This window comes from Rattus norvegicus, chromosome 1 (assembly GCF_036323735.1).
Source record: "Rattus norvegicus strain BN/NHsdMcwi chromosome 1, GRCr8, whole genome shotgun sequence".
Classification (NCBI taxonomy): Eukaryota; Metazoa; Chordata; class Mammalia; order Rodentia; family Muridae; genus Rattus; species Rattus norvegicus.
In genome coordinates, this window is record NC_086019.1 from 125,445,527 (window position 1) to 125,517,615 (window position 72,089).

Below are 72,089 nucleotides of genomic sequence, written 5' to 3' on the forward strand. Positions count from 1 at the left end.
TTTGCCTGCTTGATTAATTAAACAAAAAGGGGGAACTGTAGGGAGCTGCGATGTGCCATGCCTCAAAGATGTCGCTGGTTTCCGCCTTCCACCCTCCCAAAGGTGAGCACTCCTTGTAGTAAACAAGTCCTTATTTGGCTATGCCTGCCTGGCCTGCTAGCTTTCGCATAGTGACAGCCTATCTGCATGACCCACGTGGCTTGCTAGCATTGGCCAGCGCTAGCTATTTAAGTGTGGTGCGGTCAGTAGTAGATCAGAAGATTGTATCAAGGTTCCTGAGTAAAATTGCTTGAAGAAGATCTTCACTGGCCGTGTCTTCCTTGCTGGTCGAGGTTGGGCGTGACACTGTACCAATACCATGCAGTTTTTATCACTATTGCTCTGTAATACTTCTTGAGTTCAGGGATGGTGATTCCCCCAGAAGTCCTTTTACTGTTGAGGATAGTTTTAGCTATCCTGGGTTTTTTTGTTATTCCAGATGAATTTGCAAATTGTTCTGTCTAACTCTCTGAAGCACTGGATTGTTATTTTGATGGGGATTGCATTGAATCTGTAGATTGCTTTGGGTGCAATGGCCATTTTTACTATATTAATCCTGCCAATCCATGAGCATGGGAGATCTTTCCATCTTCTGAGGTCTTCCTCAATTTCTTTCTTCAGAGGCTTGAAGTTCTTACCATAAAGATCTTTCACTTTCTTGGTTAAAGTCACACCGAGGTATTTTCTATAATTTGGAACTTTTATGAAGGGTGTCCTTTCCCTAATTTCTTTCTCGACTTGATTCTCTTTTGTGTGGAGGAAGGCTACTGATTTATTTGAGTTAATTTTATACCCAGCCACTTTGGTGAAGGTGTTTATCACTTTAGTAGTTCTCTGGTGGAACTTTTGGGATCACTTAAATATACTATCATATCATCTGCAAATAGCGATATTTTGACTTCTTCTTTTCCAATCTGTATCCCTTGGATCTCCTTTTGTTTTCTTATTGCTCTGGCTAGAACTTCAAGAACTATATTGAATAAGTAGGGAGAGAGTGGGCAGCCTTGTCTAGTCCCTGATTTTAGTGGGATTGCTTCAAGTTTCTCTCCATTTAGTTTAATATTAGCTACTGGTTTGCTGTATATGGCTTTTACTAAGTATAGGTATGGGCCTTGGAATCCTATTCTTTGCAGGACTTTTATCATGAAGGGGTGTTGAATTTTGTCAAATGCTTTCTCTGCATGTAATGAAATATCATGTGGTTTATATCTTTCAGTTTGTATATGTAGTGGATTATGTTGATATTTTTTCTCATATTAAACCATCCCTGCATGCCGTGGATGAAGCCTACTCATTCATGATGGATGATTGTTTTGATGTGCTCTTGGATTCAGTTTGCAAGAATTTTATTGTGTATTTTTGCGTCAATATTCATAAGGGAAATTGGTCTGAAGTTCTCTTACTCTTTTGGGTCTTTGTGTGGTTTAGGTATAAGACTAATTGTGGCTTCATAAAAGGAATTCGGTAGTTCTCCATTTGTTTCAGTTTTGTGGAATAGTTTGTACAGTATTTGTATCAGGTCTTCTATGAAGGTCTGATAGAAGTCTGCACTGAACCCTTCTGGACCGGGGCTCATTTTGGTTGGGAGAACTTTAATGGCTGCTTCCATTTCTTTAGGAGTTATGGGGTTGTTTAAATGGTTTATCTGTTCCTGATTTATCTTTGGTACCTGGTATCTGTCTAGGAAATTGTCCATTTCCTCCAGATTTTCAAGTTTTGTTAAATATAGGCTTTTGTAGTAGGATCTAATGATTTTTTGAATTTCCTCTGATTCTGTTGTTATGTCTCCTTTTTCATTTATGGTTTTGTTACTTTGGACACACTCTCTATGTCCTCTGGTTAGTCTGGCTAAGGGTTTATCTATCTTGTTGATTTTCTCAAAGAACCAGCTTTTGGTTCTGTTGATTCTTTGTATAGTCCTTTTTGTTTCTACTTGGTTGATTTCAGCTCTGCATTTGTTTATTTGGTGCCTTCTACTCCTCCTGGGTGTGTTTGCTTCTTTTTGTTCTAGAGCTTTTAGGTGTGCTGTCAAGCTGCAGACATATGCTCTCTCCTGTTTCTTTCTGCAGGCATTCAGAGTGATGAGTTTTCCGCTTAGCACAGCTTTCATTGTGTCCCATAAGTTTGGGTATGTTGTCCCTTCATTTTCGTTAAATTCTAAGTCTCTAATTTCATTCTTTATTTCTCCCTTTCCAGGTTATCATTGAGTAGAGCATTGTTCAACTTCCATGTATATGTGGGCATTCTTTTCTTATTGTTATTGAAGACCATTTTCAGCCTGTGTTGGTCTTATAGGACGCATGGGATTATTTCTATCTTTCTGTATCTGTTGATGCCTGTTTTATGACAAATTATATGGTCTATTTTGGAGAAAGTACCATGAGGTGGTAAGAAGAAGGTATATCCTTTTGTTTTGGGATAGAATGTTCTATAAATATCTGTTAAGTCCATTTGGTTTATGACTTCTCTTAGTCTGTCTATGTCTCTGTTTAATTTCTGTTCCCATGTTCTGTCCATTGATGAGAGTGGGGTGCCGAAATCTCCTACTATTATTGTGTGAGGTGCAATTTGTGCTTTGAGCTTTACTGAGGTTTATTTAATGTATATAGGTGCCCTTGTATTTGGAGCACACATATTTAGGATTGAGAGTTCATCTTGGTGGATTTTTCCTTTGACGAATATGAAGTGTCTTTCCTTACCTTTTTTGATGACTTTTGGTTGAAACCGATTTTATTCGATATTGGAATAGCTACTCCAGCTTGCTTTTTCAGACCATTTGCTTAGAAAGTTGTTTTCCAGGCTTTCACTCTGAACTTGTGTCTGTCTTTGTCTCTGAGTTGTGTTTCCTGTAGGCAGCAGAATGCAAGATCCTCATTGCATATCCAGTTTGTTAATCTATGTCTTTTCATTTGGGATTTGAGTCCATTGATGTTGAGAGATATTAAGGAATATTGATTGTTGCCTCCTGTTATATTCGTATTTGGATGTGAGATTATCTTTGTGTGCTTTTCTTCCTTTGTTTTGTTGACAAGACAATTAGTTTCTTGCTTATTCCAGGGTGTAGCTTGCCTCCTTATGTTGGGCTTTACCATTTATTTTCCTTTGTAGGGCTGGATTTGTAGAAAGATATTGTATAAATTTGTTTTTTTTCATGGTATATCTTGGGTTCTCCATCTAAGTTAATTGATTGTTTTGATGGATACAGTAACCTGGGCTGGCATTTGTGTTCTTTTAGGGTCTGTATGACATCTGTCCAGGATCTTCTGGCTTTCATAGTCTCTGGTGAGAAGTCTTTTGTGATTCTGATAGGTCTGCCTTTTATGTTACTTGACCTTTTTCCCTTACTGCTTTTAATATTCTTTCTTTGTTTTGTGTATTTGGTGTTTTGTCTATTACGTGACGTGAGGAGTTTCTTTTCTGGTCCAATGTATTTGGCGTTCCGTAGTCTTCTTGTGTGTTTATGGATATATCTTTCTTTAGGTTAAGTAAGTTTTTTTCTATGATTTTGTTGAAGATATTTACCAGTCCTCTGAGTTAGTAGTCTTTAGTCTTTTCTATACCTATTATCCTTCGTTTGATCTTCTCATTGAGTCCTGGATTTCCTGTATGTTTTGAACTAGTTGCTTTCTCCATTTTACGTTATCTTTGACAGTCGTGTCGATGATTTCCATGGAATCTTCTGCTTCTGAGATTTTCTATTCTCTCTCTTGTATTCTGTTGGTGATGCTTGTATGTACAGCTCCTTGTCACTTCCTTTGGTTTTCTATATCCAGGTTTCTCTCCCTTTGTGCTTTCTTTATTGCTTTTATTTCATTTTTAATTCCTTCACCTGTTTGATTGTGTTTTCCTGTAATTTTTTCAGGGATTTTTGTGATTCCTCTCTATAGGCTTCTACTTGTTTATTTGTGTTTTCCTCCGTTTCTCTAAGGGAGTTCTTTGGGTCTTTCTTGAAGTCCTCCATCATCATGATCAAATGTGATTAAAATCAAGATCTTGCTTTTCTGGTGTGTTTAGATATTCAGTGTTTGCTTTGGTGGGAGAATTAGGCTCCGATGATGCCATGTAGTCTTGGTTTCTGTTGCTTCACTTCCTGAGCTTGCCTCTTGCCATCAGGTTGTCTCTGGCTATTTCTGACAGTGGCTAGACCGTCCTATAGTCCTGTGTGTCAGGAGTGCTGTAGACCTGTTTTCCTGTTTTGTTTCAGTCAGTTATGGGAACAGAGTGTTCTGCTGTCAGGCATGTAGTCTTTCCTGTCTACTGGTCTTCATGTGTCCTGAGTCCACCAGGCAGTTCACTTGGTACAGAAAAGTTGGTCTTACTTGTGGTCCTAGGCCTGAAGTTGCTCTTGGGAGGGCTGCGTTTGAGCTCTCCATAAGGGCAGCAACTAGAAGGTCCTCCCCTGCCTTTTCCCAGCCCCAGTGCACAGGGGTCCCAGATGGCATTAGGTATTTTCCTCTGGAGTCAGAAAAGCGGGCAGAGTGTAGTCTCTTCTGGCTTCCCAGGTGTGTATGCCCCTCTGAAGGTTTAGCTCTCCCTCACATGGGATTTGGGTGTGGAGAGCTGTTGTCTGGGTCCCTTCAGATCCTGGCAGTGTCTGGACCACAGGGGACCTGCTGCTTGAGTGCCCTTATCTTCCTGTTCCCAGAGGCCCTATACAGTTTCCTCTTGGGCCAGGGATATGGGCAGGGGTGGGCAGTATCGGTGGTCTCTCCAGCTCTGCAGTCTCAGGAGTGCCCACCTGTACGTGCGGTGAGCGCTCTCTCCCATGAGGTTTGGTAGCACGGAGCTGTGGGCCAGGTTCAGTGAGGTTTGGGCACCAGCTAAAAACCGGAAGTGACCTGGCCCAGAGGAATTTTGCCGCTGTTTGTCCTGAGTCCACCAGGCAGGTCACTTGGTGCAGAAAAGTTGGTCTTACCTGTGGTCCTGGGGCTGAAGTTGCTCCTTGGGCTCTGCCTTGAAGCTCTCCGTGAGGGCAGCAACCAGAAGTGCCTGCCCTGCCTTTTCCCAGCCCCTGTGCACAGGGGTCCCAGATGGCGTTAGGTGTTTTCCTCTGGAGTCAGAAAGGTGGGCAGAAGGTAGTCTCTTCCGGCTTCCCAGGCATGTCTGCCCCTCTGAAGATTTAGCTCTCCCTTCCACGGGATTTGGGTGCAGGGAGCTGTTGTCTGGATCCCTTCAGATCCTGGCGGTGTCTGGACTGCAGGGGACCTGCCACTTGAGTGCCCCAATCTTCCTGTTCCCAGAGACCCTATACAGTTTCCTCTTGAGCCAGGAATGTGGTCAGGGGTAGTCAGTATTGGTGGTCTCTCCTTCTCCCTCAGGAATGCCCACCTGTCTGGGTGGTGAGCTCTCTCTCCCAAGGGGTTTGGGAGCAGGGAGCTCTTTAATTTCATTTTTTCCCACCTGAAAATAACTTCCTTAGTTGTCCACAACACAAACTTCCCCCATCCTCCATCTCATTTGGAAAGATCTTATATTTACCATGAGACATAGGTGGTTGATTATTGAGATCAGTCACTGAAAAGCAATTTCATCATATAAAAGAAGAGGCAAAAGCATTTTTTTAAACCAGGAAACCTGTTTTGTCAGTTTACCTTTCTCAGCAGGAAGCCTGGCAGCACTGTGAACTTCGCAGTGCATTTGCATTTCTTTGCCTGTGCCTGTCTGCAAAGTAAACTTGCTTGTTTGTTTGACTTCTCTGCAGGAATCCTAACAGCCCAAAGAAAAACAAGGATGGATTTTTACATATGAAAACGCTCCACTGGGAACTGCTCTTTGGGCTTGAAGAGAAGATTATGGCTGAATTTGCTTTGCTTCTGCTAAACTGCCTAACATCAACTTGATCAGTGGAACCATAGAAGATTAGAGAAAGATGTATAAACCTAATGGCCTCCATTATCAATTAAAACAAGGAAGATTTACCCCCTAGCTGTAAAGCCAACCTTTGCATCTCCATGGTAATCTCCATGGCTTTGTTGAAGGTGATACCTTCTATCAAGCCATCTGTTCTAGGACAGTTGGAAACATGACAAACCATGTGAACTCCGTGGACAAAATTCCAACCGCTAGTCTTTTTCGGCTCTGAATTTCTAGATTAGAAATAATGTTGTCTAGACTATCATAATAGTAGAGAAAGCATATTCTAGGCCCGTGTATGGAAGTTTTAATAGAAACATTATCCATAGGCAAGCAAAATTCAATACCCACAGCAAATATCTGTATTCCAGTAAGTAATCTCACAATACTGACCTTTCCAAGACATAAGTGGTCCAAAGTACTTAACTTGAGACCTGATCACCAACTAACATCTCAAGGAATGTCCTATTTTAGATATATTTTTGGTCTTGTCTGTGGCAGGATTTGCCTTTAAATAACAGTCACTCTTAGTTGAACATTGATGAATCAAAGGCCTTGTTTTTTTTTTTAACCTCATGCATAAATTCCACCCATAACACCATGACTTGCTTGTTTCCAGAAGCTTCAGACCATATAATGATAATGCTACAGATAGGAATAGAAAGACCACTGACCCAAATAAAATTCTCCAAACTAATGAAAACAGGCATTTATTTAAAGAAAGTGCACAATGCTGCCTCAAGGCAGTATTTGAGAAGTCAGCATTCAAGTTGAGGAAGGCAGGGTTTTATAAAGCACAGGAGTAGAGGGTTTCCAAATAGTATATTTTATAGGCAAAATAGGCAGTTTTACAGGAGCAGAACATTAGAATAACAAGTTAATCTGAAGCACCTCCTCCTGAAACAAAGACATGTTTGCGATATGGGAATAACACCAGGTGCTCATAGCCAGTTTTCCATAAAATACTTTTAGAGGAAAATTTAGGGTTGCAGAGTAGTCATTACCTTATGAAACAAAGACAGGATTGCCATTCCTGGAACAGGCAATACAGAACCATTTGTAGTTAATGATAGAGGTGGGACATAGTCCAATTCTTGATAAACACATGTTTAATTCAAAACAGGAATTAACTGAGTTTGTCCTCATGATAAGTTGACTTTTAAGCCTAAAATGGAGGCAGACTGGGTCTTCAACGGCAATGAAAATAATGCTCAGGAAGTCCACAAATAAGGCATCATGTACACTTAACTACTGAAATCCCCACTAATTGACATAACCTTTTATAAGTATTTATTTCATCCCAGTGTTTTACATTAAGAGAGATTGTTCAAATGTTCCAATCCATTAGGAGAGATAAAACGCTTAACATCAATTTAAATTTTGAGTAAATGAGTGTATTATTTTTTATTATTTTATTTATTTACATTCCAGCCATTGCTCTTTTCTAGTCCCCCTGCCCACAGTTCCTCATTCCTTTCCTTTTCTCCCTTGCCTCAGAGATGGTGCTCCACACACTAGGCCTCTCCCTTCACTGGGGCCTCAAGTCTCTCCAATATTAGGCCCATCTGTTCCCACTGATGCCAAACCAGCCAGTCCCCCCCACCCCGTGTGTGTGTAGACACACACACACACACACACACACACACACACACACACACATATATATATATATATATATATATATATATATATGTGCCGTACACACACACACACACACACACACACACACACACACACACACACACATATATATATATATATATATATATATATATATATATATATATGGTTGGTGTGTCAGTCTTTGGACTTTTCTTATGGGGTTGTCCTCCCCTTCAGGTCATTCAATCCTTTCCCTAATTCCTCCATAGCCTATTTGATTTCAGCCCAATAGTTGGGAATAAGTATCTGCATCTGTTAAAGTCAGCTGCTCATAGGGTATTTCAGAGGACAGCTATACTAGGCTCCTGTCTGTAAACACATCATAGCATCAGTAATAGTGTCAGGCCTTGGTACAAACTCTGCCTCCATGAGATGTATTCCACATTGGGTTGGTCACTGGACTGCCTTCCCTTCAGTCTCTTCTTCATGTTTGTCTATGGAGTTCTATTAGACAGGAACAATACTGAGTCAGAAATTTTGACTGTGTGTTGGTAAACCAGTCCCTCCACTTGGGCCTCTGTCTATTTACTAAAGATGGACTCTTCGAGTTCCCTCTCCTACTGTTGGGCATTTTGGGTAAGGTTACTTAAAGGCCACTGAGACCTGAGTGTCTCTCACCTTCCAGGAATGAGGGAATTTCTACAGCCCCCTACCAATCACAGAAGCTACATATTTACATTCATTCTCCTGGTTCATTTCTCTTCTGTCCCTGCCCACCACCACTGATGCTGTTCACCTTTTCCTCTCCTCTTTTAAACTCCCACTGATTCCTTCTTTCTTCTGTAGTTATTTTGTTTGCCCTTATAAATGGGATTGAAGCATCCTCACTTTGACTTTACTATTTGTTAAGCTTGTTACTGTCTGTAGGTCATGTCCAGGATATTCCACATATTTTTGCCTTATATCCACTTATCAGCAAGTACAAAGCTATATCCTTTTGCATCTGGCTTACCTTACTCAGGACTATGTTTTATAGTTCCATTCACTTGTCTTCAAAATTCATGATGTCCTTGTTATTTTTTAATTATTATCAATCATTTTATTTGTCTACATTTCAAATGATATACCCCTTCCTGGTCACCCCTCCACACACTCCCCATCCCATCTCCCCTTTCTCTCTCCCCTCTATATCTATGAGAGTGCCCCTCTACCCACTCAGTATACATGCAGCAGAGGATGGCCTTATGTGACCTCCATTTCCTTATTTTTAATAGCTGAACAGTATTCCATTCAGTAAATGATTCACAATTATTGTACCTATTCTTCTGTTGAGGGACCTCTGGGTTGTTTCTAGCTTTTCGTTATTACAAATAAGGCTGCTATGAATATAGTGCAGCACTTGTCTTTGTGATATTGTGGAGCATATTTTGGGAAAATGCCCACAAGTGGTATGTTTTTAATTTTTTTATTAACTTCAGTATTTCTTTTTTTTTATATATATATATATTTTTTATTAACTTGAGTATTTCTTATATACATTTCGAGTGTTATTCCCTTTCCCGGTTTCCGGGCAAACATCCCCCTCCCCCCTCCCCTTCCTTATGGGTGTTCCCCTCCCAACCCTCCCCCCATTGCCGCCCTCCCCCCATAGACTAGTTCACTGGGGGTTCAGTCTTAGCAGGACCCAGGGCTTCCCCTTCCACTGGTGCTCTTACTAGGATATTTATTGCTACCTATGGGGTCAGAGTCCAGGGTCAGTCCATGTATAGTCTTTAGGTAGTGGCTTAGTCCCTGGAAGCTCTGATTGCTTGGCATTGTTGTACTTTTGGGGTCTCGAGCCCCTTCAAGCTCTTCCAGTTCTTTCTCTGATTCCTTCAACGGGGGTTCTATTCTCAGTTCAGTGGTTTGCTGCTGGCATTTGCCTCTGTATTTGCTGTATTCTGGCTGTGTCTCTCAGGAGCGATCTACATCCGGCTCCTGTCGGTCTGCACTTCTTTGCTCCATCCATCTTGTCTAATAGGGTGGCTGTATATGTATGGGTCACATGTGGGGCAGGCTCTGAATGGGTGTTACTTCAGTCTCTGTTTTAATCTTTGCTCTCTCTTCCCTGCCAAGGGTATTCTTGTTCCCCCTTTAAAGAAGGCGTGAAACATTCACATTTTGATCATCCGTCTTGAGTTTCATTTGTTCTAGGCATCTAGGGTAATTCAAGCATTTGGGCTAATAGCCACTTATCAATGAGTGCATACCATGTATGTCTTTCTGTGATTGGGTTAGCTCACTCAGAATGATATTTTCCAGTTCCAACCATTTGCCTACGAATTTCATAAAGTCGTTGTTTTTGATAGCTGAGTAATATTCCATTGTGTAGATGTAACACATTTTCTGTATCCATTCCTCTGTTGAAGGGCATCTGGGTTCTTTCCAGCTTCTGGCTATTATAAATAAGGCTGCGATGAACATAGTGGAGCACGTGTCTTTTTTATATGTTGGGGCATCTTTTGGGTATATGCCCAAAGAGGTATAGCTGGATCCTCAGGCAGTTCAATGTCCAATTTTCTGAGGAACCTCCAGACTGATTTCCAGAATGGTTGTACCAGTCTGCAATCCCACCAACAATGGAGGAGTGTTCCTCTTTCTCCGCATCCTCGCCAGCATCTGCTGTTACCTGAGTTTTTGATCTTAGCCATTCTCACTGGTGTGAGGTGAAATCTCAGGGTTGTTTTGATTTGCATTTCCCTTATGACTAAAGATGTTGAACATTTCTTTAGGTGTTTCTCAGCCATTCGGCATTCCTCAGCTGTGAATTCTTTGTTTAGCTCTGAACCCCATTTTTTAATAGGGTTATTTGTCTCCCTGCGGTCTAACTTCTTGAGTTCTTTGTATATTTTGGATATAAGGCCTCTATCTGTTGTAGGATTGGTAAAGATCTTTTCCCAATCTGTTGGTTGCCGTTTTGTCCTCACCACAGTGTCCTTTGCCTTACAGAAGCTTTGCAGTTTTATGAGATCCCATTTGTTGATTCTTGATCTTAGAGCATAAGCCATTGGTGTTTTGTTCAGGAAATTTTTTCCAGTGCCCATGTGTTCCAGATGCTTCCCTAGTTTTTCTTCTATTAGTTTGAGTGTGTCTGGTTTGATGTGGAGGTCCTTGATCCACTTGGATTTAAGCTTTGTACAGGGTGATAAGCATGGATCAATCTGCATTCTTCTACATACTGACCTCCAGTTGAACCAGCACCATTTGCTGAAAATGCTATCTTTTTTCCATTGGATGGTTTTGGCTCCTTTGTCAAAAATCAAGTGACCATAGGTTTGTGGGTTCATTTCTGGGTCTTCAATTCTATTCCACTGGTCTATCTGTCTGTCTCTGTACCAATACCATGCAGTTTTTATCACTATTGCTCTGTAATACTGCTTGAGTTCAGGGATAGTGATTCCCCCCTGAAGTCCTTTCAATGTTGAGGATAGTTTTAGCTATCCTGGGTTTTTTGTTATTCCAGATGAATTTGCAAATTGTTCTGTCTAACTCTTTGAAGAATTGGATTGGTATTTTGATGGGGATTGCATTGAATCTGTAGATCGCTTTTGGTAAAATGGCCATTTTTACTATGTTAATCCTGCCAATCCATGAGCATGGGAGATCTTTCCATCTTCTGAGGTCTTCTTCAATTTCTTTCTTCAGTGTCTTGAAGTTCTTATTGTAGAGATCTTTTACTTCCTTGGTTAAAGTCACACCGAGGTACTTTATATTATTTGGGTCTATTATGAAGGGTGTCGTTTCCCTAATTTCTTTCTCGGCTTGTTTCTCTTTTGTGTAGAGGAAGGCTACTGATTTATTTAAGTTAATTTTATACCCAGCGACTTTGCTTAAGTTGTTTATCAGCTTTAGTAGTACTCTGGTGGAACTTTTGGGATCAGTTAAGTATACTATCATATCATCTGCAAATAGTGATATTTTGACTTCTTCTTTTCCAATCTCTATCCCCTTGATTTCCTTTTGTTGTCTGATTGCCCTGGCTAGAACTTCAAGAATTATACTGGATAACTAGGGAGAGAGTGGGCAGTCTTGTCTAGTCCCCGATTTTAGTGGGATTGCTTCAAGTTTTTCTCCATTTAGTTTAATGTTAGCAACTAGTTTGCTGTATATGGCGTTTACTATGTTTAGGTATGGGCCTTGAATTCCTATTTTTTCCAGGAATTTTATCATGAAGGGGTGTTGAATTTTGCCAAATGCTTTCTCAGCATCTAATGAAGTGATCATGTGGTTTTGTTCTTTCAGTTTGTTTATATAATGGATCACGTTGATATTTTTCCTCATATTAAACCATCCCTGCATGCCTGGGATGAAGCCTACTTGATAATGATGGATGATTGTTTTGATGTGCTCTTGGATTCGGTTTGCCAGAATTTTATTGTGGATCTTTGCATCGATATTCATAAGGGAAATTGGTCTGAAGTTCTCTTTGTTTGTTGGGTCTTTGTGTGGTTTAGGTATAAGAGTAATTGTGGCTTCATAGAAGGAATTCGGTAGTGCTCCATCTGATTCAATTTTGTGGAATAGTTTGGATAATATTGGTATGAGGTCTTCTATGAAGGTGTGATAGAATTCTGCACTAAACCCGTCTGGTCCTGGGCTGTTTTTGATTGGGAGACCTTTAATGACTGCTTCTATTTCCTTAGGAGTTATGGGGTTGTTTAACTGGTTTATCTGTTCCTGATTTAGCTTTGGTACCTGGTATCTGTCTAGGAAATTGTCCATTTCCTCCAGATTTTCCAACTTTGTTGAACATAAGTTTTTGTAGTAGAATCTGATGATTTTTTGAATTTCCCCTGTTTCTGTAGTTATGTCTCCCTTTTCATTTCTGATTTTGTTAACTTGTACACACTCTGTTTCCTCGTGTTAGTCTGGCTAAGGGTTTATCTATCTTATTGATTTTCTCAAAGAACCAACTTTTGGTTCTGTTGATTCTTTCTATGGTCCTTTTTGTTTGTACTTGGTTGATTTTAGCTCTGAGTTTGATTATTTCCTGCCTTCTACTTCTCCTGGGTTATTTGCTTCTTTTTGTTCTAGAGCTTTTAGGTGTGCTCTCAAGCTGCTGACATATGCTCTCTCCTGTTTCTTTCTGCAGGCACTCAGAGCTATGAGTTTTCCTCTTAGCACAGCTTTCATTGTGTCCCATAAGTTTGGGTATATTGTACCTTCATTTTCATTAAATTTTAAGAAGTCTTTAATTTCTTTCTTTATTTCTTCCTTGACCAGGTTATCATTGAGTAGAACATTGTTCAGCTTCCATGTATATGTGGGCATTCTTCCCTTATTGTTATTGAAGTCCAGCTTTAGGCCGTGGTGGTCTGATAGGACGCATGGGATTATTTCTATCTTTCTATATCTGTTTTGGCCCGTTTTTGACCAATTGTATGGTCAATTTTGGAGAAAGTACCATGAGGTGGTGAGAAGAATGTATATCCTTTTGCTTTAGGATAGAATGTTCTATAAATATCTGTTAAGTCCATTTGGTTTATGACTTCTCTCAGTCTGTCTATGTCTCTGTTTAATTTCTGTTTCCATGACCTGTCCATTGATGAGAGTCGGGTGTTGAAATCTCCTACTATTATTGTGTGAGGAGCAATGTGTGCTTTGAGCTCTAGTAAGTTTTCTTTTACGTATGTAGGTGCCCTTATATTTGGAGCATAGATATTTAGAATTGAGAGTTCATCTTGGTGGGTTTTTCCTTTGATGAATATGAAGTGTGCTTCCTTATCTTTTTTGATGACTTTTAGTTGAAAATTGATTTTATTCGATATTAGAATGTCTACTCCAGCTTGCTTCTTCAGACTATTTGCTTCGAAAGTTGTTTTCCAGCCTTTCATTCTGAGGTAGTGTCTGTCTTTGTCTCTGAGGTGTGTTTCTTGTAGGCAGCAGAAGTCAGGGTCCTCATTGTGTATCCAGTTTGTTAATCTATGTCTTTTTATTGGGGAGTTGAGACTATTGATGTTGAGAGATATTAAGGAATAGTGTTTATTGCTTCCTGTTACATTCATATTTGCCTGTGAGGCTATGTTTGTGTGCTTTCCTTCTCCTTGGTTTGTTGCCAAGACATTTAGTTTCTTGTTTCTTCTATGGTATAGCTTGCCTCCTTATGTTGGGCTTTACCATTTATTATCCTTTGTAGTGCTGGATTTGTAGAAAGATATTGTGTATATTTGGTTTTGTCATGGAATATCTTGGTTTCTCCATCTATGTTAATTGAGAGTTTTGCAGGATACAATAACCTGGGCTGGCATTTGTGTTCTCTTAGTGTCTGTATGACATCTGTCCAGGATCTTCTGGCTTTCATAGTCTCTGTCGAAAAGTCTGGTGTGATTCTGATAGGTCTGCCTTTATATGTTACTTGACCTTTTTCCCTTACTGCTTTTAATATTCTTTCTTTATTTTGTGCATTTGGTGTTTTGATTATTATGTGTCTGGGAGGAGTTTCTTTTCTGGTCCAATCTATTTGGAGTTCTGTAGGCTTCTTGTATGCTTATGGGCATCTCTTTCTTTAGGTTAGGGAAGTTTTCTTCTATGATTTTGTTGAAGATATTTACTGGTCCTTTGAGCTGGGAGTCTTCACTCTCTTCTATACCTATTATCCTTAGGTTTGATCTTCTCATTGAGTCCTGGATTTCCTGTATATTTTGAACCAGTAGCTTTTTCCATTTTACATTGTCTTTGACAGTTGTGTCGATGATTTCTATGGAATCTTCTGCTCCTGAGACTCTCTCTTATATCTCTTGTATTCTGTTGTTGATGCTTATATCTATGGCTCTTGTCTTTTCCTTTGGTTTTCTATATCCAGGGTTGTTTCCCTGTGTTATTTCCTGATTGCTTCTATTTCCATTTTTAATTCCTTCAATTGTTTGATTGTGTTTTCCTGGAATTCTTTCAGGGATTTTTGTGATTCCTCTCTACAGGCCTCTTCTTGTTTTTATGTTTTCCTGGAATTCTTTCAGGGATTTTTGTGATTCCTCTCTATAGGCTTCTACTTGTTTATTTATGGTTTCCTGCATTTCTCTAAGGGAATTCTTCATGTCTTTCTTGAAGTCCTCCAGCATCATGATCAAATATGATTTTAAATCTAGATCTTGCTTTTCTGGTGTGTTTGGATATTCAGTGTTTGCTTTGGTGGGAGGATTGGGCTCCGATGATTCCATGTAGTCTTGGTTTCTGTTGCTTGGGTTCCTGCGCTTGCTTCTCGCCATCAGATTATCTCTGGTGTTACTTTGTTCTGCTATTTCTGATAGTGGCTAGACTGTCCTATAAGCCTGTGTGACAGGAGTGTTGTTGACCTGTTTTCCTGTTTTCTTTCAGTTATGGGAACAGAGTGTTCTGCTTTCGGGCGTGTAGTTTTTCCTGTCTACAGGTCTTCAGCTGTCCCTGTGAGCCTGAAGAGTTCCTGGGTTTTCCTGTGAGTCAGAAATGTGGGCTGAGTGTAGTCTCTTCTGGCTTCCCAAGGTTGTCTGCCTCTCTGAAGGTTTATCTCTCCCTCCCATGGGATTTGGTGCAGAGAGCTGTTAATCCAGTCCCTTTAGGTTCCGGCGGTGTCTCGGGCACAGGGGTTCTGCATCTCCAGTGCACCTATCTACCATTTCCTAGAGTCCATATACTGTTTCCTCTTGGGCCAGGGATGTGGGCAGGGGTGGGCAGTATTGGTGGTCTCTCCTGCTCTGCAGTCTCAGGAGTGCCCACCTGTCCGGGCAGTGAGCTCTCTCTCCCACAGGGTTTGGGAGCAGTGAGTTGTGGGCAGGGCTCCTCGAAGTTTGGAATCCAGCTCCATTTTGTTGATTCTTTGTTTAGTCCTTTTCATTTCTACTTGGTTGATTTCAGCCCTGAGTTTGATTATTTCCTGCCTTTTACTCCTATTGGGTTTATTTATTTGTTTTTGTTATAGAGCATTTAGGTGTTCAGTCAAGCTGCTGACATATGCTCTCTCCAATTTCTTTTTGCAGGCACTCAAAGCTATGGATTTTCCTATTAGTATCACTTTCTTTGTGTCCCATGAGTTTGGGAATGTTGTATCTGCATTGAGAATCACATGCATAGCATGTCTAATACAGAGGTCAATGCTAGCAGCAAACCACTGAACTGAGAACAGGACCTGCTTGGGGGGAATTAGCGGAAGTGTTGAACTAATTGAAGAAGCTTGTCACCCCATAAAACAACAATGCCAACCAACCAGAGCTTCCAGGGACTAAACCACTACCAGAAGGGTAGACATGGACTGACCCAAGGCTCCAACTACATATGTAGCAGAGAATAGCCTTGTTCGGGCACCAGTGGAAGGGGAAGCCTTTGATCCTGCCAAGGTTGGACCCCCAATGCAGGTGAATATGGGGGGGCAGTAAGGGGCATGTATGGGTGTAATACCTGTATGAGGGAGAGGGAGGTGATGGGGGCTTATGTACAGGAAACCAGAAAGGGGGAATAACATTTGAAATGTAAGTAAAGAAATGTATCTAATAAAAATTAAAAAAAAAAAGAATTTCGGTACAGTCCTTCTCTACACTCTAAGTCATATACTGCAAAAATACCTATGCATAAATATTTATTTCTATACAATACACAAAACCCAGGCCAGGTGCCCATCTGTGGATTAATAAATAAAGAAATTGTGGTAACAAAAAAAAAAAAAAAAAAAAAAAAAAAAAAAAGTTCTTACAGCTGGCTGTTGTTCTACTCTTTGCCACCAGAGGGATTCATACATACATTCTGAAAGTCTTCTAGCAGAATGCAAGGAAACTGTTGTTCAAATAGTGGCCACCAGAGGGCAAACGATACTCGGTTTAATCCAAAAACAATTACAAACAGATGGAGATGCCTGCGGTCTATATGTAAAACTACAGTGGTTTAAAATGTTATAACAATATTTCTATTTAATTTCAGAGAAGAAAAATTGATTCTAAAATACATTAGATGGATAAAAATGTCCCAGCCCAGCTTTATCTGCTAGGGTGAACTACAAAATTTGATGGGAATCTGAGACAGACAAACACATATTGGAGATATGAAATAGTAACACGAATCTGAGAAAAGGTGTAATCTGACTTTAAGTTCCAAATAAATTGTTATATATCTCTCATTTTACTCTTTAAGGGTGAAAAAGCTCCTATATTGCCATTTGCTTATAGTAGAAGGAATGTTGGGAATATCAATCCAAAACAAGATTTCTGATACCCAAAGAATGAGAACTTTGATAATTATATTAGTTTTTTAGATTTCTTTCACAAATGAGTTTTCTATTTATTTGGTTGTGTCTTTGATCACTCTATATTTAGGTTCTTGTAAATATGTTATGGAAATGTATGCTCCAAGGTTGACACTTGTCTTTTATAGACTCTTAATTTTGAAATGTACATAACATATATTTTAGAGAAGTCTTTTTTTTATTAACTTGAGTATTTCTTATATACATTTCGAGTGTTATTCCCTTTCCCGGTTTCCGGGCAAACATCCCCCTCCCCCCTCCCCTTCCTATGGGTGTTCCCCTCCCAACCCTCCCCCCATTGCCGCCCTCCCCCCATAGACTAGTTCACTGGGGGTTCAGTCTTAGCAGGACCCAGGGCTTCCCCTTCCACTGGTGCTCTTACTAGGATATTCATTGCTACCTATGAGGTCAGAGTCCAGGGTCAGTCCATGTATAGTCTTTAGGTAGTGGCTTAGTCCCTGGAAGCTCTGGTTGCTTGGCATTGTTGTACTTTTGGGGTCTCGAGCCCCTTCAAGCTCTTCCAGTTTAGAGAAGTCTTATTCACAAATGTTCCTGTTTGGTGAGTCAACCCTTTGTTCCTTCTGAGATCTCATTTGCATTTGACTCATTTTGAATACATGTGATCACAGTTTGATATGGGTGTTTTGCACTCCATCATCATTCCTTGAAAACAATTGCTCTGTGATTATTTTTTATGCTTTCATCAGAAATAGACTGATGATTTCACTTTCCTTCTCTCCCTAGGATTTCCATTCTGAATCACAGACATGTTTCTACTTCTATTATACAATTTTGTTTGGTCTCAGGGAAAGAAATATGTTTCTAAACATCTTGGGACATGCTTTGTATAAATCCTTTATGAGTTCAAGACAATTTCTTCTATTTCTAGTTTTATTTTGGAGTTTGTAGCATGATTGAATGTTGCTTTTATATAATTGCAGGTTTTCCATGTGTTAAAATACCTGCTTTCCTTTTTCAGGTATGGATAAGATGAATGGAATGAATCAATATTATAAAGTGTTGAATCAGCCTTTTACTTTTAAAGTAAGCCTCATTTGATTGTTTCATGCATTTTTCCTTTATAGGTTGCAGGATGTTTTTTGATTGAATTTATGAATAAACTTTGTGATATGTTCACTGAGAAATACTTGTCTTCTTCTCTTGTGAGCTCTGTATGTCTTTGAAATTACATAAATTGCAAGTTCATAAACTCTTTCTTTATCCAAAACTTTATTTAGTGGGGGAGAGTTAGAATCAGTATTGTAATGTGGGTCAGGCTGGCCTTGAGCTCAGCATGTTGCTTCCTTGTTTCTTGTAGTATCTTAAGGGTATTTTCTTAAACATTTTTTGGAGTTCATCAGTGAGAATATATTGTTCTAATGTTGTTGTTTATATTCATCAAAACATTGTGTGATAGTGAAGAAATTAATCCTAGTAAAACTTAATTATTTATCTGACAAAATGGGCTGCCTTTACACAATCCTAGATGAAGTTGGTTCCATTGTTAAATATATTCTTTTCAAAAAATAAAAATGCATAGAATCATAATGTGACATATTAATTTCTCCCAATTTTTGTACTGACTGTACTAGTGTCTTAGAGTTTCTGCTGCAAGGAAATGACATGATGAAAAGGACATTGAAATATGGAATACTTTCTTTTTCACTTTCTCATCATAGTCTATCATTAAGGGAAGTAAGGACAGGAACTCAAACAGGAGAGGAACATGTAGACAGGAGCTGACTCAGAGGCCATCAAGGTTGCTTATTACAGATTTGCTCTCTAAAGTAGCTTTGCATATATTCTTATGGAACCCAGGATCACAATCACAAACTCAGGCAAAAGAACATCCAAAATGGGCTGTACCTTCTCCAATCAATCACCAATTAAGAAAATTCCTAGTAGGCTTTCCTATATTCCAATTTTATGGAGGCACTTTAAAAAAAACTGAGGTTTCTAACTCTCTGTTGGCTGTAGCTTGGGTCTAACTGTATTAACTGTGTCTAACTGTGTGTATCCAGCACAACTAAGAAGACAGAACAAAATATATTCAAATAATTGTGTAGATCAATCACATAGTTGCTTTCTATCATTATTGGCTGGAGACACAAAGGTCCTTGTGACAACAGTGTTCTAGCTAAATAAGAAAGTTAAAACACTCCCAATTTGTCTTCTCAGTGAAGGAAATAATGCCTGCATTCTACCCAGAAAGCTGGGAGTGGATGCTATTAACAACCCAGTGAAGTGAAGGCAGACAAGATAGAATGAAGCCTATTATTGCACAAACACAAGTTGAGGCAGGAACAGAGGTTTTAGAAGGGAGGGAGAGGTGAGAGAAGAGGCAGGAGCAAGGAGCAAGGAATTGAGAGAACATGGCAGCAGATATTAAGATTCTTCTCTGTGCACACAGACAAGTTGTTATGATTATTTTTAAGGGATGGGTGTGTACACGATTTTGTGGTGTCTAGATCGGCAAATTATATCTTATCAAATGGATCAGAGAATAATTTGTAGTGTGTTTTTTCATGGGGTGACTTAATTGAGGCTATAGTAAGAGTGCTACTACATAGGTGGTCTCTGTATGAAAATGATATGGAAGCAACTGGCCTTGGAAACTATATGGGTAGAGAGATTGTTGAGGGGCTCAGAGAGTAGCTGTTGGCAGTATGAGGTTTGATGAAGCTGTAGTGAAGATAGGGTGCTGTGCTAGAATGGCATGCAGATTGCCTGGGTCATAGGGAGCTCAGGATAGGTAGTGGGAACAGTAGTTACTGTTGGGAACCAGATGCGTGTCTTTTTTATTTTTACTGCAACATGTGGTAACCAACGTGTTAAGTAAGAATGCACTAAAAAAATGAACTTTTGTATCCTGAGAAAGTTTTATTTTCTAAGTAAGGTGGGCCCAGCACCATGTTGAGTCACATGATGGCCTAAGCTGGGAACCTTAAACAATAGAACAGAAAGGGAGTCTGCTGTGAAAAGTGCAGGCTGTTCTTAGCCACAAAGAGCTAAAAACATGGAAGCTGCCAGTTTCCTTAATAGATGTTGATTAGCGTATGATTAAAAAGACTGGTTTACCTGCTTTAAAATACTTCTATACAGATTTTGTCCAAATCATGTGGGAAACTTCACCCATGATTCGGAAGTAGGCAGAAATAAATAAAAGTCTGTAATACAAGGCTGAGTGAGTACAGATATATATTATAAAAGTTATTAATGAATAAAATCTGACACTCCAGGTAGAGAGCTTAACATACAGATGCTAAGAGTTTGGTCTACAGGATATTCAGATTCTCTCTGATGTGGGCTCCATGGGAATTTTGGGCCAAAATCCTGGTTTGGCAAGTCACCTGCTTCTTAATGACAGGTATTAATGGAAATGTGATTAATTTGTTTTTGTAGTTAGAAGGAGAGAGTACAAGTTTATCTGAATCACATAGGGATTTTCACCCACGGTTCAGAACTTAGACAGGGAAAATTAGTCACTGACTTCAAGGAGAGAGTGGTGATATTTGCCAGTTATAAAAGTTATTAAAAAGTAGAAGTCTGTACACAAGGCAGAGTGAATACAGACATACATTTTAGTAAGTTATTAATAAATAAAAAGACTGATGCTCCAGGTAGAGAGCAACAGATGTATTTGGGACTAAAATCTTAGTTTGACAAGTTATTTACTTCTTATTAATATTGGTATTAATAAAAGTGACTAAATTGTTTTACAAATTAACCTGCTAATGCCATATGGATCTACAATGCCAGCTAGCAATGGTTTGTGGTTATTTTTGATATGTACCAGAGCAGAAGGCTCATATTCTCTTAATGAGGGCTCCACAGAATTTCAGTTTTCTTTTTCCTGGCATGATAGATTAGAAAAACCTAAACAGGATCATACAGTATTGTTCAGAATACATCTTTTTTAAATTGTTTTAATTTTAATCATGGATGTGATTTTCAGTGCTATGGTTATATTATTTCTCTGGGAGAGAGTGCAAGATACAAGCTTTTCTGGTTACAGACTAAAGAACGCATATTTTGGGAGAAAGGTTTTCGTCTTTGTGTTTTTAAAAACTTAATTAGTCTTGGACACTTTCCAGAGTTGTACTGAGTAGATTTAATAATGGTGGACCTCCTGAAAACTAAATTCAAGAGAAACAAACAAAAAGATATATTGATACTAAAACTTTTATTGAGAATTGTATATTGCAGAATGTACAGCTTGGTGAAGCTCATCAGAATGCTGAACTTTCCTGCTTGGATTCCTGATCTCAGGGACTTTCAGGTGCTTCCAGTCAAAACAAACATCAGGCTACAACACACTCATTTTCCATACACCCATGTATAGCTTATAGAAGCTATTGAAAAGTCTTTGCCCTAATTCTCTAAACTTCGGGAGGCTAAAAGTGGTTATTCTAAGGTTGTCTTTCCAGAGAATGTAGAAATGGTCATAATTTAACAGGGAGGAGTTAGCTAGAATTGATTGTCCAGCCTTAATCTCATTTGGTAGAAACCCTTATATTTGTTACTAAGCAAAAGTTACAACCATTTACATTGGTACAGAGTTTATGTGACAGAAGTTTAGATTTTCTTTGATATTATTTTCTTTTCAATTTAAAATTAATAGCATTACTCTCATATATGCATTGTGCCTATACTACACATTTAAGTATACAAGACAAGGCTCATACCCAGTTATTTACTGCTATTAAAAAATTAATCTGAGATGATTAAACATGTGAGTTAAGGGCCAGATAGGAAAGTCATGGCTCTAAGTTTATTATTAGAGTACTTTCAAGATAATTTATTAAGATAATTATAGGACAACAGTCCAGAGTTTGATGGTTTTCAAAAACCTCACAAATCCACAAAAAATATGACATTTAATACTATTTATTTTTGGTGAGACACATCTACTCCTAACTGCTCCCTTTTTGTAGATTCATAGGAGAAATTGAACATCTCTACATCCATGTGAGGTAATATATTGTGGTAATACAGCCACTAGGCAAGAAGTGTTTCAATTCATCAACAGACTAAATACTATTCAGAAAAGGACACTTAGAAGAATAGTTGACTGATAATTTCTGCCAAGCCAGAATGATTAACCCTTTTAAATTCTGTGTTTTAAAAGTCTGTCAGATTATCTGAATCCAGACTTGCTAACAGGGGACTGTGCAAGTTGAAAACTGTCTCTACCACCTGTCTCAGTTCTAAAAGCCATGTTACACTTCCTATATTTACAGATATATTAGTCATTCTCAGCTTTCTGATGGGGTTGAAGACTGCTTATAGTCTCATAGCCTATCCAGGCTCTTTAACTTTGAGAATACAAATTTAATTGGATAGTTATCAGATAGTGTACAAGCTACCCAGGATATAACATAAATTTTAAGCCTTTCTTAAGCTGGAACAGATTAACTAAATATTCTGTTTAACTGAAAAATATTGGACTGGGTGTTAGGTACATTTTGTACTTATAAATTACAAAATGATAATGGTTGTACTCAGCTTATATTTGTCAGAGAAGTTTTTAAGTTAGACAGAAAGGGTGAGGTGTAGGTTGATGTCATTATGCAGGTGAAGGCAGACAAGATAAAACAAGTCCTGTCATTGTATGAGAAGAAAGGGAGGCAGGAACAGAGGTTTTAGAAGGGAGGCAAAGGCAAAGGGAAGAGATGCAAGTGAGGAAAAATGATATGAGAGAAAATGGTGGGTAGATGTTAAGATTCTTCTCTGTGTACAGTTACAAATTATGCCTATTTTTAAGGGATGGGTGTGTAAAATATTTTGTGTTGTCTAGATGGGCAAATTATATCTTATCCATTAATTGAAATAGAGTATATTTTGTGGTGTGTTCTTTCATGTGGCAACTTAATTGATTTCAAGACAGTATGCAGGCAGGACGCACTGGACAATCCCCCAACACACACACACACACACACACACACACACACACACACACACACACACACAAGTCAATGACAGTGCTGAGGGTACCTGGAAGAGAATGGGGGACAAGAGACATGAAGAAGGATGCCAAGACAAGAGTCTGATCAAGGTAACAATTTTATTTTTTCCCAAGGCTGAATTTATACCATAACATGGGTAACAGAGGGAGGGGGGGAGTAAGAAACATTTATGCAGGCCAAGGACACAATATTCGTGTGGTCAGGGAATCAGCTGATGTCAACTGGATGTCAAAAATGTCACAGGTTTGTCATATCTATTAGTCAGCAGGATGTTGGTTTTTCAGAAAGGTTATTGGTCATCACATTGGGCATCTTGACGTTAGATGAATTTTTCAGCAAGGTCAGAGCTTTATCATATCATTATTCATCTTGACCACCAGATTTGTATTAGTCTTCTGCAGTTAGCTGGGGATTTTCCATGAACCCAGTCATACTTAATTAATCATAATAATAACATCAATATTGGAGGGTTTCAAGGGCATTGCTCCCAACGTCTCTCCCTTTCTTATAGTCAAATGAAAAGGTGAGCAAATGGCCATGCTGTCCTGGAATGAGCCCCTTGGGAACTGCATCTGTCTTAGGTTGGCACGATATTTGTCACATGGCCAAGAGAATCTTGTGGCCAGGGTCTGTCATGGGATAAGGCAGCATGAAATGGCAGCCCTCCTGTCTTAGGCCCTTTATTCATGAATATATCACTCTCTTACCTGTCATTGACTGTCCAGCTCAGCACACAGGGGTGACAATTCATTGATGTGTCAGTTAAGGCATCAGGACAGCAGGAAAAAAAGAATGTTGGCCTCATTTGGCTGAAGGACAAAAATGTCCTTGTCTGAGCTGGGAGGAGATGTGTAGGTGAGCTTGGCCATCATCAAAGCATCCTCCATAGCTAGCCTATGATAATATACCTGAATAGGTTTTTTTGCTATATTATTTACCTGTTTTTTAATAGAGCTGGGTAAACGATTAAATGCCCAAGGTCCAAAAGATATAACCAAAAGAAGGCCTACTATGGGGTCCAACAGAGAGGGAAGCAGGGTGGACAACCAAGGGGAAGTGGAGGACCAATTTTGATACCAGTTCTCAGCTTTTTCTCTTTCTCATTTTCTCTTTTCTACTCTTTTTCTGACCTTTTTCATGTTCTCTTTAACCATAATCTAACACACAGGAAGTGCCCGAACACTGCCTTTCTCTTACAAACCAGAATTCAGTGTGATTGCTTAAAGTTGGGAAATTAAAGGTAAAAAGCCAATCAGAAATAAGTACACTTGTTAGCATGTATGGTTTATGTAAAAGAGGGGCCAGACAATTATTCTTTCTGATTAACCTCTGACTCTTAAAGACAGTGTGGGTCAAAAGTAAAATATTCAGATATACTTAAAACTCTGTTCCATATTTGATAGATGTGGAAGTTTAAAAATTAAATGAATTTATATGATTTTAAATGTTTACCATGAAATATCACAGAAGGGATGCCACCAGGCAGGGAATTACAATTTTAACTGATATTAAACATCTTAAATAATTTGGAGAAACCTCAGCATTAAATTACAACCATCAGGAAGAAAAAGACATTAATAGGTATCCCATGCAAGTTATGTAAGAAATAAGCAAACCCCAACTCCGTACAGTACAGTATCAATGACTGAAAGTTAAATAATATGTTGATACATAGAAGGAAAAGATAACATGTTGACTGCCATTGTTGAAATTCCCAAAATTAATTCCAATAGACAATTCAATTTGGGTTCCTGCAACAATCATAATTGCATTATCCAAAAAGTCAAATCCTATGAAAGGTAGAAGAATACATATCTCAGAATACATGTCCTGGAGTGAGTAGTAGAGCTTCTATTTTTCTTGTGCAATGGCAATGGACTTGAAGTGGTGCAGTTCTTTGAGCAAGCAGCTCCTCTAGGTGGACTGCAGGCTGTAGATGAAGTTGCGTGTGCCCTGCACCATGTTCAGTGCCTCCCTTCTTGGGGTCAGTGCTCAGAAGCCAGGGAGTAGGAATGTACAGGCTCTTTTAACAATTTTATGGTAAATATAATCCCTGTATCGGCACCTGATTGAAACATTCTAAGACCCCAAGTATATCCACGTGTCCAATCCTGGTTTCGACCCATAGAAGTAAATTTAATGTTTAGTGGGATGTACCGTCCCCTTGTTTTAGAATTAGAACCTTCACAACAGGAATCTGAGACATGTTCATTAACAGGACAGGAGATTTTATAAGTCAAACAACAGTGTATTAGGTGATAAAATTCTTAAGAACAGGGGAAAGAGGCCAGGCAAGAAAGCTAGGGGGTAGCCTGTTGAGAGCTTGTGGAACAACCAGATCAGGTGACAAATAGCATTCAGTCACACAGCTAAATGAGGAAGCTTTCTTGGGACAAAAAGGTCAGTGCAAAAACGAGCACAAACTTTGTGCCTGTGAAACAGAAAGGCAAGCAGAGGGGCAGCTGGAGTCTGTTACCGGCTGTCTCTCTGAACTTAGATTCTCCCTTAAGGAGAACCTCCCTTAATTGTTAGCTCTGTGGCTCCGCCTCTCAAGAGACCCAGCCTCTAAAGGACACTAGGCTTCCAGTAAGAACTAATAACAAAGAGATGGAGAGATGGTTAGGACCTGGGTGCTAGATGCCAAGTGCCTGACAAAAGAATTGTATGGTTCATCTGCTTTTGGGGGGAAGTTTCTTCCAGGCTGTCAGACATGTGTGGCAACCTTGAGTGAGCCAAAAGACCAGGAGAAAATAGCATCTGAGTATCAAAGGAGGCTTGCCCAGGGGTGTGTGATCCAATTGAAGCCTCAGGCATCAGAGAGTAAGCTCTAGTTAGAGATAATTGGCTATAAGAACTCTTTCTGCTGCCATTTCTGAGGTAGCAGTCCACAGTTGAGTAGGGCTTCCTGCCTCTTTTATCCAATAAAGAGATTGGTAACACTGGAATACTGAACTTTAATAGAACTACAGCCCTCCTCTGGAATTAGAAGTGCTGAATTCCAGGACTTCAGTAGCAGTCCTTCACCAAGCTGTCTCATTGGGTTAGAGGGCCATGGAAAAGAAAATATTGATCCTGACCTTGGCCATAGCCTCCAGTTGGAGTAAGCTGAAGAGCCGGTGCCAAGACTTTATCCTCTTATCATCCTAGAGTAAAGCCTGCTCTGTCTGGCAAAACAAAGTTATCCACAGTCTGCTGCAGACTCTTTCTAAAACTACTTTAGGGGCTCTCCTGCCCCCCAACCTGGGGCATTTTGACCACAAGGGCAGGAACTGACTGCTGCAGGGATAGGATCAGAGGCACTCTCTATGTCAATGATGACTAACGGGAAAGGTGACTTAATGCTGGAGATCAATTCCTCTCTTGGAATAGGGCCAGCAGATAAGGCAGGCTCCCTCAAAGAACTTCTATTAATGAACGCTCTCCTTCTGTGAGCAAGTGTTGAAGGTCTGGCCACTGAAGTCATCAACTTGAATTTTTTTTAGGGCCAAAAGTCTCATAATAGTCTTTAAAATAATTATTAACTCTCCACTATCTTTTTGCTGTTAAAGCATCAACATCAGCTGGGCTCATCACCTTGAAACTCCTCTTATGCTGACTTGGCCTGAGCTGCGCCACTGCCTGCTCATAGCCTGCAGCTTGCTTGCTAGCAGGCCTGCATGCTTGCCACCCTCAGCCCCACACTTCCCTCCTCTGTGGTGGCTTTTCTTTAGAAGCTGTGAATGTCTAAGCAACAGGGATATCCTTTCTTCAGGATCCAAGACAAAGCTTTCAGGTTCATGTTAATGCCTGCTTCAGACAGGGTCACTCACTAACATGGAGTCCTTCATACACATGTTTGATGAACTGTTAACAGCAGCTAGATTGGACAAGAGGATCAAACGGAGGGGCATCTCTACTTGGGGAGGAGGCTCAAAAGAGAAAGATAAAACTCCCTGGCAGAAAACAATTTCTCTCAAGCAAATTATTTCCAAGTTAAGCACCAAGAGGACCAAGTAAAACTCTTTGACCAACAAAACAAACAGTTCCATGATTTCAAACACAGTCTTAAGTCCATGATTTCAAACACAGTCATCAGTTCAAGGCCAAAAACGAAACAAAAGTCAAAATGACACTCGACAATACCACAGAAAACAAACTAGACAAACAAGACCAAGACAAGGCATCCTATAGCCAATTTCCACAGATGCCTGGTACCTTCAGTACCTGGCACAAACTGCAGATTAACCTTAGCTGCTTCCGGGCTGAGGTGCACTGTCTGATCCGACCTCCCAACGGGACTCCAGAGTGTCCTTTAGATTCCTTTCTCCTCCTAGAACATCCTTTAGGGCCTGTGGCCTGTAACAACTAGCATGTTCTCCTGTCACAGCCGTAAGCCCTTCATGGGACCCATAGCAATCACCGAGAGGACACTAACCCTTCTCCAGGGGGGACTCAAACCCTTCAGGCAGCAGACAGAGACATCACAAGACAACATGAAACAAAGTCAAGACATGACACAGAGACAAAACAGAAAGTAACAAAGAACACAAAACACAGATTTGCTCAAGCTTACCTCCAATCTCTTTGCCAATTGTGGTCTGGGAGGAACACAGTTCCCAACCACATATGGTTCCCAACTACAAATGTTGTAAAACCCCATAGTGGCCTTACCTCAGGAGCACCACTCACAAAGCACAGATTGACAAAGTGACCGCTGCAATAGCATGAGGGTATAAGGTTTTTAATCCACGTATGTGGGGCTGCTCATCCACGCAGGGAGAGGCAACCTTGAACCCAAAAAGCACACAACTTTTATGCATTACAGAGGGCAGACTTCAGCAACAGGGTTAGCTGATCCATAAAACAATCACTAATCTGCACTATGTTTTGTATCAATTGTTCCCTCCTGAGGGAACTATGGACAAATATTTCCTACAAAGTCTAAGAATTTATTTAAATTTTTTTCTTAACCCTATTCTTTATGTCCTGAGTGACTCCCTGAGTCCTGTCACAAAAGATGACAGTAGAATGCTTGTCCCATCACTCAGCACTGATATCTGTGTCATGGGGGAAGAAACACACACCAAGCCTCTGAACCAAGGTCAGGCAGTCCATGGTTGCCAGAAGCGGGGGAGCAAAGGCTCCGAGGGGGAGCAAAAGCTCCGAGGGGGAGCAAAGGCTCCGACAAACAAGGAAGACAGGCTTGTCTATTCATAGGGGATGATGATCTCCTCCAGGAGACCTCCAAACAGCTGCACGCTAGGCACCATTTGTTAACAACGGGGGCTGAGGGTACCTGGAAGAGAATGGGGGGACAAGAGACTTGAAGAAGGATGCCAAGACAAGAGTCTGATCAAGGTAACAATTTTATTTTTTCCCAAGGCTGAATTTGTACCATAATGTGGGCCAGAGGGAGGGGGGAAGTAAGAAACATTTACGCAGGCCAAGGACATAATATTTGTGTGGTCAGGGAATCGGCTGATGTCAACTGGATGTTTTAAAGGTCACAGGTTTGTCATATCTATTAGTCAGCAGAATGTTGGTTTTTCAGAAAGGTTACAGGACATTACATTGGGCATCTTGATGTTAGATGAATTTCTCAGCAAGGTCAGAGCTTATCATATCATTATTCATCTTGACCACCAGATTTGTATTAGTCTTCTGCAGCTAGCTGGGGATTTTTCCATGAACCCAGTCATATTATCTAACAATAATAACATCAATAACAGAGGGTTTCAAGGGCATCACTCCCAATATATATATATATATATGTATATACACACACACACACACACACACACATACAATTGAGATGTGTGTGCCTGGTGTGGGTGGCAACCTGCCAAGGGATTTGTGAGTGAGGGTGGTGTGGCCTGATATGGTGCTACACTTGAATGACTTGCTGACTGCCCTGTTCAGAAGGAGCCAGGTCTCACTCTTCTTCCTCACTCTCGCTCTTCAACTCTTCCTCTGTCTCTGTCTCTGTCTCTCTCTCTCTAATATATATATATATATATATATATATATATATATATATATATATATATATATATATATATATCTTCCTCTCTCTCCTGGCTTGACACGATAACCTGTGTGTGTGTATGTGTGTTTCTTTCATCCCGTAGGCTTTCGCCCGATTCTCGGTACAGTGTCGGTGCTGGCGCCGACAAATGGAGGTCCCACCGAGATCGGAGAAGAAAGGGGTACCACCTACAGGACGTCCTTGGAGCCCGGCCGGCATAGGAGAAGGGACGGATTGGGGTAAGATGGGCCAGAAAAGGCCTGGATGATTTGGGCTAGCCTCAGTAAATCTTGTCATAAAAAAGGGACAAGGTAACGGTAAAGTGTTTTTGCATATGCGTTCTGTTAGAGTTATATTTTAGTCTTTGGACCCTGACTAGAGATAGTTTACACCCTAGACATGAGAGAGAATGGGTTTGGGAAAAACAGTCCTCCCGGACTCTCTGAGGTTGCTTTGGAGAAAGAGAAAAACCTTTTCAGAGCTCTCCTAGGAACAGAGGGAAAGCAGGAGACATCCTGCCTCTCTGCTGGCTCCTATTGGAGAAATGCTTATTTCTGGTTCTGGGTTCCATAGGTAGGATATGTGAGTCCCTTCGGTGGGACACCATCTAGTTTTTTCCCTTTATGTCTATTGTCTGTCCTTGGTGCACCAAGCTGTCCATGTCTGTCAGTTTATATCTGTGGTTTTTGTTTCTCTTGTTTAAATGTTTTATGTTTCATGTTCAAAAGAAAAAAATGGTAAAAACTTTATCTGTCAATCGTTCACATCTTGATTTGGTTTTAACTCGTTTCAAAAAGGAAAAAATGAATAAAAAGCAGTTTCAATCGGCCTTTAGAGCCCTGCACCTGTAGCTAGGAGCATAGGTCCGCTGGAGAAGCTGCCCGGGGTGAGCATCTACATGAGCTGATCTTAAAGGCGCCAGCAGCTCCTCAGCTTCTATGTTAAGGGAGCAGATGGTTGTTTCTCTTAGAAAAACCCCTGACTTATTCTTAGCAGGTGACAAGGTGCATCTCTTAATATTACAGCTAGAAAAAGTAAAAATGGTGCTTGGTCTAAATATTGAAGATATGTGTAGCCACTTCAATTTTGTTTCTTATTGGTTTTAAATGTATAAATATGCTCTACATGCCTTGGTTATGGACTATTGGCTTTTAAGTTATAGGATATGGTTAAAAAGGTATAATGTCAGTAACAAAAAGTTGACATAAAGCTGCTAATTTGGATAAAGTCATTCTAGACAACATGCAGCCTGAGCCAACCTAGGGAAATAGGTCTAAATTGAGAAAATATTTTTATGGAACTCTTATTCTAGAAACCAGGCTTCTAAAAGAATTTAGGACAATGTCTCTTTGTTGAGGTATTGGAGACTGCACCATCGTGCATTCATATGTAGGAATTGGCAGTCAAACTTTGTAGCATGAAGGATAGACTCGGTGTTTTGGAGACTGGATTTTGGAGACTAGATTGTTAGAGGTTGAGTTTTGCTTTCTAAAGTTGTGGTTTGCCCTGAAGTTATCTGTATTTTAATGCTAATTCCACTGCCCCAAGGACAGCTGCCTAGTCACGTACTCAGAGCTCTGGTGACTTCCCAAAGTTGTGGTTGTGCTCTGGTGTTTCAAGGAGAATTTAAGGATTGTGATTAAGGATTGCCAGTGTTACATTGACTAACTCAAACTTATTTATAATTGAGAAAAAAAATCAAACAGGTAGAGATTGTTACAAGATTTACGAAGGATTGATGAGGTTTTAGAACTTGTGAGAGCATTACAGCCTGTTTGCTTACTTCAACCGCCATTTCAAGATAGATTTAGAGGATTGCTAACAGCCTTGTATTATGTAATTTTGTCGCTTCTTCAATGTAAAAAGTTAGAACTTTAAATCTTTCAGTGTATATGGAAATTTTTACTACAAATCTTTGCTCTCAAAATGAGCTTTAATATTTGGGGAATAGCTGTTACACTACTCCAGAAAAGAATATTTAAAACTAATTTTAAGCTTCTAAGGATATGTTAATTGCCAAAGTACCTCACCTTACCAGAGGACTTAACTTTGTTTTCCTCATTGGAGATAAAGCTTCAGTTGTGTTAATACAGAATTGTAGGCTAGAGTCATGGAAGTATTTTAAAAAGAAACCTGGTGAAACATACCTTATTCCAAACATCAATCAAATTGGTTATTACAAAATACTGATATTTGGCCTATCACTTATACAAATTTTTCAGGCAAAATTGATAATTTTACTCTTTGCATGCTTTTGGATTTACTGTAAATTTGTTCATGCAACCCATAGAAAATGCGCTTACTGTATTTATAGGTGTCTCATCTAATGAAAAGGCTACATTTATGATTGGATCACTTGTTTATTCTCTTGAGTTTCCACTGCTTCAGCACAGATTATTAGATTACGTCCTGTAGCCACTGTTTTTAAATGTTAAAAAATCAAGCTTTCAATTCATATACAGATAGCCAATGTGTGGCTTGTGGTTTACAATTGATTTCAATTACTTAATACTTTACTAGAGGCAAGTTTTCTACATGAAATCAGTGAGTGATGATTTCAGTGTAAATTGTCTGACAACTCACTGTCCTTTCAGTGCTCTGGCTCAGAGAACTAAACAAAACCATAGACCTAGCTCTTTGAAAATGGTAATGGAGTTGATAACACACCTTCATGAAAAGAGGAAGACTCCATTTGCTTACTTTCAATGCCCAGCCTCACCCTGCCAACTCAGGGATTTCTAAATAAGGCTAAATCTGGACCTTGTTTACAGTATTTGACATTTCTAATTAATGCTTATGTTTAGGCAAATAAAGCTGGTGAGGGGCTGGAGAGATGGCTTAGTGGTTAAGAGCACTAAGTACTGTTCCTTTATAGGCCATTTAAGAACTCAAACTGGATTGCCTGGACCCCTTAGCAAGGGAGGACAATGATACCAGGCAGATTATAGGCCTTACATAGAAACAATTAGTCAAAAAATCTCATTCTTTATATCACCAAAACAATAATTTGGTAAACAAGTCAATTTATAAATACTCAGTGTCCTCAATTTAATCCTCGAGGACTTATCTTAATAAATAATATTTTAACAAAATTTCAATAAATAAAAAGGGGGAGTTATCCCTGTATGCTAAATAATACTCTTTTTATTTCAATTTTAAAAGTTGAATGCCAAGGTTTATGGCACCCTACAACTAGGCATACTTCTGCCTAGGTGAAATAGAAAGATCCACATATTGGCATGATCCTGTCCAGGTATTTTATATGGGGAAGAGGGAATCTTTGTGTTTTTTCTACAGGATGCTACAGGAGTGTGCCAGCTGCCTGAGTGGCTGGTGAGACATGCTGATCCTGGGAGCATGAAGATTCAGCTCTCATGGTTCAGGTTCCTGGAGTCATTCCTGTGCCCTTAGAGGAAGACGGAGGATTCCCCCTCATCTTTTGTCATCACAGAAATTCTGGCATTGCTGCAGTCATTGTGTCCCATCCCACTGCGGCCTGCGCTCCAACCCTCTGTGCACTGCTGACTGCTGGAGAAGACTGGACTCCAGCTGTTACCCCTGCCCCCCTCATTCCCCTGGTGACTCTTGCTGCCTTGACTGGTGTTGTTATCTTGCAGTCTGTAGCTTCACAGGAATGCCATCTGTGTGAAGCTGCTGTGGACTGGGGAACTCTGCCCTGGTTGTGCAGATCTCAGAAATGGTTCCATTGTCTGCTGGTTGTTCCAGAGAAGAATGACCGATCCTGAACTGTCCTGGGAAAGACCTTGGCATTTTCGCTGCTATTGTAGCAGCCATTACTGCTGCAGCCATTGTGTCTGCAGTGTCTGGAGTTACCCTCCCCCAATCTATTGTTAGGCAAGCACAGTGGGTGAACTTTCTGGAGTAGTTGCTAACAATTGGGAATTCTAAATTTTATTATAGGAGCAGCTTGACTACGGCCCTTGGTGGTAGCAGCTGAGGAGAACCAGATGAGGTGCCCACTACTTATCGGGAGAGGCTCAACTTCCACAATCTCTTAAATTAATGCCATCTGGCCCCTGCTCTTTCGCCCCTGGGGTAAAGTAAGAGGAATGAGAGGATGATCCAATGTAGCTATCCTCAGGGATGGGCAACTTCCTCTGACCCTTGACCAATCTAAGACAGGAACCTTGGGGGCGACAAGGTGATCCTATGACAGATAAGGCTGGGGTTTGAGAGGTCGATCCTAAAACAGAGGTGGCTACATCCCATTTAAATGTACGGGCCGGTCAAATGCTCCTCTGCCCAGTTTCTCCCTCAATAAACACACACGTATAGCCCAGAACGGTGTGTTACAGCATAAGTTCATTCATAGCCATTGGGTTGCAGTCCTAACTGCAAGAGTGGCTCGCCATGGCCGAGCTGGGCACTCTGTGAGGCATGTCTGATCTCTCTCAGACCACTACTTCCACCTATTGGTCTTTTATAAAAGAATAACGGGGGAGATGCAGTGAGCCATATTGGATTTGGGCCTGGCTGCTTTGTAACTGCATGGCCACAGTAAAAGTCATGGGATTGTTGGACAGAGGCCTCTCCCATGTGTTTACGACACAGGAAGAAAAGACCAAGTAGTAAACACCCGGTGTCTCCACTGCATGACCTCTGCTGAGCCCGGCTGATGCATGTGGAACCGACACACCTGGACCACACCTGGGTGGTGGTCAATTTACTTCTGCCTTTTGCTTCCTCAGCCTTTATCCTTGAGATTTAGGCTGATCTTCTTGGATTTCTCCCTAATTAATTCAGGTCTCCTAGTCGGTCTTTTGTTACCGAAGTCACGAGCCAGGTAGTCACGAGCCAGGGTTTCCCACTGTGCTTCCCAGTTATTTTCTACCTGGAGACTTGGGTATATAAGTGGTGAATAAAGCTACAGGAGATTCTCACTCTTCTTCCTCACTCTCGCTCTTCCACTCTTCCTCTCTCTCTCTCTCTCTCTCTCTCTCTCTCTCTCTCTCTATCTCTCTTCCTCTCTCTTCCTCTCCTGGCTTGACATGATTAAAAAAAAAAGAAGGAGCCAGGAGAGAGGGTGCTGAACCCTGAGAGTGGGAACTAGTCGTACCTATTTTTTTTCTTTTTTTACTGCAGCAGTGTAGCCAGACTTCTTCCAATCCTTCAGAATGATTATCCAAGGCTCTTCTTTCTTAGACCTTTATTTTAGCTCCCAGGCAATAGAATCTCACATTAGGAGAGATGTCATATGTATTTTATGGCTTACTTTCCTATAAGCTGTCTAACTCAGAGATCACACTATATCCTATGTCTAAGTCTACATGTAGTCAGCCCTTATGCTTTATATTGTAGTTGGAACAATTACTGCCTGATAACTTTCCAAATTTTATTGGGGCAAAATATTCTTGCAACCAGTCAAATGGCCTCAAGCTTCCAAAGTTTGATCCAGACCTAATACATTAGGCTGGAATGGTTTTACATTCTTATCTCTTTCTAGATTGTTTATCTTCCAGAAATGATGTTTAGGGTCTGTTGTAATTACTGCATCTTAAGTGTAAATCAGTTATATTGCTTTGATTTGTACTCTAATGCATAGCAAATGTGGTAACAATAACATCACCACATACATTTTGGTATGTGTTGCCAAATGACACCACAAAATTTGTTGTTGTTGTTTATTTCTTGCCTTAGTGAAGGATTTGTAGAAAACTTCCTTCAATTGCTTAATAATGTGCTTCTTTATAATAGTATTCCATTGCATATATGAACCATATTTTCTATATCTATTATTTGGTTCAGGGACATCAGTGTTTCTTCAAGTTTCTGGCTATTACAAATAAAGTTGTTGTGAACATAGTGAAGCATGAGTCCTTATATGTTGAAGTAACTTTTGTGTATATGACTAGGAGAGGTAAAGCTTGGTCTTCAGGTTGTACTATTTCCAGTATTCTGAAAAACAGCTAAATATAACTCCAGGATAGTTGTACCAGTTTGCACTATGACCAGCGATGGAGGAGTGTTTCCCTTTCTCCACAGCCTTGCCAGCATGTGCTGCTGTTTGAGTTTTTGATCTTAGCCATTCTGATTTGTGTAATGTGGAATCTTAGGGTCATTTTGATTTACATTTCCCCGATGTCTAAGGATGTTAAACATTTCTTTAAGTACTTCTTAGTCATTCAAGATTCCTCTGCTGAGAATTCTGTTTAGCTATATACTACATTTTAATTTGCCTATTTGTTTGTTTCTTTCTTTGTTTGTTTTTGAGTAAGACTTCTTCAGTTCTTTATATATTTTGGATAATAGCCCTGTGTTTGATGTAGGTTTAGTGATGAGCTTTTCCTAATCATTGGGTCTTAGTTTGTCCTATTGACAGTGTCCTTTGCCTTACAGAAACATTTTAGTTTCAAGAGGTATCAATTATAAACTGATAATCTTATGGTCTAAGCCATAGTGTTCTGTTCAGAAAAATTTCTCCTATACCAATCTATTAGAGACTATTTCCCTCTTTTTTCCATTTTACTTAGTGTATCTGATTTTATGTTGATGTCCTTGATGTACTTGGGCTTGAGGTTGTGCAGGTGTTAAATATGGAGCAATTTTCATTCTACAACAATGGAGGATTCTTCTACGTGCTCCACATCCTTGGCAGCATGTGGTCTTATTTATTAATTGATCTTAGAGCATGATGCACTGGTGTTATTTTCATGAAGTTGTCTTCTGTACCAGTGTCCAATTTTCTCTTTGATTAGATTTTATAATGAGGTGTTTGATACACTTGGACTTGAGTTTTGTAATGGATGATAAACAGTATTTACTACTTTTTCTACAAGTAAACATGCAGGTAAACCAGCACCACTTGTTGCATTTTACTTTTTCTTTGTCAAAAATCAAGTATCAGTAGGTATGTGGATTTATTTCTGGTTCTTCAATTCTAGTCTTTTGTTCTATCACTATTGATGTATAGTATAGCTTGAAATCAGAGATTGTGATGACTCTGGAATTTTTATTGCACCAGATTATTTTAGTTATCCTCGGTTTTTGTTTTTCCACATGAAGTTGAGTATTGCTCTTTCTGGGTCTGCATAGAATTTTATAGGATTTTTTTAGGAACTACATTGAAATTGTAGATTGCTTTTGATAATTAGTGTAATTTTACTACTTTAATACTACCAATCCACAACAACACTAAACCTATCTTGTGATATATTCTTTAGTTACTTTCTTCAGAGATTTACTACCAAACAGATGAGAGCCAGGAGATCAAGGATTTTCCTGTGAGATCGAATTTCCTTGAAATATCAGAAGCTATACACATAAAGTCTCATCAAAATCATTGCTCAAAGATGATCAAAGGTAATGCCAATAGAACAGTTAAAGTGGTTGGAATGAATATGAGGTTTCAACCAACAGGAAGTACTACAGGTAATTAATCTGTGACAAAAATAGAAGGTGTGGTCTTAATGAGTAAGAGCACAACACTTGTTATCTAGTACCAGATAGTCAGGTATCAAAAGAGGCCTACAACAATATTTTGCAAATCAAGCAGGTTATATTACAAACACACACACACACACACACACACACACACACACACACACACACACACACTTGTATATGTATTCATGAAATAAGAATTAATGTAAAAATGGGTCATTAATTTAAGTAGAGTAAGTTGGCATGTTTGAGAATATTTAAATGAAAGAAAATGCATGGATAAATGTTATAATTATATCATCTCAAAAATAAAAATTTAAAATGTTTGATTATATAAACAAAAGAAGAAAATGAAGGAGGAGAAGAAGAAGCAGAAATAGAGAAGAAACAGAAGGAGGAGGAGGAGGAGGAGGAGGAGGAGGAGGAGGAGGAGGAGGAGGAGTCTGATAATGAAGGAAAGAAAAACAAAATGTCTTCCAGAGTTATCCTGGCCCTACAGGACAGTCTGGAGTTTACTCCTCATAAATTTACCTCTACCTTGAAGCTTCTATGGTTGTTTTAAATTGACATTATTAAATTAGAAGAGCATCTACTCACTTTGGTACAGAAAAATACATGCACCAGATCTTACTCGACATCTATATCCTTTGATAGTGAATAACATGTTCAAAATTTGAACAACTGATCTTAAAAATATTCATGAGAAAATTATTTCACTTTTTGAGCTCCCAGCTTGTGAAATGTACTCTTTGTCCACAATGTTGCCCATGACAGATAACTTCTCCAGAATAATTGAGATAATTCTAAGAAAATGCTAATCTTCCTTCTTTGAGTCTTCTGGGACCAGCAAAGCTGCCCTGAGCAGCCGGCCATCTTTGGAGGATCTCCATTCTACAACCATCTCTCCTCCATATCCACTACACTCCTGAACCATACTGGTAAGCTTTCCTTCCCCCACAAAAGATCTCTGCTCTCTGAAACCTGTGGGTCAAGACAAGTTGCCCTGAAAACCCTGCCATTCCGGGGCATGGGGGAATCCATTCTCCTGCCACCTCTCTGACCACCTTCTGTAGGCTTCAGGCTCCTGAACCATACAGAACTGCAGTTCAGAAACCATATAGACCAAACATAACCATCAGGGATTTGATGATTTCTGATGACCAGGACTGTACAGATTCATCCCTCTCTCAGTGCCTGCTACAAGAACATCTAAAATCATCCAGATGGCTCAAGGTCCTGGAAATAATACAATCAACATTAGCCAGAGCACTGTGAAGCCTCTAAAGTACAGGTACCACATTACAATGAGCCCTGGATATTCTAATATAGGCAAAACATTAAAAATTATCTTAAATCTTATAAAGATGATAAAGGTATTAATGAGGAAATAAATAAACCCCTTAAAGAAATATAGAAAAATACAATTAAACAGGTGAAGTAAATAGAGAAATATGAGCAAGATCTGAAAATAGAAATAGAAGTAATTAAGAAAACACAAATGAGGAAATCCTGGAGATGGAAAAGCCTGGAAAAGAACAGGAACAACTGATACAAACATTACCAAAAAAATACAAGATGAAAGATAGACTCTCAGGTTTTAAAGACTCATTAGAAAAAATAGGTACATCAATCAATAAAAATGACAAGGCTATAACTCTCCTGACACAAAACATCCAGAAAAATCTAGGATACCATGAAAAGACATAAACTAAGAATAGTAGAAGTGGAAGAAGGTTAAGTGTCCCGGCTACAAGGCTCAGAAAATATTCTCAACAAAATCATAGAAGAAAATATTCCCAACCTAAAGAAAGAGGTGGCTATATACACATGAGAAGCTTATAGAACACCAATTAGAGTGGACCAGAAAATAAAACCTCCCTGGCAAATAAAAATCAAAACACAATATCTTCAGAGCAGAAAAAGAATATTAAAAGCAATAAGAGAATAACATCAGACCTATACAAAGGGAAACCTATTAGAATTACACTTTATTTTTCAAGTGAGAAACTAAAGTATAGAGGAGCTTGTAAATATATGCTGCAACCTCCAAAAAACCCACAGATATCAACATAGAATACTAAACCCAGCAAAACTCTCAATCACTATCAAGGTGAAAACAAGATATTTCAAGATAAATCCAAATTTAAATAATGTCTATCCACAAACATAGCCCAGCAGAAAAATGAAAGAAGGAACCCTCCCGTGTAAGGATAACTACATCCAAGAAAACACAGGAAATAAATTTTGTATGGTTTGTTCAATTCCTTCACCTCATTGGTTTTGTTTTCCTGTTATTTTTAAAGGGATTTTTCTGTTGCCTTTATTTATGTGTTGTCCTGTATTTATTTAAGTGAGTTATTTATGTCCTTCTTAAGGTTCTCAAACATTCTTGCATTCCTGAGATGAAACCTACTTGAACAATGTGGATGATGAATTTGATGTGTTACTGGATTCAGTTTGTAAGTATTTTACTTAGAGTTTTTTCAACTATGTTGAAAAATAGTTCTGAAATTCTCTTTCTTTGTTGAGTCTTTGTGTGGTTTAGGTGTAAGTGTAACTGTGGCCTCCTAGAAATAGTTTGGCAGTGCTACTTCTGTTTCTATTTTGTGAAAAATTTTGACCAGTATTGGCATTAGCTCTTCTTTGAAAGTCTGGCAGAATTCTGCCCAAAAACCATCTGGCTCAGGCTACGGTTTAATGCTGGGAGATTTCTAATGACTCTTTATCTTTTAACAGACATGAGGCTGTTTAAATAGTTTACCTGATTTAATTTGGTAAATTATATCTGCCTAGGAAAATTGTCCATTTTACAATTTCTGAGAAGTAAGGATTTTAAAAATTTAATGATTATTTGAATTTCCTTAGTGCCACATGCCATGGCTCCCTCTTCCCTACTGGTTTTGTTTATTCTGTCTCTATGTATCTTGGCTATTTTAGATATGGATTTGTCTATCTTGCTGATTTTCTCAAAGAGACAACTCTTTGTTTTATTAATTCTTTGTATTGTTTACTTTGTTTCTAACTGATTGATTTCAGCCCTTATTTTGATTATTTCCTGCCTTCTACCCCGTTTGATGTACTTGATTGTTGGCTAGAGGTTTCAGGGGCAGTTTTAAATTGCTGATATGAGAATTTCCTCATTCCTTCATGGAGACACTTAGGGCTATGAACTTTTCTCCTAGAAATGCTTTCATTATGTCCCATAAATTTGCATATGTAGTGCCTTCATTTTCAGTGAATTCTAGAAAGTCATTTTTTATTTCATCCCTGACTCAGAGATGATGAGCAGAGTCGTTCAATTTCCATGATTGTGTAGGCTTTCCACTTTTCTGCTGTTATTGAAGTCAAGATTTAATCCGTAGTGCTCTGATAAGACACAAGGCATTATTATTTCAATATACTTGATTCGTTTGAAGCTTTTGTTGTTACCAACTATAAAGTCAATATTTGAGAAGGCTCCATGAGGTGCTGAAAAGAGTATGACTGAAATATTCTATAGATTTTTTTTTACAAATGTGAGTACCCTGGTGTTTAAGGCACAGTTGATAAGAATTGAGAAATCATCTTTTTAAAGTTTTCCTTTGACTGCCTTTCCCTATATCTTTTGATTAATTTTGATTGAGAGTCTCTTTAATTACATGTTCAAATGGCTACTCCAGCTTCATTTTTGGGTCCATTTGCTTGGAAAATTAGGCCAAGCCTTTTCCTCTAAGGTAATGCTTATCTTTATAGCTGAGGTGTGTTTCTTGTATGCAACTATATGATGGGTCCTGATTTTTCATCCATTCTGTTAGCCTGTATCTTTTTATAAGGTAATTGAATCTATTGATGTTGAGATATATTAATAGCCAGTGTTTGGTATTTCCTGTGATTTTGCTGATTGTGATGTTAGTGAGTGTGCATGTATATGTGCATGCATGTATGAGAGAGAGAGAGAGAGAGAGAGAGAGAGAGAGAGAGAGAGAGTATGTGTGTAATTTTATTGTTTTTGCTGGTGGTTTTTAAAATATAATGAAAATGAAGGTACAGCATACTCAAACTTAACAGGCATAATAAATACAGTGCTAAGAGGAAAACTCATAGCTCTGACTGACTTAAAACAGAAACTGGAAAGAGCACATATTAGCAGATTGACAGCACATGTAAAAGCTCTAGAACAAAAAGAAGCATATACATCAAAGAGGCATTGACAGCAGGAAATAAACTCAGGGTGGTAATCAAAAAAGTAGAAACATAAAGGACTATACAAAGAATCAACAAAACAGGAGCTGGTTCTTTGAAAAAAGAATAAGAGAGATAAATCCTTAGTGAGAGTAACCAGAGGGAACAGAGAGTATATCCAAAAAACAAAATCAGAAATGAAAAGGAAGACATAACACCAGAATCTGAGGAAATTAAAAGAATGGTCAGTTCCTACTACAAAAGCCTATATTCAACAAAACTGGAATATCTGGATGAAATTGAAAAATTTGTAGGCAGATTCCAGGTACCAAATTTAAATCAGGATCAAATAAACCAACTAAACAATACCATAACTCCATAAGTAATGGAAGTAGTTTTTAAACCCAAAGGATCCCAGGACCACATGAATTTAGTGCAGAATTCTATCAGACCTAAATAGAAGACCTCATACATATACTCTCCAAACTATTCCACAAAATAGAAACAGAAGGAGCACTACCCAATTATTTTATGAAGCCCAATTACACTAAAACATAAACCACCCAAAGACCCAACAAAGAAGGAGAACTTCAAAACAATTTCCTTCATGATTATCAAAACAAAATTACTCAATAAAATTCTCCCAAACCAAATTGAAGAACATATCAAAACAGTCATGCATCAAGATCAAGTAGGCTTCATCCTAGTGATGGAGAGATGGTTCAATATATGGAAATCCATCAATGTAATCGACTATGTAAACATACTCAAAGGAAAAAAAACACCTGAGTGGCAGTATTAATACAGTAAAAATGGTCATTTTACCAAAAGTGATCTACAGATTCAATGCAATCCCCATCAAAATACCAATCTAATTCTTCAGAGTTAGAAAGAACAATTTGCAAATTCATCTGGAATAACAAAAAACCAGGATAGCTAAAACTATCCTCAACAATAAAAGGACTTCCAGGGAATCACTATCCCTGAATTCAAGCAGTATTACAGAGCAATAGTGAAAAAAAAAACTGCATGATATTGGTAGAGAGACAGACAGACCAGTGGAATAGAATCAAAGACACAGAAATGAACCCACGCACCTATGGTCACTTGATTTTTACAAAGGAGCCAAAACCATACAATGGAAAAAAGATAGCATTTTCAGCAAATGGTGCTGGTTCAACTGGAGGTCAGCATGTAGAAGAATGCAGATCGATCCATGCTTATCACCCTGTACAAAGCTTAAGTCCATTTGGATCAAGGACCTCCACATCAAACCAGATACACTCAAACTAATAGAAGAAAAACTAGGACAGCATCTCGAACACATGGGCACTGAAAAAACTTTCCTGAACAAAACACCAATGGCTTATGCTCTAAGATCAAGAATCGACAAGTGGGATTTCATAAAACTGCAAAGCTTCTGTAAGGCAAAGGAAACTGTTATTAGGACAAAATGACAACCAAAAGATTGGGAAAAGATCTTTACCAATCCTACAACAGATAGAAGGCTTATATCCAAAATATACAAAGAACTCCAGAAGTTAGACCACAGAGAGACAGATAACCTTATTAAAAATGGGGTTCAGAGCTAAACAAAGAATTCACAGCTGAGGAATGCAGAATGGCTGAGAAACACCTAAAGAAATGTTCAACACCTTTCGTCATAAGGGAAATGCAAATCAACCCTGAGATTTCACCTCACACCAGTGAGAATGGCTAAGACCAAAAACTCAGGTGACAGCAGATGCTGGTGAGGATGTGGAGAAAGAGGAACACTCCTCCGTTTTTGGTGGTATTGCAGACTGGTAAAACCATTCTGGAAATCAGTCTGGAGGTTCCTCAGAAAATTGGACATTGAACTACCTGAAGACCCAGGTATACCTCTCTTGGGCATATACCCAAAAGATGCCCCAACAGATAACAAAGACTCATGCTCCACTATGTTCATAGCAGCCTTATTTATAATAGTCAGAAGCTGGAAAGAACCCAGATGCCCTTCAACAGAGGAATGGATACAGAAAATGTGGTTCATCTACAGAATGGAATATTACTCAGCTATCAAAAACATTCACTTTATGAAATTCATTGGCAAGTGGATGGAACTGGAAAATATCATTCTGAGTGATGTAACCCAATCACAGAAAAACACACATGGTATGCACTCATTGATAAGTGGCTATTAGCCCAAATGCTTGAATTACCTTAGATGCACAGAACACATGAAACTGAAGAAGGATGACCAAAATGTGAATACTTCACTCCTTCTTTAAAAGGGGAACAAGAATACCCTTGATAGGGAATAGGGAGGCAAAGTTTAGAACAGAGGCAGAAGGAACACCCATTCAGAGCCTGCCCCTCATGTGGCCCATATATATATATATATATATATATATATATATATATATATATATATATATATATAGTCACCAAACTAGATAAGATGGATGAAGCAAAGAAGTGCAGGCCTACAGGAACCAGATGTAGATTTCTCCTGAGAGACACAACCAGAATACAGCAAATACTTAGGCAAATGCCATCATTAAATCACTGAACTGAGAACGGGACCCCTGTTGAGGGAATCTTAGAAAGAACTGAAAGATCTTGAAGGGGCTTGAGACACCATATGAACAACAATGCCAACCAACCAGAGTTTTCAGTGACTAAACTACTACCCAAAGACTATGCATGGACTGACCCTGGACTCCAACCTCATAGATAGCAATGAATAGCCTAGTAAGAGTACCAGTGGAAGGGGAAGCCCTTGGTCCTGCCAAGACTGAACCCCCAGTGAACGTGGTTGTTGGGGGGAGGGCGGTAATGGGGGGGAAGATGGGGAGGGAAACACCCATAGAGAAGTGGAGGGGGGAGATTTTAGGGGGATGATGCCCGGAAAACCAGGAAGGGGAATAACAATCGAAATGTAAATAAGAAATACTCAAGTTAATAAAGATGGGAAAAAAAGAAATACCTAAATTAATAAAGATGGAGAAGAAAGATAATATCATTTTTTTAAAATCTGAAGTTATTCTAGTATGGAATAAATAAGGTTTGTTGTTGTTTTGGTTTAAAAAAAAGATGTTGAGAAAGCATTTGACAAAATCAACACCCTTTCATATCAAAAGTCCTGGAAAGATCAGGAATTCACAGCCCATACTTAAGCATAATAAAAGCATTATACAGCAATACAGTAGCCAATGTCAAACTAAATGGAGAGAAACTCAAAGCAATCCCACTAAAATCAAGGAATAGACAAAGATGTTCATTCTCTTCCTACCTTTTCAGTATAGTACTCAAAGTCCTAGCCAGAACAATCAGGCATCAAAAGGAGGTCAAAGGGATAAACTGGAAAGGAAGAAGTCAAAATTTCACTATTTTTCAGATGATATGATAGTATACTTAAATGACTCCAAAAGTTCCACCGGTGAACTCCTACGCCTGAAAAACAACTTCAGCAAGGTGGCTGGGTACAAAATTTACTCAAACAAATCAGTAGCCTTCCTCTATTCAAAGGATAAATGGGCAGAGAAAGAAATTAGGTAAGTGGCATCCTTCACAATAGTCACAAACAACATAGAATATTCTAACCAAGCAAGTGAAAGATTTGTGTGAAAAGAACTTCAAGTCTCTGAAGAAAGAAATTGAAGATAGTCTCAGAATATGCAAATACCTCCTATGCTCATGGATTGGTAGGATTAATATTATGAAATGGCCATTATAAGAATCGACAAATGGGATCTCATAAAACTGCAAAGCTTCTGTAAGGCAAAGGACACTGTGGTTAGGACAAAACGGCAACCAACAGATTGGGAAAAGATCTTTACCAATCCTACAACAGATAGAGGCCTTATATCCAAAATATACAAAGAACTCAAGAAGTTAGACGGCAGGGAAACAAATAACCCTATTAAAAAATGGGGTTCAGAGCTAAACAAAGAATTCACAGCTGAGGAATGCCGAATGGCTGAGAAACACCTAAAAAAATGTTCAACATCTTTAGTCATAAGGGAAATGCAAATCAAAACAACCCTGAGATTTCACCTCACACCAGTGAGAATGGCTAAGATCAAAAACTCAGGTGACAGCAGATGCTGGCGAGGATGTGGAGAAAGAGGAACACTCCTCCATTGTTGGTGGGATTGCAGACTGGTAAAACCATTCTGGAAATCAGTCTGGAGGTTCCTCAGAAAATTGGACATTGAACTGCCTGAGGATCCAGCTATACCGCTCTTGGGCATATACCCAAAAGATGCCTCAACATATAAAAGAGACACGTGCTCCACTATGTTCATCGCAGCCTTAATTATAATAGCCAGAAAATGGAAAGAACCCAGATGCCCTTCAACAGAGGAATGGATACAGAAAATGTGGTACATCTACACAATGGAATATTACTCAGCTATCAAAAACAACGAGTTTATGAAATTCGTAGGCAAATGGTTGGAACTGGAAAATATCATCCTGAGTGAGCTAACCCAATCACAGAAAGACATACATGGTATGCACTCATTGATAAGTGGCTATTAGCCCAAATGCTTGAATTACCCTAGATCCCTAGAACAAACGAAACTCAAGACGGATGATCAAAATGTGAATGCTTCACTCCTTCTTTAAATGAGGAAAAAGAATACCCTTGGCAGGGAAGGGAGAGGCAAAGATTAAAACAGAGACTGAAGGAACACCCATTCAGAGCCTGCCCCACATGTGGCCCATACATATACAGCCACCCAATTAGACAAGATGGATGAAGCAAAGAAGTGCAGACCGACAGGAGCCGGATGTAGATCGCTCCTGAGAGACACAGCCAGAATACAGCAAATACAGAGGCGAATGCCAGCAGCAAACCACTGAACTGAGAATAGGTCCCCTATTGAAGGAATCAGAGAAAGAACTGAAAGAGCTTGAAGGGGCTCGAGACCCCAAAAGTACAACAATGCCAAGCAACCAGAGCTTCCAGGGACTAAGCCACTACCTAAAGACTATACATGGACTGACCCTGGACTCTGACCCCATAGGTAGCAATGAATATCCTAGTAAGAGCACCAGTGGAAGGGGAAGCCCTGGGTCCTGCTAAGACTGAACCCCCAGTGAACTAGTCTATGGGGGGAGGGCGGCAATGGGGGGAGGGTTGGGAGGGGAACACCCATAAGGAAGGGGAGGGGGGAGGGGGGAGGGGGATGTTTGCCCGGAAACCGGGAAAGGGAATAACACTCGAAATGTATATAAGAAATACTCAAGTTAATAAAAAAAAAAAGAAAAAAGAAAAAAAAGAAATGGCCATTATGCCAAAAGCAATCTACAGATTCAATGTAATTCCCATCAAATCCTAACTCAATTCCTCATAGAGTTAGAAGAGCAATTTGCAAATTCCTTTGGAATAACAAAAACCCAGGGTAGTGAAAACTATACTCAATAAGAAAAGAACTTCCAGGGAAATCATCATCCCTGACTTCAAGCAGTATTACAGAGCAATAGTGATAAAAAAATCTGTATAGTATTGGTGCAGAGACACGCTGTAGATCAGTGGAGAAGTAGTGAAGTCCCAGAAATGAACCCACACACCTATGGTCAATTGATCTTTGACAAAGAAGCTAAAACCATCTAGTGGAAAAAAAGACAGCGTTTTCACCAAATGGTGCTGGTTCAACTTGAGGTCAGCATGTAGAAGAATGCAAATGGAGCCATTCTTATCATTTGGTAGACAGCTTAAGTCCAAGTGGATCAAGGACCTCCACATAAAACAAGATACACTCAAACTAATAGAAGAAAAAATATGGGAAGATCCTCAAACACATGGGCCCTGGAGAAAACTACCTAAACAGAACACCAATGGTTTATGATCTAAGATCAAGAATTGGCAAATGGGACCTGATCAACTGCAAATCTTCTTTAAGGCAAAGAACACTGTTATTAGGCCAAAATGGCAACCAAGAGATTGGGAAAAGATCTTTACCACATCCAATAGATGGCTAATATTTAATATATACAAAGAACCCAATAAATTAGAGTCAAGAGAATCAAATAACCCTATTAAAATGGAATACAGAGCTAAACAAAGAATTCTCAGCTGAAAATATCAAATCGCTAGAGAAATGTTCAACATCCTTGTTCATCAGGGAAATGCAAATTAAAAGAACCCTGAGATTCTACCTCACACCATTTAGTATGGCTAAGATAAAAACTCAGGTGGCAATAAATGCTGATAAGGTTGTGAAGAAAGAAGAGCACTCCTCAAATGATTACAAGTTGGTACAATAACTCTGGAAATCTGTCTGGAGGTTCTTTAGAATATTGGATACTGAGAACCCAGTTACACCACTCAAATACCCAAATTATGCTCCAGCATACAACAAAGATACATGCTTCACTGTGTTCATAGCAGCGTTATTTATAATAGCCAGAAGACAGAGGAAACCCGATGCTGTTTAACAGAGGAGAGGATACAGAAAATATGGTACCTCTACAAGATGGTGTACTACTCTGCTATCGATAAACAATGACATCATTAAATTCATAGGCAAATGGATGGAACTAGAAAATACCATCCTGAGTGAGGTAACCCAATCAGCAAAAAACAAACAAACCAACAAACAAACAAACAAACAAACAAAAAACCCACACATGGTATGCACTCACTGATAATTGGATATTAGCCCAAAAGCTCAAATTATCCATATACTATCTACAGACCACATAAAGCTCAAGAATAAGGATAATCAAAGTCAGATGCTTCAGTCCTTCTTAAAATGGGAAAAATATCTTCACAGGAGAAGATATGGAGACAAATTTTGGAGCAGAGACTGAAGGGAGGGTCATTCAGAGCCTGCCCCACCTGGGGATCCAGCCCATATATACAGACACCCAGATAATATTGCTAATGCCAAGAAGAAGTGCCCCCTGACAGAAGCCTGATATAGCTGTCTCCCGAGAGGCTCTGCCAGAGCATGATATATACAGAGATGAACACTTGAAGCCAACCATTGAATTGAGTACAGGGCCTCCACTTGAAGGAACCAGAGAAAGGACTGAAGGAACTGAATGGTCTTTTAACCCCAGAAGAACAACAATATCAACTAACCACAGCTTCCAGGGAATAAACCACTACCTACAGTCTACACATGGACAGACCTATGGCTACAGCTGCATACGTAGGAGACTATGGCCCAGTTGAGCACCAATGGGAGGAAATGCTCTTGGTCCAGTCAAAATTGACACCTCAGTGTAGGGAAAATGTCAGGGTGGGGAGATGGGAAGGGGGATGTTTGGTAATGGGGAATACCCTTGTAGAAGAGAGAGAAGTGTATGTTATAGGTGGCTTATGGAAGGAAATCGGGAAAGGGAATGACACTTGAAATATAAATAAAAAATCCAATAAAAAAGAATAAAAACAAGTGAATCCTAAATGTTTTCTTAAAATAAAAAATAATAAATTAAAACATTTTAGAATTTAATGAAAATGACTTCAGAGCATACCCAAAGTAATGTTATAAAATGAAGGTAGAGCTAAGAGGAAAACTCATAGCTCTCAGTGCCTCCTAAAAGAAATTGGACAGAGCATACACTAACACACCAGACACCACACCAGAAAGCTGTAGAAGATAAAGAAGCAAATTCACTCAAGAGGAGTAGACTGAAGAACGTAATGAACTCAGAGCTGAAATCAACAGGGTAGAGACAAAAAGAACTATAGAAAGAATGAACAAAACCAGGAGCTGGTTTCTGGAGAAAATCAACAAGATAGATAAACCCTTAGCTAGCCTATCCAGAGGGCACAGAGGAAGTATCCAAATTAACAAAATAAGAAATGAAAAGATAGACATAGCTACAGAAACTGAGGAAATTAAAAAATGTATCATATCCTATTACAAAAGCCTATACTCGGGCTGGTGAGATGGCTGAGCAGTTAAGAGCACTGACTGCTCTTCCAGAGGTCCTGAGTTCAATTCCCAGCAGCCACATGGTGGCTCACAACCATCTGATGCCCTCTTCTGGTGTGTCTGAAGACAGCTACAGTATACTTATGTATAATATATAATTTTTTTAGAAAAGACTATACTCAACAAAACTGGAATATCTGGGCAAAATGGACAATTTTTAGACAGATACCATGTACCAAATTAAAATCTGGATCAGATAAACCATCTAAACATTCCCATAACTGCTAATGAAATAGAAGTAGTCATTAAAATCTCCCAACTAGAAAAAAGCCAGGGACTAGAAGTGTTTGGTGTAGAAATCTATCACACATTCATAGAAGCACTAATACTAATTCTCTTCAATGTATTTCACAAAATAGAAGCATAAGGAACACTACCAATTCATTCTTTAAAGCCTCAATTACACTGATCCCTAAAACACAAAAAGTCCTTTCAAAGAAAAAGAAGTTGAGATCTATTTTCTTCATGAATATTGATGAAAAAATACTCAATAAAATTCTGACAAACCGAATCCAAGAATGTATCAAAATGATCATTCAACATGATCACGTAGGCTTCATCCCAGTAATGCACAGATGGTTTGATATGTGGAAAGCCATCAAGGTAATCCACTATATGAAGAAACAAGAAAAAATAACCACATGATCATATCATTGGATGCTAAGAAAGCATTTGACAAAAATTCAACATGCTTTCATTTCAAAAGTCTTGGAAAGATCAGGAATTCAAGGCCCATACCTGAACATAGTAAAAGCAATATACAGCAAACCAGTAGCCAACATCAAATTACGTGGAGAGCAGCTTGAAGCAATCCCACTAAAATTTGGGACTAGTAAATGCTACCCACTCTCTCCCAACCCATTCAATATAGTATTTGACCTAGCAGAGCAATCAGAGAAAAAAATGAGGTTAAAGTATTTAAGTGTAAGAAGTAAAAAAAATCACTATTTGCAGATTCTATGATAAAAAAGTTAGTTTACTTCAAAAATTCTACTAGTAATTCCTACAGCTGATAATTAACTTCAGTGAAGTGTCTGGATATAAATTAACTCAACAAAATGAGTAGCCTTCCTCTACTCAAAGAATAAACAGGCTGAGAAAGAAATTAGGAAAATGACACCCTATACAAGCCACAAATAACATAAAATACCTTGTGTGACTCTGACCAAGAAAGTGAAAAATCTGTTTGAAAGAACTTCAAGTCTCTGAAGGAAGAAATCCAAGAAGATCTCATAAAATGGAAAGCTATCACATGCTCAGGCGTTGGCAAGATCACTATTGTAAAAATGGCTACCGTGCCAAAAGCCCTCTAAAGTTTCAATGCAATCTCCATCAAAATTCCAACACAATTCTTCATTGAAGTAGAAAGAGAAATTGCACATTCATTTGGAAAAGAAAAAAACCTTGGATAGTGGAAATTATTCTAAACAATGAAAGAACTTCTGAGGGAATCACCATCCCTGACCTCAAGCTGTAATGCAGAACAATACAGTGATGAAAATTGCCTGGTACAAATACAGCCAAGTAGATCAATTGAATAGAATTGAAGACTCATAAATGAATCCACACACCTATGATCCCTTGATCTTTGACAAAGGAGCTAAAACTATCCAATAGGAAAAAGACAGCATTTTCAACAAATTTTCAGCTTGTTCACCTGGATATAACCATGTAGATGAATGCAAATTGACCCAGTCTTATCTCCTTGTAAAAAGCTCAATTCCAAGTGGATCAACAACCTGCACATAAAACCAGATACACTGAAACTAATAGAACAGAAAGTTGGACAAACCTCAAACATATCAATTCAGGGGAAAATTTCCTGAACAGAACACCAATGACTTGTGCTGTAAGATCAAGAATTGACAAATGGGACTTCATAAAACTGCAAGTCTTCTGTAAGGCAAAGCACACTGTCAACAGGACAAAACAGCAACAAACAGATTGGGAGAAATTCTTTATCACTCCTAGTGCTGATAGAGGGCTAATATCTAAGATATACAAAGAACTCCAAAAGTTAGACTCCAGAGAATCAAATGATACTATTAAAAATGGGGTACGGAGCTAAACAAAGAGTTCTCAACTGAGGAGTACAGAATAGCTGAGAAGCAGTGTTAGAAATGTTCAACATCTGCAGTCATCAGGGAAATGCAAACAAAACAAATCTTAGATACCATTTCACAACAGTTAGAGTGGCTATTATCAAAAACTCAGGTGAGAGTAGATGCTGGTGAAGATGTGGAGTAATAAGAATGAACACTCCTCTATTGTTTTTGTAATTGCAAGCCGATACAACCACTCTGGAAATCAGTTTGGTGGTTCTTCAGAAAACTAGGTATAGTAGTACCTGAGGATCCAGCTACACCACTCATGGAAATACACTCAAAAGCTGCTCCAATATATAACAAAGACAAATGGTCCACTATGTTCATAGCAGACATATTTATAATAGGCAGAAGCTGGAAAGAACCCAGCTGTCCTTTCAACAGAAGAATTGATACAGAAAATATGGTACATTTACTCAATGGAGTACATACAATCCAGGCATTAAAAACAATGATTACATGAAGTTTTATGGCAAATGGATGGAACTAGAAAATATCTCCCTTATTGAAGTAATCCAGTCACAAAAGGACACAAATGGTATGCACTCACTGATAAGTGGATAGTAGTGCAAAAGCTTTGAATAGCTAAGGAAAACTTCACAGATCATACGAAACCCAAGAAGATAGAAGACCAAAATTTGGATGCTTTATTTCTTTTTAGAAGAGAGAACAAAATTCTCATGGGACCAAGAGTGGAGCAAGGACTCAAATAAAGGTCTTCCACAGTGCTCCACCTGGGGATCCGTCCCATAGGCTGCCACAAATCCAGTCACTATTGCTGAGACCAAGAAGTGCTTGCTGACAGGAATCTCACATAGCTGTCTCCAGAGATGTTTTGCCAGAGCTCCAGTGATACAGATGTGGATGTTTGTAGATAACTATTAGACTGAACAAACGGACCCCAATGGAAGAAGAAGAAAAAGACTGAAGGAGCTGAAGGGGTTTTCAACACCATAGGAAGAGCAAAAATATCAACCAACCAAACCCCACTAGAGCACCCAGGAATTAAACCACCAACCAATGAGTACACACGGAAGGACCCATGATTCCACCCATATATGTAGCAGAGTATGACATTGTTCAGCTTCAATAGGAGGAAAAGACCTTGGTCCTGTAAAGACTTGTTTCACTGTAGGAGTTGCCAGGCTGTTGAGTTTAGAGTGGGTGCATGATTCCTCATAGAAGCAGGGGGAGGGGAGAGGGTATAAGGGGAAAGGAGATAACATTTGAAATGTAAATACATAAAATATCCAAGAAAAATAAATAAACAAGAAAACTGGAAATGTATCATCACCTGTATAGAAATATTTTGCTAACTTGTTCTATGGCATACTAACTCCATTGTTACTATGTTAAAACTCTGAAGTTTTAAATCCTAGTCATATTTGTCATTTTTAATTTTATATTTTACCCACCTTAAATAACTTCCTTAGATATTCACAAGACAAACTTCCCTCATGCACCATCTCATCTGGAAAGAGCCTATATTTACCATGAGACATACGTGGTTGATTACTGAGATCAGTCATTAAAAGCAAGTTCTTCATATAAAAGAAGAGGCAAAAGCATTTTTACCTTGAAACCTGTTTTGTCAGTTTACCTTTCTCAGCATGAAACCTTGCAGCACTGTGAACTTCTCAGTGTGTTTACATTTCATTGCCTGAGCCTACCTGCAAAGTAAACTTGCCTGTTGGTTTGACTTCTCTGCAGGAGTCCTAACATCTCAAAGAAAAAGGAGGATGGATGTTTACATATGAAAAGGCTCCCCAGGGAGCTGCTCTCCGGTCTTGCAGAGAAGATCATTCTGAATTTGCTTTGCTTCTATAGAACTGCCAAACACCAACTCTAACAGAGGAACAATAGAGGACTAAATTAGAGAAGGTTGTATAAACCTAAAGGCCTCCATTATCAATTAAAACAACAAAGATTTACCCCCTACCGGTAAAGCCAACCTTTGCTTCTCCATGGTAATCTCCATGGCTTTGTTGAGGGTGATCAACTTTGTATCAAGCCAGGTGTACTAGGACAGTTGGAAACATGACAAAATATGTGAACTCAATGGACAATATTCCAACCGCTAGACTTTTCTGGCTCTGAATTTCTAGATTAGAAATACTGTCTAGACGATCATAATAGTAGATGAAGCATGTTCTAGGTCTTTGTATGGAAGTTTTAGTAGAAGCATTTTCTATAGGCAAGAAAAATCAATACCCAAAGCAAATATCTGTATTCCAGTAAGTAATCTCACAACACTGAACTTTCCAAGACGTAAGTTGTCTAAAGTACTTGACTTGAGATCTGATCACCAACTAGCAAACTAGCATCCCAAGGAATGTCCTACTTCACATTTAGTTTTGGTGTTGGCTGTTGCAGGATTTGGCTTTAAATAACAGCCATTCTTAGTTGAACTTTAGTGAATCAAATCCTTGTGGGTTTTTTTTGTTGTTGTTTGTTTTGTTTTCATTTTTAACTTCATGCATAAATTCCACCCATAACACCATGACCTGCTTGTTTCCAGAAGCTGGGTCCATATAATGATAATGCTACAGATAGGACAGAAAAATCACTGACCCAAATAAAATTCTCCAAATTAATGAAAATAGGCATTTATTTTATTTTATTTTTTAACTTGAGTATTTTTTATTTACATTTCGAGTGTTATTCCCTTTCCCGGTTTACGGGACACATCCCCCTAATCCCTCCCCCTCCCCTTCTTTATGGGTGTTCGCCTCCCCATCCTCCCCCCATTGCTGCCCTCCCCCAACAATCACGTTCAGTCTTAGCAGGACCCAGGGCTTCCCCTTACACTGATGATCTTACTAGGATATTCAATGCTACCAATGCAGTCAGAGTCCAGGGTCAGTCCATGTATAGTCTTTAGGTACTGGCTTAGTCCCTGGAAGCTCTGGTTGCTTGGCATTGTTGTTCATATGGGGTCTCGAGCCCCTTCAAGCTCTTCCAGTTCTTTCTCTGATTCCTTCAACGGGAGTCCTGTTCTCAGTTCAGTGGTTTGCTGCTGGCATTCGACTCTGTATTTGTTGTATTCTTGTTGTGTCTCTCAGGAGAGATCTACATGCGGTTCCTGTCGGCCTGCACTTCTTTGCTTCATCCATCTTGTCCAATTGGGTGGCTGCATATGTATGGGCCACATGTGGGGCAAGCTCTGAATGGGTGTTCCTTCTGTCAATGTTTTAATCTTTGACTCTCTATTCCCTGCCAAGGGTATTCTTGTTCCCCTTTTAGAGAAGGAGTGAAGCATTTACATTTTGATCATCCGTCTTGAGTTTCATGTGTTCTAGGCATCTAGGGTAATTCAAGCATTTGGGCTAATAGCCACTTATCAATGAGTGCATACCATGTGTGTTTTTCTGTGATTGGGTTACCTCACTCAGGATGATATTTTCCAGTTCTAACCATTTGACTATGAATTTCATAAAGTCTTTGTTTGTGATAGCTGAGTAATATTCCATTGTGTAGATGTACCACATTTTCTGTATCCATTCCTCTGTTGAAGGGCATCTGGGTTCTTTCCAGCTTCTGACTATTATAAATAAGGCTGCTATGAACATAGTGGAGCACGTGTCTTTTTTATATGTTGGGGCATCTTGTGGGTATATGCCCAAGAGAGGTATAGCTGGATCCTCAGGCAGTTCAATGTCCAATTTTCTGAAGGACCTCCAGACTGATTTCCAGAATGGTTTTACCAGTCTGCAATTCCACCAACAATGGAGGAGTGTTCCTCTTTCTCCACATCCCCGCCAGCATTTGCTGTCCCCTGAGTTTTTGATCTTAGCCATTCTCACTGGTGTGAGGTGAAATCTCAGGGTTGTTTTGATTTGCATTTCCCTTATGACTAAAGATGTTGAACATTTCTTTAGGTGTTTCTCAGCCATTCGGCATTCCTCAGCTGTGAATTCTTTGTTTAGCTCTGAACCCCTTTTTAATAGGGTTATTTGTCTCCCTGCGGTCTAACTTCTTGAGTTCTTTGTATATTTTGGATATAAGGCCTCTATCTGTTGTAGGATTGGTAAAGATCTTTTCCCAATCTGTTGGTTGCCGTTTTGTCCTAAGCACAGTGTCCTTTGCCTTACAGAAGCTTTGCAGTTTTATGAGATCCCATTTGTCGATTCTTGATCTTAGAGCATAAGCCATTGGTGTTTTGTTCAGGAAATTTTTTCCAGTGCCCATGTGTTCGAGATGCTGCCCTAGTTTTTCTTCTATTAGTTTGAGTGTATCTGGTTTGATGTGGAGGTCCTTGATCCAATTGGACTTAAGCTTTGTACAGGGTGATAAACATGATCTGCATTCTTCTACATGTTGACCTCCAGTTGAACCAGCACCTTTTGCTGAAAATGATATTTTTTTCCATTGGATGGTTTTGGATCCTTTGTCAAAAATCAAGTACCCATAGGTGCGTGGATTCATTTCTGGGTCTTCAATTCTGTTCCATTGGTCTATCTGTCTGTCTCTGTACCAATACCATGCAGTTTTTTTAATCACTATTGCTGTGTAATACTGCTTGAGTTCAGCCATAGTGATTCCCCCTGAAGTCCTTTTATTGTTGAGGATAGTTTTAGCGATCCTGGGTTTTTTGTTATTCCAGATGAATTTGCAAATTGTTCTGTCTAACTCTTTGAAGAAATGGATTGGTATTTTGATGGGGATTGCATTGAATATGTAGATCGCTTTTGGTAAAATGACCATTTTTACTATATTAATCCTGCCAATCCATGAGCATGGGAGATCTTTCCATCATCTGAGGTCGTCTTCAATTTCTTTCTTCAGAGTCTTGAAGTTCTTATTGTACAGATCTTTTACTTGCTTGGTTAAAGTCACACCGAGGTACTTTATATTATTTGGGTCTATTATGAAGGGTGTCGTTTCCCTAATTTCTTTCTCGGCTTGTTTCTCTTTTGTGTAGAGGAAGGCTACTGATTTATTTGAGTTAATTTTATACCTAGCAACTTGGCTGAAGTTGTCTATCAGCTTTAGTAGTTCTCTGATGGAACTTTTGGGATCACTTAAATATACTATCATATCATCTGCAAAAAGTGATATTTTGACTTCTTTTCCAATCTGTATCCCCTTGACCTCCTTTTGTTGTCTGATTGCTCTGGCTAGAACTTCAAGAACTATATTGAATAAGTAGGGAGAGAGTGGGCAGCCTTGTCCAGTCCCTGATTTTAGTGGGATTGCTTCAAGTTTCTCTCCATTTAGTTTAATGTTAGCAACTGGTTTGCTGTATATGGCTTTTACTATGTTTAGGTATGGGCCTTGAATACTTATTCTTTCCAGGACTTTTATCATGAAGGGGTGTTGAATTTTGTCAAATGCTTTCTCATCATCTAATGAAATGATCCTGTGGTTTTGTGTTTTCAGTTTGTTTATATAGTGGATCACATTGATGGTTTTCCGTATATTAAACCATCCCTGCATACCTGGGATGAAGCCTACTTGATCATGGTGGATGATTGTTTTGATGTGCTCTTGGATTCGGTTTGCCAGAATTTTATTGAGTATTTTTTGCATCGATATTCATAAGGGAAATTGGTCTGAAGTTCTCTTTCTTTGTTGGGTCTTTGTGTGGTTTAGGTATAAGAGTAATTGTGGCTTCATAGAAGGAATTCGGTAGTGCTCCATCTGTATCAATTTTGTGGAATAGTTTGGATAGTATTGGTATGAGGTCTTCTATGACGGTCTGATAGAATTCTGCACTAAACCCGTCTGGACCTGGGCTCTTTTTGGTTGGGAGACCTTCACTGCTTCTATTACCTAAGGAGTTATGGGGTTGTTTAACTGGTTTATCTGTTCCTGATTTAACTTCAGTACCTGGTATCTGTCTAGGAAATTGTCCATTTCCTGCAGATTTTCAAGTTTTGTTGAATATAGGCTTTTATAGTAAGATCTGATGATTTTTTGAATTTCCTCTGAATCTGTAGTTATTTCTCCCTTTTCATTTTTGATTTTGTTAATTTGGACACACTCTCTGTGTCCTCTCGTTAGCCTGGCTAAGGGTTTATCTATCTTGTTGATTTTCTCAAAGAACCAACTTTTGGTTCTGTTGATTCTTTCTATGGTCCTTTTTGTTTCTACTTGGTTGATTTCAGCTCTGAGTTTGATAATTTCCAGCCTTCTACTCCTCCTGGGTGTATTTGCTTCTTTTTGTTCTAGAGCTTTTAGGTGTGCTGTCAAGCTGCAGACATATGCTCTTTCCTGTTTCTTTCTGCAGGCACTCAGAGGTATGAGTTTTCCTCTTAGTACATCTTTTTGTGTCCCATAAGTTTGGGTATGCTGTACCTTCATTTTCACTAAATTCTAAAAAGTCTTTTATTTCTTTCTTTATTTCTTCCTTGACCAGGTTATCGTTGAGTAGAGCATTGTTCAACTTCCATGTATATGTGGGCGTTCTTCCCTTATTGTTATTGAAGACCAGCTTCAGGCCGTGGTGGTCTGATAGGACACATGGGATTATTTCTATCTTTCTGTATCTGTTTTGGCCCGTTTTTGACCAATTATATGGTCAAATTTGGAGAAAGTACCATGAGGTGGTGAGAAGAATGTATATCCTTTTGCTTTAGGATAGAATGTTCTATAAATATCTGTTAAGTCCATTTGGCTCATGACTTCTCTTAGTCTGTCTATGTCTCTGTTTAATTTCTGTTCCCATGATCTGTCCATTGATGAGAGTGGGGTGTTGAAATCTCCTAATATTATTGTGTGAGGTGCAATGTGTGTTTTGAGCTTTAGTAAGGTTTCTTTTACGTATGTAGGTGCCCTTGTATTTGGGGCATAGATATTTATGATTGAGAGTTCATCTTGGTGGATTTTTCCTATGATGAATATGAAGTGTCCTTCCTCATCTTTTTTGATGAATTTTAGTTGAAAATTGATTTTATTTGATATTAGAATGTCTACTCCAGCTTGCTTCTTCCGACCATGCTTGTAAAGTTGTTTTCCAGCCTTTCACTCTGAGGTAGTGTCTGTCTTTGTCTCTGAGGTGTGTTTCCTGTAGGCAGCAGAATGCAGGGTCCTCGTTGTGTATCCAGTTTGTTAATCTATGTCTTTTTATTGGGGAGTTGAGTCCATTGATGTTGAGAGATATTAAGGAATAGTGATTATTGCTTCCTGTTATATTCATATTTGGATATGAGGTTATGTTTGTGTGCTTTTCTTCTCTTTGTTTTGTTGCCAAGACGATTAGTTTCTTGCTTCTTCTAGGGTGTATCTTGCCTCCTTATGTTGGCCTTTACCATTTATTATCCTTTGTAGTGCTGGATTTGTAGAAAGATATTGTGTAAATTTGGTTTTGTCATGGAATATCTTGGTTTCTCCATCTATGTTAATTGAGAGTTTTGCAGGATACAGTAACCTGTGCTGGCAGTTGTGTTCTCTTAGGGTCTGTATGACATCTGTCCAGAATCTTCTGGCTTTCATAGTCTCTGGCGAAAAGTCTGGTGTGATTCTGATAGGTCTGCCTTTATATGTTACTTGACCTTTTTCCCTTATTGCTTTTAATATTCTTTCTTTATTTTGTGCGTTTGGTGTTTTGACTATTATGTGATGGGAGGAGTTTCTTTTCTGGTCCAATCTATTTGGAGTTCTGTAGTCTTCTTGTATGCTTATGGGTATCTCTTTCTTTAGGTTACGGAAGTTTTCTTCTATGATTTTTGTTGAAGATATTTACGGGTCCTTTGAGCTGGGAGTCTTCACTCTCTTCTATACCTTTTATCTTTAGTTTGATCTCCTCATTGAGTCCTGGATTTCCTGTATGTTTTGGACCAGTAGCTTTTTCTGCTTTACATTATCTTTGACAGTTGATTCGATGATTTCTATGGAATCTTCTGCTCCAGAGATTCTCTCTTCTATCTCTTGTATTCTGTTGGTGAAGCTTGTATCTACGGCTCCTTGTCTCTTCTTTTGGTTTTCTATATACAGGGCTGTTTCCATGTGTTCTTTCTTGATTGCTTCTATTACCATTTTTAATTCCTTCAACTGTTTGATTGTGTTTTCCTGGAATTCTTTCAGGGATTTTTGTTATTCCTCTCTGTAGGCTTGTACTTGTTTATTTATGTTTTCCTGTGTTTCTCTAAGGGAGTTCTTCATGTCTTTCTTGAAGTCCTCCAGCATCATGATCAAATATGATTTTGAAACTAGATCTTGCTTTTCCAGTGTGTTTGGATATTCAGTGTTTGCTTTAGTACGAGAATTGGGCTCCAATGATGCCATGTAGTCTTGGTTTCTGTTGCTTGGATTCCTGCATTTGCCTCTCGCCATCAGATTATCTGTAGTGTTACTATAGGACAGTGGCTAGACTGTCCTATAAGTCTGTGTGTCAGGGGTGCTGTAGACCTGTTTTCCAGTTTTCTTTCAGCCAGTTATGGGAACAGAGTGTTCTGCTTTTGGGCGTGTAGTTTTTCCTATCTATAGGTCTTCAGCTGTAATACAGTTCCTGTGGGCCTGTGTCCTGAGTTCACTAGGCAGGTCGCTTGGAGTAGGAAGGTTTGTATTACCTGTGGTCCCGAGGCTCAAGTTTGCTCGTGGGGTGTTGCTTACGAGCTCTCTGTGGCGGCAGCCACCAGGAAGATCTGCACCACCCTTCTGGGAGTTTCCGTGCAACAGGGTTCCAGATGGCATTTGGTGTTTTCCTCTGGAGTCAGAGATGTGGGCAGAGTGCAGTCTCTTCTGGTTTCCCAGGCGTGTCTGCCTCTCTGAAGGTTTAGCTCTCCCTCCCACATGATTTGGGTGCAGAGAACTGTTTATCTGCTCGGTCCCTTCAGGTTCAGGCGGTGTCTCAGACGCAGCGGACCTGCTGCTCCTGGAAATAGGCATTTATTTAAAGAAAGCCTTTCCCTTTGTGCGCATTGCTGTCCCAAGGCAGGATTTGAGAAGTCAGCATTCAAGTTGAGGAAGACAGAGTTTTATATGCAAAGGAGTAGGGCTTTTCCAGATGGTATATTTCATAGGCAAAAGAGGCAGTTTTACAGGAGGAGAACATTAGCATAAAAAGTTAATCTGAAGTACCTCCTCCTGAAACAAAGACATGTTTGCAAGGTGGGAATAACACCAGGTGCTCATAGCAAGTTATCCATAAAATACCTTTAGAGGAAAAGATAGGGTTTGAAACAAAGGCACTATTGCCATTCCTGGAACAGGTAATATTGAACCATTTGTAGTTAAGGATATAGGTGACACGTAGTGCAATTCTTGATACACACATGTTTAATCCAAAACAGGAATCCACTGAGTTTATCCTCATGATAAGTTAACTTTTAAGCTTAAGATGGAGACAGACTGGGTCTTCAAGGGCAATGAAAATGATGGCCAGGAAGTCCACAAATGAGGTGTCATATATACTTAACTATTGAAATCCCCACTAACTGAGATAACTTATTATCAGTATTAATTTTACCCCTGTGTTTTACATTTAGAGAGACTTTTCAGATGTTCAAATCCATTAGGAAAGACAAAAGACAGCATCAATTTAAATTTTGATAAAATGAATGTATTATTTTCTATTATTTTATTTATTTACATTCCAGCTGTTGTTCCCTTCTAGCACTCCCCCCACCACACACACACAGTTCCTCACTCCATTCCTCTTCCCCCTTGCCTCAGACATGGTGCTCCACACACTATTCCTCTCCCTTCACTGGGTTTCAAGTCTCTCCAGTGTTAGGCCCATCCACTCCCACCGATGCCAGAACAGCCAGTTCCCCCTACCCTTTCTCTCTCTCTCTCTCTCTCTCTCTCTCTCTCTCTCTCTATATATATATATATATATATATTATATATATATATATATGTATATATATATATATATGTATATGTATACACACACACACACACGCGGCTCAGTCTGTAGGATTTTGATTTTACTGCAATTTTGGGTGTGAGTATTTTGTATTGTTGAGAATTTTTGGTTGTCCTGGTTTTATTCTTTTCATATGTAGTGGAGAAATTCTCTTTCCATGTCTATGAAGAAAATTCCATATCTCCAACAATTGTGTTGGAAAATTTCACAGGGATGGCATTGAATCTGTAGATTGCTTTTAATCCTGCCATTTCAAGATGATGGGGGATCTTTCCATCTTTTGATATCTTCTTCCATTTCTTTCTTCAGGAATTTGAAGTTTTTGTAATACAGATTTTACTTGCGTGTGAAAAGTTATAACAAGATATTTTATAGTATCTGTGGCTGTTGTGAGGACTGTTGTTTTGCTACTTTCTTTCTCAGTTTGTTTATCATTTGTATAGAAGAGGGCTGCTTATTCCTTTGACATAATTTTGTAATTTTTTATCTATGCACTTTCTTTAAGGTGTTTTATCAGCTGTAAGTGTTCTCTGGTAGAATTTTTGTATACTATCATATTATCTGTAAAAAGTAATACCTGGACTTCTTCCTTTCAAATTTGATTCCCTTTGATCTCCTTGTCTATTGCTCTAGCTAGAACTTCAAGTAATATATAGAATTTTTAGGAAGAATGTGGCCACCCTTGTCTTTTTCCTGATTTTAGTGAGATTGCTTCAACTTTTTTCATTTAATGTCATGTTGGCTGTTGGTTTGCTGTCTATTGCCTTTATTATGTTTAGGTATGTGCCTTGAATTGCTGATCTATTCAAGACTTTTAACATCAGTGGGCATTTTAAAGGTCTTTTCAGCATCTAGCACAGTGATCATATGACTTTTACCTGGAGATTTTTTACATAGTGAATTATGTTGATGGATTTTCATTAGTATATTATTCACACATTAAAGTACTTTGACTTTATATCCCCTTGATTTCCTTTAGTTCTTTTACTGCTTATTCTAAAAAAGTAATGTTTTTATCTAGTGACACCATTACAGATAATTTTTTAATGAAAATACAAATTTCAGTATCAGCTCTGACTTGTCTGAATGTGCAAAGTGTATCATGCCATAAACATTCTTGTTATGCTTTTTGTCAATATTTTATGTTTTTACATTTCAAATGCTATCCCCTTTCCTCCAGTTTCTGCTCCAATCTTCATCTCTATATCTCCTATAAATATTTTGTTCCCCCTTTTAAGCAGTACTGAAGCATCTGCACTTTGGTAGTCCTTCTTGAGATTCATGTGGTCTGTGGATCATATGTTAGGTAATCATACCTTTGGGCTATTATCCTCTTATCAGTGAGTGCATATTATTTGAGGGTTTTTTTTGTGATTGGGTTAACTCACTCAGAATATTTTCTAGTTCCATCCATTTGCCTATGAATTTCATGAAGTTATTTTCGTTGATAGTTGAGTAGTACTCCATTGTGTAGATGTACCACATTGGAACACGTGTATTTGTGATATGTTGGGGCATCTTTTTGGCATATGTCCAAGAGAGGTATAGCCGAGTCCGCAGGTAGTACAATGTCCAATTTTCTGAGGAACCTCCAGACTGATTTCAAGAATATTTGTACCAGTGTGCAATCCCACCAACAATGGAGGAGTGTTCCTCTTTTTCCACATCCTCGCCAGCATTTGCTGTCACCTGAGTTTTTGGTTAGTGGAGAAGCGTCTCGAACACGTGGGCACTGGAGAAAATTTCCTGAACAAAACACCAATGGCTTATGCTCTAAGATCAAGAATTGACAAATGGGATCTCATAAAAGTACAAATCTTCTGTAAGGCAAAGGACATTGTTGTTAGGCCAAATCACCAACCAACAGATTGGGAAAAGATGTTTACCAATCCTACAACTGATAGAGGGCTCATATCCAAAATATACAAAGAACTCACAAAGTTAGAGGGCAGGGAGACAAATAACCCTGTTAAAAAGGGGTTCAGAGCTAAACAAAGAATTCACAGCTGAGGAATGCCGAATGGCTGAGAAACACCTAACGAAATGTTCAACATCTTTAGTCATAAGGGAAATGCAAATCAAAACAACCCTGAGATTCTACCTCACAACAGTCAGAATGGCTAAAATGAAAATCAGTAGATGATTACAAGGATGTGGAGAAAGAGGAACACTCCTCCATTGTTGGTGGGATTGCAGACTGCATTTCTGCCATTCTGGAAATCAGTCTGGAGGTTCCTCTGTAAATTGGAAATTGCACTACCTGAGGACCCAGGTATAGTTTTATGGGTATATACCCAAAAGATGCTCCAGCATATAACAAAGACACATGTTAAACTATGTTTATAGCAGCCTTATTTATAATAGCCAGAAGCTGGAAAGAACCCAGATGCACTTCAACAGAGGGATGGATACAGAAAATGTGGTACATCTACACAATGGAATACTACTCTGATATCAAAAGCAATGCCTTTATGAAATTCATAGGCAAATGGATGGAACTGGAAAATATCATCCTGAGTGAGGTAACTCAATCACAGAAAAACCACAAGGTATGCATTCATTGATAAGTGGATATTAGCCCAAATCCTCGAATTACTCTAGATGCACAGAACAAGTGAAACTCAAGAAGGATGACTAAAATGCAAATGCTTCACTCCTTCATTAAAATGGGAACAAGAATACACTTGGGAGGGAATAGGGAAGCAAAGTTCAGAATGAAGGCAGAAGGAACACCCATTCAGAGCCTGCCCCACATGTGGCCCATACATATACAGCCACCAAACTAGATAAAATGGATGGAGCAGAGAAGTGCAGGCTGACAGGAACCAGATGTAGATCTCTCCTGAGAGACACAGCCAGGATATGGCAAATACATAGGCGAATGCCTGCAGGAAACTACTGAACTGAGAACGGGATGCCCGTTGAAGGAATCCAAGAAAGGACTGAAAAGTTTGAGGGAGCTTGAGACACCATATGAACAACAATGCCAACCAACCAGAGCTTCCATGGACAAAGCCAGTACCCATAGATTGACCCTGGACTCCAACTGCATAGGTAGCAATGAATTTCCTAGTAAAGGCACCAGTGGAATGGGAAGCCCTTGGTCCTGCCAAGACTGAATCCCCAGTGAACGGGATTGTTGGGGGGAGGGCAGTAATGGGAGGAAGATGGGGAGGGGAACACCCATATAGGATGGGATGGGGAGGGGCTAGGGGGATGTTGGCCTGGAAACTGGGAAATGTAATAACAGTTGAAATGTAAATAAGAAATACCCAATTTAATAAAGATGGAGAAAAAACAACAACAACAACAACAACAAATAAAACCCACATCATTGGTGATGCACAACATTTCCTGTCTTAGTCATCCCAAGATCACACACTAATATTGATACTATTACAAACATTTTACAAATATTTTACAAATTTAAAAGGCCTACTTTCCTATAAATCCAAAAACTTTACAAGTTCAATTAGTGTATGTGTGTGTGGGGAGCTGGAATCTCAGAAGCGCAGACAATCTGGAGAGCTCAGAGGAGTCAACTACCTCTGCTCAAATTCTTCACACAAGAGTAAATTACTCAGTGGCTTCTGTTCTCTCTGCACACAGGAACTTAGAATCAGTCAGGGGCAGGATCCTTCTGGTTTCTGCCTGCCCCCAGAGCTAAAAGTCACTTGACAGGTGCTCTGACACACCTGAGATCAAAGGTAAGACCAACTCTTCTTGGTCTGAGCAGCCCGAGTGAAGGGCTCAGGGCACACAAACCCAGGAGTACTCTGGGTCAGGACCCTTATAGCTGACCTGGTCCCACAGCCCTCTGTACCCTAATATGGGTACAGAGAAAATGGGTCTACAGAAGTGATGGCACACAGGCTTACAGGAGAGTCAAGCCACTGTTAGAGACAGCAAGACAAGCTCACACCAGAGTCAACCTGAACTCAAGAAGCAAACACAGAAACCTAAGCAACAGAAATGAAGAGTACTTGGCATCATCAGAGCCCAGTTTTCCCACCAAAGCAAACACTGGATATCCAAACACACCAGAAAAGCAAGATTATGGTTTAAAATCACATCTCATGATGATGATGGAGGACTTTAAGAAGGATATAATTAACTCCCTTAAAGAAATACAGAACAGTACAGGTTAACAAATAGAAGCACTTAAAAAAGAAACAGAAAAACCCCTTTAAAAATTACAGGAAAACACAACGAACCAGGTGAAGGAATTGAACAAAGCATACAAAATTTACAAATGTAAATGAAACAATAAAGAAAGCACAAAGGGAAACAACCCTGGAGATAGAAAACCTAGGAATTCAGGTGTCATAGATGCAAGCATCACCAAAAAATACATGGAAGTTGATCAATGCTCTACTCAATGGTAACGTGGTCAAGGAAGATATGAAGGAAGAAATTAAAGACTTTTTAAAATTTAATAAAAATGAAGGCAAAACATACTCAAACTTATGGGGCATAATGAAGGCAGTGCTAAGAGGAAAACTCATTGCTCTGAGTGATTAAAAACAGAAACTGGAAAGAACACATATTAGCAGATTGACAGCACACATAAAAGCTCTAGAACAAAAAGAAGCATATACACCGAAGAGGTATAAACAGCAGGAAATAATCAAACTCAGGGTGGAAATCAACCAAATAGAAACCAAAAGGACTTTACAAAGAATCAACAAAACCAGAAGCTAGTTCTTTGAGAAAATCAGCAAGAGAGATAAATCCTTAGTGAGAGTAATCTGAGGGCACAGAGAGTGAATCCAAATTAACAAAATCAGAAATGAAAAGGAAGGCATAACAACAGAATCTGAGGAAATTAAAAGAATGATCAGATCCTACTACCAAAGCCTATATTCAACAAAACTTGAAAAATCTGGTTGAAATAGAAAAAAAATTCTAGACAGATTCCAGGTACCAAAGTTAAATGAGGATCAGAAAACCATCTAAACAGTACCATAACTCCTAAAGTAATGGAAGTAGTTATTAAACCAAAAAGCACCCAAGACCACACAGGTTTAGTGCAGAATTCTATCAGACCTACATAGAAGACCTCATATCAATACTGTCCAAACTATTCTTCAAAATAGAAACAGAAGGAGCACTACCCAATTACTTTTTTTTCTTTTTTTTTGTTTTTTTTGTTTTTTTTTATTTTTTATTTTTATTAACTTGAGTATTTCTTATATATATTTCGAGTGTTATTCCCTTTCCCGGTTTCCGGGCAAACATCCCCCTCCCCCCTCCCCTTCCTTATGGGTGTTCCCCTCCCAACCCTCCCCCCATAGACTAGTTCACTGGGGGTTCAGTCTTAGCAGGACCCAGGGCTTCCCCTTCCACTGGTGCTCTTACTAGGATATTCATTGCTACCTATGGGGTCAGAGTCCAGGGTCAGTCCACGTATAGTCTTTAGGTAGTGGCTTAGTCCCTGGAAGCTCTGGTTGTTTGGCATTGTTGTACTTTTGGGGTCTCGAGCCCCTTCAAGCTCTTTCAGTTCTTTCTCTGATTCCTTCAATAGGGGACCTATTCTCAGTTCAGTGGTTTGCTGCTGGCATTCGCCTCTATATTTGCTGTATTCTGGCTGTGTCTCTCAGGAGCGATCTACATCCGGCTCCTGTTGGTCTGCACTTCTTTGCTTCATCCATCTTGTCTAATTGGGTGGCTGTATATGTATGGGCCACATGTGGGGCAGGCTCTGAATGGGTGTTCCTGCAGTCTCTGTTTTAATCTTTGCCTCTCCCTTCCCAGCCAAGGTTATTCTTTTTCCTCATTTAAAGAAGGAGTGAAGCATTCACATTTTGATCATCCGTCTTGAGTTTCGTTTGTTCTAGGGATCTAGGGTAATTCAAGCATTTGGGCTAATAGCCACTTATCAATGAGTGCATACCATGTATGTCTTTCTGTGATTGGGTTAGCTCACTCAGGATGATATTTTCCAGTTCCAACCATTTGCCTACGAATTTCATAAACTCGTTGTTTTTGATAGCTGAGTAATATTCCATTGTGTAGATGTACCACATTTTCTGTATCCATTCCTCTGTTGAAGGGCATCTGGGTTCTTTCCATTTTCTGGCTATTATAATTAAGGCTGCGATGAACATAGTGGAGCACGTGTCTCTTTTATATGTTGAGGCATCTTTTGGGTATATGCCCAAGAGAGGTATAGCTGGATCCTCAGGCAGTTCAATGTCCAATTTTCTGAGGAACCTCCAGACTGATTTCCAGAATGGTTTTACCAGTCTGCAATCCCGCCAACAATGGAGGAGTGTTCCTCTTTCTCCACATCCTCGCCAGCATCTGCTGTCACCTGAGTTTTTGATCTTAGCCAATCGCACTGGTGTGAGGTGAAATCTCAGGGTTGTTTTGATTTGCATTTCCCTTATGACTAAAGATGTTGAACATTTCTTTAGGTCTTTCTCAGCCATTCGGCATTCCTCAGCTGTGAATTCTTTGTTTAGCTCTGAACCCCATTTTTTAATAGGGTTATTTGTTTCCCTGCGGTCTAACTTCTTGAGTTCTTTGTATATTTTGGATATAAGGCCTCTATCTGTTGTAGGATTGGTAAAGATCTTTTCCCAATCTGTTGGTTGCCGTTTTGTCCTAAACACAGTGTCCTTTGCCTTACAGAAGCTTTGCAGTTTTATGAGATCCCATTTGTGGATTCTTGATCTTAGAGCATAAGCCATTGGTGTTTTGTTCAAGAAATTTTTTCCAGTGCCCATGTGTTCCAGATGCTTCCCTAGTTTTTCTTCTATTAGTTTGAGTGTGTCTGGTTTGATGTGGAGGTCCTTGATCCACTTGGACTTAAGCTTTGTACAGGGTGATAAGCATGGATCGATCTGCATTCTTCTACATGTTGCCCTCCAGTTGAACCAGCACCATTTGCTGAAAATGCTATCTTTTTTCCATTGGATGGTTTTGGCTCCTTTGTCAAAAATCAAGTGACCATAGGTGTGTGGGTTCATTTCTGGGTCTTCAATTCTATTCCATTTGTCTATCTGCCTGTCTCTGTACCAATACCATGCAGTTTTTATCACTATTGCTCTGTAATACTGCTTGAGTTCAGGGATAGTGATTCCCCCTGAAGTCCTTTTATTGTTGAGGATAGCTTTAGCTATCCTGGGTTTTTTGTTATTCCAGATGAATTTGCAAATTGTTCTGTCTAACTCTTTGAAGAATTGGATTGGTATTTTGATGGGGATTGCATTGAACCTGTAGATTGCTTTTGGTAAAATGGCCATTTTTACTATATTAATCCTGCCAATCCATGAGCATGGGAGATCTTTCCATCTTCTGAGGTCTTCTTCTATTTCTTTCCTCAGTGTCTTGAAGTTCTCATTGTACAGATCTTTTACTTGCTTGGTTAAAGTCACACCGAGGTACTTTATATTATTTGGGTCTATTATGAAGGGTGCCGTTTCCCTAATTTCTTTCTCGGCTTGTTTCTCTTTTGTATAGAGGAAGGCAACTGATTTATTTGAGTTAATTTTATACCCAGCCACTTTGCTGAAGTTGTTTATCAGCTTTAGTAGTTCTCTGGTGGAACTTTTGGGATCACTTAAATATACTATCATGTCATCTGCAAATAGTGATATTTTGACCTCTTCTTTTCCGATCTGTATCCCTTTGATCTCCTTTTGTTGTCTGATTGCTCTGGCTAGAAGTTCAAGAACTATATTGAATAAGTAGGGAGAGAGTGGGCAGCCTTGTCTAGTCCCTGATTTTAGTGGGATTGCTTCAAGTTTCTCTCCATTTAGTTTAATGTTAGCAACTGGTTTGCTGTATATGGCTTTTACTATGTTTAGGTATGGGCCTTGAATTCCTATTCTTTCCAGGACTTTTATCATGAAGGGGTGTTGAATTTTGTCAAATGCTTTCTCAGCATCTAATGAAATGATCATGTGGTTCTGTTCTTTCAGTTTGTTTATATAATGGATCACGTTGATGGTTTTCCGTGTATTAAACCATCCCTGCATGCCTGGGATGAAGCCTACTTGATCATGGTGGATGATTGTTTTGATGTGCTCTTGAATTCGGTTTGCCAGAATTTTATTGAGTATTTTTGCGTCGATATTCATAAGGGAAATTGGTCTGAAGTTCTCTTTCTTTGTTGTGTCTTTGTGTGGTTTAGGTATAAGAGTAATTGTGGCTTCGTAGAAGGAATTCGGTAGGGCTCCATCTGTTTCAATTTTGTGGAATAGTTTGGATAATATTGGTATGAGGTCTTCTATGATGGTCTGATAGAATTCTGCACTAAACCCGTCTGGACCTGGGCTCTTTTTGGTTGGGAGACCTTTAATGACTGCTTCTATTTCCTTAGGAGTTATGGGGTTGTTTAACTGGTTTATCTGTTCCTGATTTAACTTCGATACCTGGTATCTGTCTAGGAAATTGTCCATTTCCTGAAGATTTTCAAATTTTGTTGAATATAGGTTTTTATAGTAAGATCTGATGATTTTTTGAATTTCCTCCGAATCTGTAGTTATGTCTCCCTTTTCATTTCTGATTTTGTTAATTTGGACACACTCTCTGTGTCCTCTCGTTAGTCTGGCTAAGGGTTTATCTATCTTGTTGATTTTCTCAAAGAACCAACTTTTGGTTCTGTTGATTCTTTCTATGGTCCTTTTTGTTTCTACTTGGTTGATTTCAGCTCTGAGTTTGATTATTTCCTGCCTTCTACTCCTCCTGGGTGTATTTGCTTCTTTTTGTTCTAGAGCTTTTAGGTGTGCTGTCAAGCTGCTGACATATGCTCTTTCCTGTTTCTTTCTGCAGGCACTCAGCGCTATGAGTTTTCCTCTTAGCATAGCTTTCATTGTGTCCCATAAGTTTGAGTATGTTGTATCTTCATTTTCATTAAATTCTAAAAAGTTTTTAGTTTCTTTCTTTATTTCTTCCTTGACCAGGTTATCATTGAGTAGAGCATTGTTCAATTTCCACGTATATGTGGGCATTCTTCCCTTATTGTTATTGAAGACCAGTTTTAGGCCGTGGTGGTCCGATAGCACGCATGGGATTATTTCTATCTTTCTGTACCTGTTGAGGCCCTTTTTTTGACCAATTATATGGTCAATTTTGGAGAAAGTACCATGAGGAGCTGAGAAGAAGGTATATCCTTTTGCTTTAGGATAGAATGTTCTATAAATATCCGTTAAGTCCATTTGGCTCATGACTTCTCTTAGTCTGTCGACATCACTGTTTAATTTCTGTTTCCATGATCTGTCCATTGATGAGAGTGGGGTGTTGAAATCTCCCACTATTATTGTGTGAGGTGCAATGTGTGTTTTGAGCTTTAGTAAGGTTTCTTTTACGTATGTAGGTGCCCTTGTATTTGGGGCATAGATATTTAGGATTGAGAGTTCATCTTGGTTGATTTTTCCTTTGATGAATATGAAGTGTCCTTCCTTATCTTTTTTGATGACTTTTAATTGAAAATTGATTTTATTTGATATTAGAATGGCTACTCCAGCTTGCTTCTTCTGACCATTTGCTTGGAAAGTTGTTTTCCAGACTTTCACTCTGAGGTAGTGTCTGTCTTTGTCTCTGAGGTGTGTTTCCTGTAGGCAGCAGAATGCAGGGTCCTCGTTGCGTATCCAGTTTGTTAATCTGTGTCTTTTTATTGGGGAGTTGAGGCCATTGATATTGATAGATATTAAGGAATAGTGATTATTGCTTCCCGTTATATTCATATTTGGATGTGAGGTTATGTTTGTGTGCTTTCATTCTCTTTGTTTTGTTGCCAAGATGATTAGTTTCTTGCTTCTTCTAGGGTATAGCTTGCCTCCTTATGTTGGGCTTTACCCTGTATTATCCTTTGTAGTGCTGGATTTGTAGAAAGATATTGTGTAAATTTGGTTTTGTCATGGAATATCTTGGTTTCTCCATCAATGTTAATTGAGAGTTTTGCTGGATACAGTAACCTGGGCTGGCATTTGTGTTCTCTTAGGGTCTGTATAACATCAGTCCAGGATCTTCTGGCCTTCATAGTTTCTGGCGAGAAGTCTGGTGTGATTCTGATAGGTCTGCCTTTATATGTTACTTGACCTTTTTCCCTTATTGCTTTTAATATTCTTTCTTTATTTTGTGCGTTTGGTGTTTTGACAATTATGTGACGGGAGGTGTTTCTTTTCTGGTCCAATCTATTTGGAGTTCTGTAGGCTTCTTGTATGTCTATGGGTATCTCTTTTTTTAGGTTAGGGAAGTTTTCTTCTATGATTTTGTTGAAGATATTTACTGGTCCTTTGAGCTGGGAGTCTTCACTCTCTTCTATACCTATTATCCTTAGGTTTGATCTTCTCATTGAGTCCTGGATTTCCTGTATGTTTTGGACCAGTAGCTTTTTCTGCTTTACATTATCTTTGACAGTTGAGTCAATGATTTCTATGGAATCTTCTGCTCCTGAGATTCTCTCTTCCATCTCTTGTATTCTGTTGGTGAAGCTTGTATCTACAGCTCCTTGTCTCTTCTTTTGGTTTTCTATATCCAGGGTTGTTTCCATGTGTTCTTTCTTGATTGCTTCTATTTCCATTTTTAATTCCTTCAACTGTTTTATTGTGTTTTCCTGGAATTCTTTCAGGGATTTTTGCGATTCCTCTTTGTAGGCTTCTACTTGTTTATTAATGTTTTCCTGTGTTTCCCTAAGTGTGTTCATGTCTTTCTTGAAGTCCTCCAGCATCATGATCAAATATGATTTTGAAACTAGATCTTGCTTTTCTGGTGTGTTTGGATATTCCATGTTTGTTTTGGTGGGAGAAGTGGGCTCCGATGATGGCATGTAGTCTTGGTTTCTGTTACTTGGGTTCCTGCGCTTGCCTCTCGCCATCAGATTATCTCTAGTGTTACTTTGTTCTGCTATTTCTGACAGTGGCTAGACTGTCCTATAAGCCTGTGTGTCAGGAGTGCTGTAGACCTGTTTTCCTCTCTTTCAGTCAGTTATGGGGACAGAGTGTTCTGCTTTCGGGCGTGTAGTTTTTCCTCTCTACAGGTCTTCAGCTGTTCCTGTGGGCCTGTGTCTTGAGTTCACCAGGCAGCTTTCTTGCAGCAGAAAATTTGGTCTTACCTGTGGTCCCGAGGCTCAGGTTTGCTCGTGGGGTGCTGCCCAGGGGCTCTCTGCAGCGGCATCAACCAGGAAGACCTGTGCCGCCCCTTCCGGGAGCTTCAGTGCACCAGGGTTCCAGATGGTCTTTGGCTTTTTCCTCTGGCGTCCGAGATGTGTGTGCAGGGAGCAGTCTCTTCTGGTTTCCCAGGCTTGTCTGCCTCTCTGAAGGTTTAGCTCTCCCTCCCACGGGATTTGGGTGCAGAGAACTGTTTATCCAGTCTGTTTCCTTCAGGGTCCGGAGGTGTCTCTGGCAGGGGTCCTGCCGCTCCTGGGCCCTCCCCCACGGGAGCCCAGAGGCCTTATACAGTTTCCTCTTGGGCCAGAGATGTGGGCAGGGGTGAGCAGTGTTGGTGGTCTCTTCCGCTCTGCAGCCTCAGGAGTGCCCACCTGACCAGGCGGTTGGGTCTCTCTCTCACCGGGTCTGGGAGCAGAGAGCTACCCAATTACTTTTATGAAGCCTAATTACACTTAAACATAAACCACACAAAGACCCAACAAAAAAGAGAACTTCAGACCAATTTCCTTCATAAATATCAAAACAAAGTTACTGAAAAAAATTCTCCCAAAATGAATCGATGAACACATCTAAACAATCATCCATCATGATATGCAGGCTTCATCCTAGGGATGGAGAGATGGTTCAATATATGGAAATCCATCAATGTAATTGACTATGTAAACAAACTCAAAGAAAAAAACCAACCTGATCATCTCATTAGAAGTTGGGAAAGTATTTGACAAAATCAACAAACACCCTTTCATATCAAAAGTCCTGCAAAGATCATGAATTCAAAGCTCATACTTAAACATACTAAAAGCAATATACAGCAAATCAGTAGCCAATGTCAAACTAAATGGATAGAAA

At 39.2% G+C, this 72,089-nt stretch overlaps 1 long non-coding RNA gene across 1 annotated transcript; it reads left to right on the forward strand.

Annotated features, from left to right (window-relative positions):
- Nucleotides 1-27,792: 27,792 nt before the first annotated feature.
- Nucleotides 27,793-34,545, forward strand: LOC134483602 (uncharacterized). The gene is made up of 2 exons (XR_010060397.1): nucleotides 27,793-28,044; nucleotides 28,815-34,545. It is a non-coding gene; the product is annotated as an uncharacterized LOC134483602 (long non-coding RNA).
- The last annotated feature ends 37,544 nt before the right edge of the window (nucleotides 34,546-72,089 follow it).